We start from the raw sequence: 72089 nt of genomic DNA on the forward strand, positions 1-72089 counted from the left end.
CGATATCCCGTGCGTGGAAGACCTTCTGGCGCTCCTGCCGGATCTTTGACCAGACGATCCAGCGACAATGCTGATAGTTGTGATATGTGTTGGGCTTGCCGTGAAGAGGAACGGGTGATGCAACACAATGTAGGTAAGTGTTTTCCTCGGTAGAAACCAAGCTTTATCGAACCAATAGGAGTGACAACCAACCCCTGTCTTCAGCGACTGTACATAAGAAAAACAAACACTTGCACCCAACACTCGCAAGAGGGTTGTTGATCCCCTTGTCTCGTTATTTGTAAACTTATCTCTGAATAGTCCCTCCATAAAGAATGGTGATCTAAACATTTTATATTTATTTATGTAGGAAGTAGTTTCTATAGATTTTAAAGAACATTACAAAAGCTAAAATTTAGGCAAACCTATTGCAGTGTTTTCTTAGCAGAGTACAATCGAAATCGGTCACATACACGAGCATACACTCACTTCTATGAACGCACGCACACCCTACCCTTGTGAGCACCTTCAAGAGACTAAGCCGACACATCATCTTGAGATTGACGAAGTCACCACTGACGCCTTAGTTGTCAACGAAAACGTTTCCTCCCACTGAAAGCACATCACCGAAAGACCTGAAATAAATCTAGAAAAATGCAAGCACCAACGTTAAGTCTGGGACTTAAACTCTGGTGCAGCTCATTGTCCTAATTAATCAGATCAATCAAGAAGGGACCGACCCATATTTTTTTACAGGTGGCCTGTAAACCGCCCCATATCCGCTACATATTAGGGTGTCAGCGCTTTTTAGGGTTACCATCCCACAAATGTCGAATCCTCCTCCTCCACAAACCTACTCTCTCTAGCGAGAAATCATCTCCCCTCTGGTAGCTATTTCCGGCGCCTTCGACCATCCAATCTCTTCGACGATGTTGACCGCAAGTGCAGGGCCTGGTGGTGGCGACGGTTTCGGTCGTCACAGGGGCTTCGGGTGCCGCAGTGGGGGTGGCGTAGGCGGCGGCTTTGTCGCACGCAAGCACCGGAACAACGACGAGGCGATTGGCTCTGGCCTCCATCCTCCCGTGTTGGACAGGCAACGGGAGGCGGCGGCCAAGCACGATGCAAGTATCGCAGTGATGGATCGATGTCCCGTGCATGGAAGACCTTCCGGCACTCCTGTCGGCTCTTTGACCTCACGATCCAGCGGCAACGCTGATAGTTGTGATGTGTATTGGGTTTCCATTAAGAGAAACGGGTGATGCAACACAATATAAGTAGGTATTTCCCTCGGTATAGAACCAAGCTTTATCGAACCAATAGGAGTAACAACCAACCCCCGTCTTCAGCGACTGCACATAAGAAAAACAAACTCTTGCGCCCAACACTAGGAAGAGGGTTGTTAATCCCCTTGTCTTGTTATTTGCAAGTAAGTCTGTAGTATGGTTCGAAGTTGTAAAGTGAAAAGTAAATGAAAGCATCGAGAAATTTTAGTGTTTGTAAACTTATATGTGAATAGACCCATGGGCCAAAGTTTTTCCTGGTGGCATCTCTCATGAAAGCAAACATACCGTGGGTAAACAAATTACCATTGGGCAATCGATATAGAAGCGTATAGTTATGTGATATTCACGGTAATGACCATGTACATATAAGCATCACGTCCATAAGAAAATAGGACGACTCCCGCCTACACCTATTACTATTAGTCCATCCATTGACCGCTATCCATCATGCATCTAGAGTATTAAGTTAAACAAAGTAATGTTTAGAGAACATTGGCATGATATAGAGAAAGATAATTCAATGAATATGAACTAACCAAATCGTTTTATCCATGGTGGCAACCATATAAAGACTTATCTTGTCCCCTATCTGTCACTGGGATATACAAATCCGTCAGATTGAACCCACTACAACGCACCCTCTCACTGAAGAAAGATCAATCTACTTGGCCAAAGCAAATCAATAGATCAGAGAGATTTACGAAATTATAATGATCATGCACATAATAATCATATTTAGAGTTCTGAGAAGACTCACATATTTATCATAAATAATTTGAACATGAACCCACAATTCATCGGATCTCAAAAAGCACAGTATACAAAATAATTACATCGGATAGATTAAAGCAAAGATGACATGATGATTGTATTGAAGATCAAGAGAGAGAGATAGCCATCTAGGTATTAACTACGGACCCATATGTCTGTAGTGAACTACTCACACATCACCATGGGAGCAGTAAGGATGATGTAGGGGGCCTCCATGATCGATCCCCCCTCCGACAAGGCACTGAAAAAGGTTTCAGATGGGCACACAGAGGAATAGAAACTTGCGGTGACGGAAAAATTGTTTCGGGTTGTTCTCTAGGGTTTTTGGGATATATGTGAATTTATAGGACGAAGAGGTACGCGAGGAGGCAACCAAGGGGAGCACGAGGCAACAGGGCACGCCCTAGGCCCTGGGTCGTGCTTCCCTCATGAGGCTTTTGGCCTTCTCCTGAAGCTTCCTAGTCTTCTTTTCGTTCAAATAAAATCATCAAAAAGTTTTGTGGCAATTGGACTTTGTTTGGTACTGTAAACCTGACAAGCCAAAAACGCGTAGAAAACAGGAACAAACAGTGCACACTGGGTCAATAAGTTAGTGCTCAGAAATAATATTTATTGGTATATAAACCCTCAAAAGTATCCTAGAATGGTAATATAATACTCCCTCTGTCCGGAAATACTTGTCCTAAAAATGGATATAATGGATGTATTTATAATCAAAATAAGTCTAGATACATTCATCTATAGGACAAGTATTTCCGGACGGAGGTAGTAGCATAGAACAATAATAAATTATAGATACGTTGGAGACGTATTAGCATCCTCAAGCTTAATTCCTACTCGTCCTCGACTGGGTAAATGATAAAACAGAATTTTTGATGTGACATGCTATCCAACATGTAATCTATTGCAGGTTTGATCATTGAAAAATGATGAATTAATAAATATCAACATATCAATGCTTATAAACATAAGCAACATAATCATCAAGTTTCAAAGCATACGATCCTTAAAGAATGTTCACCCACTATTCATGTTATCATATAAATATAGCATGACTCGTTCTCACCACATAAATACAAATGTTAAGCACCACAAGACAATTGCATCATACTTTTTAATGTGCTTCAGCTTTTTATTACTTGTGCAATATATGAACGTGAACCATGGATATAGCATAAGGGTGGAATAGAATATAATGGTAGATTTTAAATGGGAGAAAGTGGAGAGGAAAGTCTTGCATCAACTAGGTGTATCGATGGGCTATGGAGATGTCTATCAATAAATATCGATGCGAGGAGTAGGGATTGTCATGCAACAGATGCACTAGAGCTATACGTGTATGAATGCTCAAGTGAAGCTAAGTGGGTGTGAATCTAACTTGCTTTCTCATGAAGACCTCGGACATTTGAGGAAGCCCACCATCAAAATATACAAGCCCAGTTCTATAATGAAAAATATTCACTAGCATATGGAAGTGATAAAACATGAGACTCTCGATATGAACAACATGGTGCCACTTTAAGGCATATATGTGAAATAAGAGGTAGTAGCATCGTTCCTTCTCTCTATATGAACGGTGGCTTTGCTACAAATACTATGTCGGCTTATATGTCATGCAAAGCAATATAACAATGAAAGTATAATAAGTCGTATGAAGTGATGATGGAAGTTGCATGGCAATATATCTCGGAATGGCTATGAAAATGTCATGATAGATAGGTATGATGGATGTTTTGAGAAAGATATAATGAGACTTATGTACAACAGAGCGTACAATGTCATGGGGTTTGGATTCACCGACGAAAATTGCACCGATCATCGAGGTGAGAATGGACAATGCACGGCACCGAAGAGGCTAGCAAATATGTGGAGGTGAGAATGTGTATATCCGTGGATTCACATTAGTCATGAAGAACTCGCATACTTATTGCAATACGTGAAGGGGAGAGTGTGTATATCCATTCAATATTTTTTAAGATTAATGAACTTTTTTCTGAAAATCGATGAACCTTTAAATTCTATGAACTTTTTTGAATACCGATGAACTTTTTTGAAAATTGGTGAACATCTTTTAGAAAATGGATGGGTTTTCTAAAAAATTGGTGAACTTCTAAAAGATTTATGAACTTTTTTCAGTTCAATGAATATTTTTTAAAAATACATGAACTTTTTCGAATTCATATGAACTTTGTCAAGTTTAATGAACTTTTCTCATATTTAATCAAAATCTTCCCAATTGGATGATTTTTTTCAATTTCAATGTTTTTTATAAATTGATGTTTTTTTTCAAAATTTATGAACCTTTTTAAAAGATATGAACTTTTTATTTGCAAATGGATGAACCTTTTCTTTAAACTGCAAACCTTTTTTATTTCATGTTTTTATTTTCGTTACAAATAGAAAATGTGGACGGTTTTTTTCCTACTGTATCAACAGAGAAACAAAAAATAAAAACAAAACTGGACAGCTGGAAAGCGTGCTAGTGGGCCGGTCCAGGCCAGCGACCCTGCAGGCGCCGGATCCTTAACGAGCGCATGTAGAGCTGACTAGGAGCTCTCAAGCCAAGCAGCTAGAAGCAACTCACGCACGATGACAGGTCCAAGTCGATAACTTTGTTCGCGCCAGGTCTGGTAGTACGGAAAGTCATGGCTCATGAACCCTAGAAGTAAGGGTCAGTGGCTTTGACCTAGCGGCTATTGCTTGCTGCTAGCACAAGTGGCGGTCAGTGTTGGAAATAGATGGGAGCTTCCATTGCCTGATTTTCTACGTGCCATTAGATTCATTATCGATATGTTTTTCTGTTGTTTTTATTTAAATGTGTTATAGTAATTTTCATTGCATTTCATTATTAGAAATTTTTATTTCCGTGTCCCTTCTTCCTTAATTGTATTCAATTTTGCAATGTTCACCTAGTTTTGCTCACTTTTGTCCTCCTCTACTTACCCCCACCTCACAAGAACCCAAACGGTGGCTTGCCGTCAGGTCAAAGCCACTGACCCTTACTTCACCCGGTAATGATGCGTCAGACCACTTCACTGATTAAAAAGGCCCGGGATTAAAGCTGGAGTGAGCTGCGTGGTGGGTTGTTGTGTCGAAGTTCCATAACAGCTTAGTAACTTAGATACATTGTCTTTCTTTTTATTTTAAACCCCATAAAATGAGTTTGGCCTCAAAACTGGTCCAAACCAATTCATAAAATTAGGAAATTTACAAAACTAATTATACTCATATAGAGCTTATGAACAATAATGCCTACTCGATTCAATTTTCTAAAATACTTCTATCAACTCCAAATAATTTTTTAACATATTTCCAACTAATTTTTATATTGAACAAGCCATTTTATCTCCCCTCATTTCTTTTCTTGTGAACTAGAAAAAGTTTGTAGATTTCAAAATCAAAATAAAATTTAAACATTTTTTGTGGATAATACATACAATCCTACTTGAGTACCTAAAAATAATTGCCAATTGTGTGGACCCAACTATAACACACTTGTAGTTCAATTTTGAATTACTTTATTATAATGTTAAAAAATTCATATAATCAATGGAATATAGAAAAAACTCAAAAAATATATATATATTGTGAACACTTTTTTTTTATAAAACTCACCGCAAGGGCGATGATGCAGATTTGTAGCCTGGTTGTCATGATGCTGCAAGGGTTTCTTGTGTTTATATGAATTCACTAGAATTAGACCGTGAGTGTGTGTGTGCTGTAGAATAAAAAACATACATTAGTAAGAAGAAGAAACCGACTGGTAAGAAGAAGCAGAAGTGCGAAATTTAGTCTCGACTAGTGTCGTTTAGTCATGATTAGTCCACGAGTATCAACTTGTGTGATGTAATGATGTTTGTACTTCGATGTGTATCATACTTTGAAAACTATGTGCCATATTTCAAATTTAAGCCATATTTCAAATCTGAGCTAGATTTCAAAATTGTGCTTTGATGTGTATCATCAAGCCCCATGTCTATGCCAAATATAGTTCTCCTACCATGAAGTATGCCATGGATATGGCCATGAACTTGCTCATTTGAATTGAAATGCATGTATCCTCATATATGGTAGTCAATTTTGTGAAGACTTTAAAAAAAACTCATCGCTTTCTTCTCAACTTTTTATCAATTGGTATGTCGGTGACTTTGAATGGTTCATATTGAACATAATTGAAAATAAGTTAAAAAATGAAATGTCTTTGTAACAGGTGAGTTTTCGTGTGAAACCCTGATACTTCTAGTTTGTACATGAAGTGCATGCAGTTTTTGTCGTAACCCTCTCAACATTGTAGCACATGCTATGTGGGTGAAATGATGATATCATGCCAAGTTTTAACCTTTTCATAGTTCATCTATAGCGATTTCTAATTTCAGGGTCATTTATCTCAAAAAAATCAGCAAATACATGAAAAATAGCAAACGAAGTCAGAAATGGTTGAAATTTGAGAATGTGACTTTGAATGGTTCATATTTAACACACACAAAATCCGGAGTTGAAATAAGTTTAAAATGAAATTTCTTTGTAATAGGTGAGTTTTCGTCTGAATCCCTAATACTTCAAAAAAGATGGTCCAGTTTGTACATGAAGTACATCCAGTTTTTGTCCTAACCCTCTCAACTTTTTAGCACATGCTATGTGAGTGAAATGATATACCATGGCAAGTTTTAACCTTTTAAAAGTTCATCTGTAGTGCTTTCCAATTTTAGGGTCATTTAACTCAAAAAATATTAAATGCATGAAAAATAGCAAATGGAGTCACAAATGGTTGAAATTTGAGGATGTGGCTTTGAATTGTTCATACTAAACACACAAAAAGTATGAAGTTGAGATAAGTTTAAAAAATGAAATTTTCTTTGTAACAACCGAGTTTTTGTCCGAAACCCCGATACTTCAAAGATATGGTCCAATTTATACATCAAGTGCGTCCAATTTTATATGTCGGGATTCTACCGCGTCAACACTGTGATGAGAGAGAGTAGACCGACCCCAGCTGTCAGGATATCACGCGGCCCCACGACTCAGGAGGTAACGGTCAAAGATTTTGACCAGATGGAACAAAGTTGTCAGAATCGTGACTCAAGTCTTAGAATCTTAAGACCTTACGATCCAAACTAGCCCCTTCGATTCTATAATTTTGCTCATAGAATCTATGTTTCTATGATCCTAATAGTTGTGATTCTACGATTCACGATCCTAGCAACGGAGTTCCGATTCGATTCAGAATCGCAATTCTAACAACTTTGGACGGAAGTGCTTCGTTTGGGCTTTTGTGAGCAGGTGGTGGAGGGGGAGGGCAAATATGAGCAACATTATTTGAGCGGGACAAAACTAAGCACAACTAAGAAAACATGGAACGAAAATATAAATCCCTTATTACTATACTTAGATCACATAAAAGTATTGGTGTGCATTGTTTTTTAGCCGATTGGTGTGCATTGTTAACCGTATTGACTTTCTATGTTGTGCATCAAATTTGTGATGTGCTTAGAGTCCGTTCCACCTCAAGAAAATCGGTCCTCCACCATTGCATTATAATTGCTTGTTAGTTTATTTTATTTAGTGACACATGACTTCATTTTTAAGTTTCGCACAGGGCCACAATCAGATTTTACCGGCCCGGCCCTGGTTCAGTAAACGGACAATCATTCACATTCATTTCAATGGTTGTATTATATAGACAGGGAACATGCAGGAGCAGAGCAGTACTCACAGTAGTTGTAATGAAGCACTAGTTGTGTTAAGATGGACCAAAGTCTTGCCTTTTCAAACCAAATTTCCAAGAAATAATGTAAACTTTCTCCTCTTTTACGACCTAGGAAATGACTTGGTAATTCAACTTGAGTAGGACGAGGGTACAATTGTAGGACATGAGAACCTAAAATTGTACATCTCCAAATCTTATAAAAAATTGTTTGGTGCATCCGATGAGAATTTTGTTTCTCTGCATGAGAGCAAAACATGCGACATACCGCAGCTCGGTTCATATGAGAATGAGGTACTATCAGCTCCCTTTACTGAGAAAGTGTTCGACGCAATAGGACAAATGAAACAAAACAGAGCACTCGGACCGGATGGGTTTCCGGCGTAATTTTATAAAAAAATGTTTGCATATTATAAAGGGTGATCTTGTGCTTATGTTCCATGATTTATTTACGGTCTGTTACGTTATTTCACCTAAACTTTGAAACAATAACGTTGTTGCTAAAGAAGGTGGAGGCTATTCGCATTGAGCAGTTCTGACCGATTTTTTTGCTCAATGTGAGTTTCAATTTTTTACAAAGGTTGGCACACATAGCTCATTCAGTAGTCCAACCAACTCACACAACATTCATGCCTGGGAGACACATCTTAGAAGGGGTCGGAGTCGTGCATTAAATATTGCATGAAATCCATACAAAGAAACTTGATGGTGTAATCTTTACATTGGATTTTGAGAAGGGGTATGATAAAACCAAATGGCCATTCGTTCAACATGCCTTATGTATGAAGAGATTCAACGAATCTTGAAGGGATCAGGTGGATGCTTTCATTCACAAAGGTAGTGTGGGGATTAAAGTAAATGATGGCATAAGTCATTACTTTCAAACACATAAGGGATTGAGACGGGAAGATTCCATGTCTCCGGTGTTGTTCAACATAGCATCGGTTATGTTGGTAGTCCTTATTGATTGGGCTAAAGAAAATGGCCACGTAGGGGGACTTGTTCCACACCTTGTAGAGAGAGGAGGGTCCATACAACAATACGCGGATGACACGATCATCTTCATGGAGCACGATATGGCAAAAGCAAGGAATATGAAACTTGTTCTTTTCCTATTTGAACAACTGTCTGGACTAAAGATTAATTTTAACAAAAGCGATTTGTTCTGCTTTGGAAAAGCAAAGGAGGAACAAGATGCTTACAGACAACTATTTAGATGTGAAATGGGAGCACTGTCGTTTAGTTACCTAGGGATTCACATTCATCATAGACGATTGACGAATAGGTAATGGAAGGGTATTGAGGATAGATTCGAAAAAAATATTAGGTTGCTGGAAGGGCAAACTTATGTCTTATGGAGGACCACTGGTGTTGATAAATTCGGTTTTGACAAGCCTGCCGATGTTCCTCCTATCTTTCTTTGAAATACCGGTAGGGGTACGAAAAAGATTAGACTTCTATCGATCTCGTTTCTTTTCGCAATGTGACGAGGCTAAGAAGAAATACAGATTGGCAACATGGCATATCATCTGCAGACCCAAAGAACAAGGGGGTGTCGACATTGAAAACTTAGAAGTGCGGAATAAATGCCCGAAGGGATGCGGGTTGAAATATTGAAGAATAAGTACCTACATTCCAAGACATTGGCCCAGATTACGGCTAGACCTAATGACTCACCTTTCTAGAAGGGGTTAAGGAAGATGAAGGTAACCTTCTTCGAGTGGGTTAAATTTGTAGTTGGCAGCGGTATCATGACCCGGGGATACACCTCTAGCATTACTATATCATACCCTATATAATATTGTACAACGTAAGGAAGAGTATGTAGCCACGGTATTCTAGTCGGTACCGCTTAACATAAAATTTAGTCGAGCTCTAGTGGGAGAACGCTGGAACTCGTGGCTGCACTTAGTCAGACGATCGATGGATGTTCAACTCTCGAACAAGTCATATAGTATCCACTGGAATTTAGCTCCGAATGGGATTTTTTCAGTGAAGTCCATGTACATGGATCTGATCAACTTTAGGCCTCGGTCTACATCATTGCGTATTTGAAAAATCAAAGTGCCACTTTGAATTAAAATTTTCATGTCATTTTTACACAAGGGAGTCGTACTAACCAAAGACAACTTGATAAATCCAAGATGGATCGTCGGACCTACTTGTTGCTATTGTGATCAAAATGAAACGATTAGACACATCTTTCTCGATTGTCCACTTGCAAAACTATTATGGTGAATTGTTCATATAGCCTTTAACGTTAAACCACCAACGAGCGTTAATTCGCTATTTGGGACGTGGCTTAATGGAGTATACGAACTATAGCGAATCTTATCCGGATTGGTATAAGTGCTTTATTTTGAGTTATATGGAACACTATAAATGATATGATTTTTAATGACAAGAACTTCAATAATTTTTGCAGGTTATTTACAGAGCCACGGTTTGGATCCATACGTGGTCGTTACTCACTCATGAGGACTTCAAGGAGCTTATGGCAATTGGATGCAACCGGTGAGAGACGGTCGGACGGGCTATATATCTTCAGCCGATTTGGATGGCGAGCTAATAATAGGCTAGGTGAATAGGTATCGTAGCCTAGTTTTAGTTTCGCCCGCTGTGACCATTTTTATTTTATCTTTGCATTTATTTTTATGCTAAGATCATAAGCATTTTGTGGACCTAAGACTTCGTTTTTGAACTTATTCAATAATATAGCGCATCGATTGATGCAGACACCCGGGGCACTGTTCCTCTTTTTTTTAAAAGACATGCATGTCACTCTCGTTGTTTACTCCAACCAGCCCCTTGACGGGAAATGCTACATCCACGTAATGTTACGTGAGGTTTCTACGTAAAGGCTGATTTAGAGGTAGTTAATTGGATTAGGATTAATGGCTGAGGCCCACCTAGGTTTAAATCAGGGGAGAAGAGTATTTAGGAAAGGGTAGGTAAGTTTACGTAAGAGCAAGTACAATAGTATAGCCACCTGCTGGCTATAAACCATTGTCTTGTCATCTATAGCCTTTATTATAGCCAACATGTACAATAGTTCATTGCAAAAGTGTACTACTTTTTTATTATATAGTCCACCTTTCATACTCACAAAAGGCTTAGAAGCACGTGCTAGAGCTGACTCTTAGTTAAGAGCCCGCTTACCTTATCTCTCCTTTTCTCTTTCCTCTAACTAAACAAAAATATATTAGGCCATGCTTGGATACGTTTTAGTTCCATGACTAAAAGTAGTGGGACTAAAACTTGCTAGCCTCACCCATGCTTGGATCCAAATACTACTAAAGACACTAAAATCAAATTAATGAGCATTTATTATCCTCCAAATCCTTCAATCCAGAACTCGTCTGTGTTAAATGAGAGGAGTTAAATGAGGAGAGAGATGACTAATCCATATTTTAGTAAGGTTCTCCTGACTAATTTTTTTAGTCTCAAGACTAGTTTTAGCCTCTCTTTAGTCAGGAGTGCTTGGAACTTTAGCCTTTTAAAAAGACTATTTTTAGTCAGACTAAAATAAGTCCCTTGAATCCAAACACGACCTTAGTTTATTTCTTATAGCCAACTGACTCAACTCTATTGTACTTGCTCTAAGAAAGGTGTAGGATTATTGGCCCCTTAGCCTCCTTTCTGAGTCAAAATTAAAGGTACGGCTACGCCGCAAGCGAGTGTCCTGTGCTCCTTGAACGTAGCATACATATTAATGTTGAGTAAATAGGCAATTTTCCGAGTACATTAATCCACAAAATAATAACTAGCATGGCATTGACTAGACTAATGACATACTGATCTTGAGCTAACCTAGCACATACTACGTATATAGTGGATGCATCTATGCAAACAAGTAGTACTGCTAGGATAAATACGAACATGAGGATAAACGAGTCATACCCTCCAATCGGCCAGTTGGCCGTAGCAGCAGCAGCGGCGGCGGCGGCAGTATCCTCTGCCGTCTTCTTCTCGGCTTCCTCGCGGAGACGATCAGCTTCGCTTGGTGAAGACATGGCGATGACGAGGGCGACGCGGACATAGACGAAGCAGACGGACGGAGGCGAGCAGTCGCGTGATCGCTCCCCAAAAACCTAATCGCCCCTCTCCCGTACAGGAACCGGAGAGGCGAGGTTTCGGAGGCCTGCTCTCCCGTCGACCGTGTACGCGGTAAACGGGACGGAGTCGCCGGCGGGTTACGTATTCTCCGTTCCTGACCGGCAAAAATAAGTGCGTAGGTATGAGCTCGGCTCGGCTCATTCCCGCAACCCGCGGCGCGGCGCGGCGCGACGAGGCGAGGCGGGCGGCGGAGGAGGAGTGCGCGAGGGCACCTTCTCTTCTCACTCTCCAATAGCATGTGGAAGAGAGACCCTTATAAAGGGGTCCAAACTCTCCTCCACTAGCGGGGTGGGACTAAACTCCCACCACCTTGCCATGCCACCACCTACATGGGCCCTTGTAGATTTTCTGAAATTCTCTAATGGGCCTAAGGCCCACCTCCAAATTTCAACAATCCCCCACCAGATCTCAAGGGCACATCGTGTTCCCTCGTTCCAATCACTGTTTTAATATACCAGCATTTCAGTGAAGACCTATTAAGGTTGAGCTTCACCTAGAACAAGTAGCTACACTCCTTTACAACTGAACAATGGACTATGCCTTGAATTGTCAGCTTGGCGTAAAAGAGCTTCACCACAAGTCTTACTAGTACTAGACTGCCGAAGGTGACCCCTCGGGTGGAGCATATTAGTCACACTCCTGGCCTATTCATGAGTTTACTAGAGATCACCCAAACCTCATAGACTGTGACCAGCAGTCAAGCTCATATAGGTGTGTTCCTCCAAAGATCGCTCTGTAGGACAGCATCTTGCTTACATATAAGCTTTAGAACACATTAAGACAGTAGTCATCCTACCGTACAGTATTCGAGAGTATTGCATCTCCAACGGAGTGGGTTAGTAAAGTTACTCTCCTCAGTTCACCACTGGCTTGTTTTCCCAGGTCCTACTTCACGGGATCTCCGATCATATAGGTTGGGTTACTACCATGGCAACTCATGTGGGTCTCATACCCATCTCCCTCGATGCACTATCTATCACAACACGTGATAGCCCTTTAGTAAAGGGATCTGCCAGATTCTTAGCCGTTTGGATATAATCCAACGCTATCACTCCGGAGTTTCTCAAACGTCTGACAGCCTTCAATCTCATTCTTATATGTTTGTTGGACTTCATATTGTCCTTTGAACTCTTCACTTTAACAATAACCGTCTGATTATCGCAGTTCATAAGGATAGCCGGAACCGGCTTCTCAACCACAGGTAAGTCCATCAAAAGATCTCGAAGAAATTCTGCTTCGACACCAGATGTGTCTAATGCTGTTAATTCTGCCTCCATTGTCGATCTTGTTAAGATCGTTTGCTTGCAAGACTTCCAGGAAACAGCACCACCCCCAAGAGTAAACATATACCCAGCAGTGGCCTTCATCTCATCAGCATCAGAGATCCAATTCGCATCACTATACCCTTCAAGTACCGATGGGAATCCCGTATAGTGAAGCCCGTGGTTGACAGTACCTTTCAAGTAGCGCATAATTCTTTCAACAGCACGCCAATGAACATCGCCCGGGTTTGCAACAAACCGGCTAAGTTTGCTCACAGCAAACGCGATGTCAGGCCTCGTTGCGCTAGCTAGGTACATAAGTGAACCGATAATTTGAGAGAATCTCAATTGATCTATAGCTGTGCCTTTAAACTTTCGAATAAGCACACTAGGATCATATGGTGTTTGACAAATTTTGCAGTCTGAATATCCAAAGCGACTCAAAATCTTATCAACATAGTGGGATTGCAGAAGTGTAATCCCACCCTCATCATCTCTCAACAGCTTGATGTTCAAGATAACATCAGCCACCCCAAGGTCCTTCATCTCAAAGTTTTGAGACAGAAAATACTTAACCTCCTCAATTACTTTGAGGTTGGTTCCAAATATCAGTATGTCATCAACATACAAGCACAATATAACTCCTTCGCCCCCACCATGGCGATAGTATACACATTTGTCAGCTTCATTAACAACGAAGCCAACAGATGTCAGAGTTGTATTAAACTTCTCATGCCATTGCTTAGGTGCTTGTCTCAGACCATATAAAGATTTCAGCAACTTACACACCTTTCCTTCCTGACCTTCTATCACAAAGCCATCTGGCTGTTGCATATAGATTTCCTCATTTAGCTCTCCATTCAGGAAAGCCGTCTTAACGTCCATTTGATGAACGAGAAGACCATGAGAGGCCGCCAATGAGAGTAGTACTCTAATGGTGGTCAGTCTAGCCACAGGTGAATAAGTATCGAAGAAATCTTCCTCTTCTTTCTGGGCATAGCCCTTGGCCACAAGCCTAGCCTTGTACTTTTCAATCGTACCGTCGGGCCTAAGCTTCTTTTTGAACACCCACTTGCATCCCAATGGTTTGCAACCATAGGGACGATCAGTGATTTCCCATGTCCCGTTAGCCATGATGGAGTCCATCTCGCTACGGACAGCAGCTTTCCAGTAATCAGCATCTGGAGAAGCATACGCTTCTGAAATAGAAGTGGGATTATCATCCACGAGGTATACGAAGAAATCATCACCAAAGGTCTTTGCAGTCCTTTGTCTCTTGCCCCTACCACGGGCTTCCTCGTCATCCTCCTCAGGATTTTCATCATGTGTTTGTTCATAATATTCCATAGGAATGGCAGGTTCAGGAGTTATCTCAGATTCCTGTCTAGAAGTGCTTTGCATATCTCTCATGGGAAATATATCCTCAAAGAATATAGCATCCCTCGACTCCATTATTGTACCGACCTTCACGTCAGGTACCTCAGATTTCACTACTAGAAATCTATAGCCTACGCTATTCTTAGCGTATCCCAAATTAACGCAATCCACAGTCTTTGGTCCAAGCTTACGCTTCTTGGGGATCGGCACATTGACTTTCGCCAAGCAGCCCCAAGTGCGTAAGTACGAGAGTGTCGTCCTTCTCTTCGACCACTCCTAGTAGGGAGTGACCTCATTATCTTTTGTAGGAACTTTATTCAGGACATGACACGCGGTCAATATAGCCTCCCCCCACCATGCCTTGGATAAACCCGATGTATCTAACATGGCGTTAACCAAATCAGTTAGAGTACGGTTTTTCCGCTCGGCAACCCCGTTTGACTGGGGTGAATAGGGAGGCGTCCTCTCATGAATAATGCCGTGTTCCGCACAAAATGAATCAAATTCGTTTGAGAAGTACTCTCCACCACGATCAGACCTGACTCGTTTAATTTTCTTTTCAAGTTGATTCTCAACTTCTGCCTTATAGATTTTAAAGTAGTGTAGAGCCTCATCTTTAGTATTTAACAGATACACATAGCAAAATCTAGTGGAATCATCTATCAATGTCATGAAGTATTTCTTTCCACCTTTAGTCAACACACCATTCATCTCACAAAGATCAGAATGTATGAGTTCTAATGGTGCCAAGTGTCTCTCCTCTGCAGCCTTGTGAGGCCTGCGAGGTTGCTTTGCTTGCACACACGAGTGGCACTTAGAACCTTTGGCTAAAGTGAAAGTTGGGATTAAATTCAGTTTTGCTAGCCGCGACATAACACCGAAACTTATGTGACAAAGACGTCAATGCCAAACTTCAGATTCATTAACACTCGAATGAATATTGTTCACGACTTTATTACAAAAATCTGCTAGAGAAAGGCGGAACAGACCTCCGCATTCATAACCTTTTCCAACGAAAAGTCCATATTTCGTAACTACTACTTTATTAGACTCGAACACCAACTTAAACCCTTCTCTACACAGAAGGGAGCCACTAACGAGATTCTTCTTGATGGCGGGGACATGCTGCACGTTCTTCAGCTGCACGATCCTTCCCGAAGTAAACTTCAGATCGACCGTGCCAACACCAAGAACAGAAGCACTCGCGCCATTCCCCATCAATACGGACCCGCGATCGGTGGCCTGATAAGAAGAGAACAAAGATAAGTCAGCACACACATGAATATTTGCACCCGTGTCCACCCACCAATCGGTGGACTGACAAACTGTAAATACAGTAAGTAAATTACCGTACCCAGATGCACCACTTTCATTGTTTCCCACAATCATGTTTGCAGACTTGGAGTCCTGCGCCGGCTTCTTGTACTTGTTTGGGCATTTGTTCGCCCAATGTTCCTCTGAACCACAAGTATAGCAGAAATCTCCCTTCTTATTCTTCTTGAAGGGCTTCTTCCCCTTCTTCTTGAAGTCGGTATTCTGTTGGACAGAGTTCTTTCCCTTGGGCTTGTGAGAATTGAAGTTCCTCTGATGTACCATATTGGCAGCAGAAGAGCTTTCCACCGCTTTTCCATTGGAGTCTTTTGCTCTCGAGTTCTGCTCAACACTCAGATGGCCGATGATGTCCTCTACTGAGAACTCACGCCTCTGATGTTTCAGAGTAGTAGCAAAGTTCCTCCAGGAATTAGGAAGCTTAGCAATTATACAGCCCGCGACAAACTTGCCCGGCAAATTGCACTTAAGAACCTCAAGTTCCTTAGCTATGCATATTATCTCATGAGCTTGTTCCAATACAGAACGGTTGTCAACCATCTTGTAATCGTGGAACTGCTCCATAACATACATCTCACTCCCAGCATCGGTGGCCCCGAATTTAGATTCGAGCGCCTCCCACAAGTCCTTGGCAACATGCATATGTAAATATGCATCAACCAGCTTATCTCCGATCACGCTAATGACTGCTCCAAGGAAGAGGACGGTGGCCTCCTTAAACATCTTCTCCTGTTCAGGAGTGATAGTTTCCGTAGGAGTGACACCGGCTACCCAGAACACGTTCATAGCCGTGAGCCATAAGGTGGTTCTCGTCTGCCAACGCTTGAAAAAAGTACCGGTAAACTTATCCGGTTTCAGTGCAGCAGCAAAACCATTACTCGAAAAATTCCTACAGACATTAGGTTTTTGGATTGTTGAGTAAATAGGCAATTTTCCGAGTACATTAATCCACAAAATAATAACTAGCATGGCATTGACTAGACTAATGACATACTGATCTTGAGCTAACCTAGCACATACTACGTATGTAGTGGATGCATCTATGCAAACAAGTAGTACTGCTAGGATAAATACGAACATGAGGATAAACGAGTCATACCCTCCAATCGGCCAGTTGGCCGTAGCAGCAGCAGCGGCGGCGGCGGCAGTATCCTCTGCCGTCTTCTTCTCGGCTTCCTCGCGGAGACGATCAGCTTCGCTTGGTGAAGACATGGCGATGACGAGGGCGACGCGGACGTAGACGAAGCAGACGGACGGAGGCGAGCAGTCGCGTGATCGCTCCCCAAAAACCTAATCGCCCCTCTCCCGTACAGGAACCGGAGAGGCGAGGTTTCGGAGGCCTGCTCTCCCGTCGACCGTGTACGCGGTAAACGGGACGGAGTCGCCGGCGGCAGCAGCAGTCAAGGAATGAAGGCGTGAGGCAGATGCGATCTGATTTTCGTGATGGCTAGGGTAGGCGATCGCGTGCTTATAAAGGCGGCTGGGTGGAGAGACGTGGGCCAAGCCCACGTCCGAGTCGGTAACAGCCACGATCCGACGTCTCGGATCGTTCCTTGTCCGTTACGTATTCTCCGTTCCTGACCGACAAAAATAAGCGCGTAGGTATGAGCTCGGCTCATTCCCGCAACCCACGGCGCGGCGCGTCGTGACGAGGCGAGGCGTGGCGAGGCGGGCGGCGGAGGAGGAGTGCGCGAGGGCACCTTCTCTTCTCACTCTCCAATAGCATGTGGAAGAGAGACCCTTATAAAGGGGTCCAAACTCTCCTCCACTAGCGGGGTGGGACTAAACTCCCACCACCTTGCCATGCCACCACCTACATGGGCCCTTGTAGATTTTCTGAAATTCTCTAATGGGCCTAAGGCCCACCTCCAAATTTCAACAATCCCCCACCAGATCTCAAGGGCACATCGTGTTCCCTCGTTCCAATCACTGTTTTAATATACCAGCATTTCAGTGAAGACCTATTAAGGTTGAGCTTCACCTAGAACAAGTAGCTACACTCCTTTACAACTGAACAATGGACTATGCCTTGAATTGTCAGCTTGGCGTAAAAGAGCTTCACCACAAGTCTTACTAGTACTAGACTGCCGAAGGTGACCCCTCGGGTGGAGCATATTAGTCACACTCCTGGCCTATTCATGAGTTTACTAGAGATCACCCAAACCTCATAGACTGTGACCAGCAGTCAAGCTCATATAGGTGTGTTCCTCCAAAGATCGCTCTGTAGGACAGCATCTTGCTTACATATAAGGTTTAGAACACATTAAGACAGTAGTCATCCTACCGTACAGTATCCGAGAGTATTGCATCTCCAACGGTGTGGGTTAGTAAAGTTACTCTCCTCAGTTCACCACTGGCTTGTTTTCCCAAGTCCTACTTCACGGGATCTCCGATCATATAGGTTGGGTTACTACCATGGCAACTCATGTGGGTCTCATACCCATCTCCCTCGATGCACTATCTATCACAACACGTGATAGCCCTTTAGTAAAGGGATATGCCAGATTCTTAGCCGTTTGGATATAATCCAACGCTATCACTCCGGAATTTCTCAAACGTCTGACAGCCTTCAATCTCATTCATATATGTTTGTTGGACTTCATATTTTCCTTTGAACTCTTCACTTTAACAATAACCGTCTGATTATCGCAGTTCATAAGGATAGCCGGAACCGGCTTCTCAACCACAAGTAAGTTCATCAAAAGATCTCGAAGAAATTCTGCTTCGACACCAGATGTGTCTAATACTGTTAATTCTGCTTCCATTGTCGATCTTGTTAAGATCGTTTGCTTGCAAGACTTCCAGGAAACAGCACCACCCCCAAGAGTAAACATATACCCAGTAGTGGCCTTCATCTCATCAGCATCAGAGATCCAATTCGCATCACTATACCCTTCAAGTACCGATGGGAATCCCGTATAGTGAAGCCCGTGGTTGACAGTACCTTTCAAGTAGCGCATAATTCTTTCAACAGCACGCCAATGAACATCGCCCGGGTTTGCAACAAACCGGCTAAGTTTGCTCACAGCAAACGCGATGTCAGGCCTCGTTGCGCTAGCTAGGTACATAAGTGAACCGATAATTTGAGAGAATCTCAATTGATCTATAGCTGTGCCTTTAAACTTTCGAATAAGCACACTAGGATCATATGGTGTTTGACAAATTTTGCAGTCTGAATATCCAAAGCGACTCAAAATCTTATCAACATAGTGGGATTGCAGAAGTGTAATCCCACCCTCATCATCTCTCAACAGCTTGATGTTCAAGATAACATCAGCCACCCCAAGGTCCTTCATCTCAAAGTTTTGAGACAGAAAAGACTTAACCTCCTCAATTACTTTGAGGTTGGTTCCAAATATCAGTATGTCATCAACATACAAGCACAATATAACTCCTTCGCCCCCACCATGGCGATAGTATACACATTTGTCAGCTTCATTAACAACGAAGCCAACAGATGTCAGAGTTGTATTAAACTTCTCATGCCATTTCGTAGGTGCTTGTCTCAGACCATATAAAGATTTCAGCAACTTACACACCTTTCCTTCCTGACCTTCTATCACAAAGCCATCTGGTTGTTGCATATAGATTTCCTCATTTAGCTCTCCATTCAGGAAAGCCGTCTTAACGTCCATTTGATGAACGAGAAGACCATGAGAGGCCGCCAATGAGAGTAGTACTCTAATGGTGGTTAGTCTAGCCACAGGTGAATAAGTATCGAAGAAATCTTCCTCTTCTTTCTGGGCATAGCCCTTGGCCACAAGCCTAGCCTTGTACTTTTCAATCGTACCGTCGGGCCTAAGCTTCTTTTTGAACACCCACTTGCATCCCAATGGTTTGCAACCATAGGGACGATCAGTGATTTCCCATGTCCCGTTAGCCATGATGGAGTCCATCTCGCTACGGACAGCAGCTTTCCAGTAATCAGCATCTGGAGAAGCATACGCTTCTGAAATAGAAGTGGGATTATCATCCACGAGGTATACGAAGAAATCATCACCAAAGGTCTTTGCAGTCCTTTGTCTCTTGCCCCTACCACGGGCTTCCTCGTCATCCTCCTCAGGATTTTCATCATGTGTTTGTTCATAATATTCCATAGGAATGGCAGGTTCAGGAGTTATCTCAGATTCCTGTCTAGAAGTGCTTTGCATATCTCTCATGGGAAATATATCCTCAAAGAATATAGCATCCCTCGACTCCATTATTGTACCGACCTTCACGTCAGGTACCTCAGATTTCACTACTAGAAATCTATAGCCTACGCTATTCTTAGCGTATCCCAAATTAACGCAATCCATAGTCTTTGGTCCAAGCTTACGCTTCTTGGGGATCGGCACATTGACTTTCGCCAAGCAGCCCCAAGTGCGTAAGTACGAGAGTGTCGTCCTTCTCTTCGACCACTCCTCGTAGGGAGTGACCACATTATCTTTTGTAGGAACTTTATTCAGGACATGACACGCGGTCAATATAGCGGGAGCCACTAACGAGATTCTTCTTTATGGCGGGGACATGCTGCACGTTCTTCAGCTGCACGATCCTTCCCGAAGTAAACTTCAGATCGACCGTGCCAACACCAAGAACAGAAGCACTCGCGCCATTCCCCATCAATACGGACCCGCGACCAGTGGCCTGATAAGAAGAGAACAAAGATAAGTCAGCACACACATGAATATTTGCACCCGTGTCCACCCACCAATCGGTGGACTGACAAACTGTAAATACAGTAAGTAAATTACCGTACCCAGATGCACCACTTTCATTGTTTCCCACAATCATGTTTGCAGACTTGGAGTCCCGCGCCGGCTTCTTGTACTTGTTTGGGCATTTGTTCGCCCAATGATCCTCTGAACCACAAGTATAGCAGCCATCTCCCTTCTTATTCTTCTTGAAGGGCTTCTTCCCCTTCTTCTTGAAGTCGGTATTCTGTTGGACAGAGTTCTTTCCCTTGGGCTTGTGAGAATTGAAGTTCCTCTGATGTACCATATTGGCAGCAGAAGAGCTTTCCACCGCTTTTCCATTGGAGTCCTTTGCTCTCGAGTTCTGCTCAACACTCAGATGGCCGATGATGTCCTCTACTGAGAACTCACGCCTCTGATGATTCAGAGTAGTAGCAAAGTTCCTCCAGGAATTAGGAAGCTTAGCAATTATACAACCCGCGACAAACTTGCCCGGCAAATTGCACTTAAGAACCTCAAGTTCCTTAGCTATGCATATTATCTCATGAGCTTGTACCAATACAGAACGGTTGTCAACCATCTTGTAATCGTGGAACTGCTCCATAACATACATCTCACTCCCAGCATCGGTGGCCCCGAATTTAGATTCGAGCGCCTCCCACAAGTCCTTGGCAACATGCATATGTAAATATGCATCAACCAGCTTATCTCCGATCACGCTAATGACTGCTCCAAGGAATAGGACGGTGGCCTCCTTAAACATCTTCTCCTGTTCAGGAGTGATAGTTTCCGTAGGAGTGACACCGGCTACCCAGAACACGTTCATAGCCGTGAGCCATAAGGTGGTTCTCGTCTGCCAACGCTTGAAAAAAGTACCGGTAAACTTATCCGGTTTCAGTGCAGCAGCAAAACCATTACTCGAAAAATTCCTACAGACATTAGGTTTTTGGATTGTTGAGTAAATAGGCAATTTTCCGAGTACATTAATCCACAAAATAATAACTAGCATGGCATTGACTAGACTAATGACATACTGATCTTGAGCTAACCTAGCACATACTACGTATATAGTGGATGCATCTATGCAAACAAGTAGTACTGCTAGGATAAATACGAACATGAGGATAAACGAGTCATACCCTCCAATCGGCCAGTTGGCCGTAGCAGCAGCAGCGGCGGCGGCGGCAGTATCCTCTGCCGTCTTCTTCTCGGCTTCCTCGCGGAGACGATCAGCTTCGCTTGGTGAAGACATGGCGATGACGAGGGCGACGCGGACGTAGACGAAGCAGACGGACGGAGGCGAGCAGTCGCGTGATCGCTCCCAAAAACCTAATCGCCCCTCTCCCGTACAGGAACCGGAGAGGCGAGGTTTCGGAGGCCTGCTCTCCCGTCGACCGTGTACGCGGTAAACGGGACGGAGTCGCCGGCGGCAGCAGTAGTCAAGGAACGAAGGCGTGAGGCAGATGTGATCTGATTTTCATGACGGCTAGGGTAGGCGATCGCGTGCTTATAGACGTCTCGGATCGTTCCTTGTCCGTTACGTATTCTCCGTTCCTGACCGGCAAAAATAAGCGCGTAGGTATGAGCTCGGCTCGGCTCATTCCCGCAACCCGTGGCGAGGCGGGCGGCAGAGGAGGAGTGCGCGAGGGCACCTTCTCTTCTCACTCTCCAATAGCATGTGGAAGAGAGACCCTTATAAAGGGATCCAAACTCTCCTCCACTAGCGGGGTGGGACTAAACTCCCACCACCTTGCCATGCCACCACCTACATGGGCCCTTGTAGATTTTCTGAAATTCTCTAATGGGCCTAAGGCCCACCTCCAAATTTCAACAATTAAAGCTATATTTATAACTCCACCTAAACTCTTAGGTTTCCACACATCTGTTTTATCTCCCCAAGAAACCGAAACGCACACCCTCCCTCCCGATATATAGTTACTCTATATACATATATACAGTACTCTTCTTTCGCTTGAGGTCCTCTACCTTGCACAGTGATCACGCTGCACCTGTGGAATCTAAAAGATCAGGTGAGTAGGAGTAGTCATTTCTCTAATCTTGTTTAGGATATGTACAGCATTACAGCAACTGTTGCACTGTGTTCTTGTTTAATGGTGGCCTGTTGTTTTCTCAGTTGGTGGTACTGCACCCGATCGAGCGGCGGTCGGTGACGACACGATGCCGGGCAGAAGGGGCGCAACCGTCCTCGACGACTTGCCAGAGTCCATCATTCGTGGAGGAGATACTCGCGCGGTTGCCATCCAAGGATGTCTTCCGGTGCCGTGCCGTCCGCAAGTCTTGGCGTAGCGCCACCTCCACTTCTGAGTTCATCGTCGCACACCACCGCCGCCAGCCTGTGCTCCCCCTTATCTATATCTTTCCGAACGCTCCAGAGTGCTACTACTCGTAAGAGAACGGGGACGACTACGACTGTTTCGTTGCCTTTCGTGTCGTCGCCGGTGTTGGAAATAAGTCGTGACGGAGCACGGTGCGACCGGCGTCGATGCGCCGGATCGGGTCCGTGACGGTGCGACCGACATTGGTGCGTCGGGTCGGGTCCGCAGGCTGGGTTACGACAACATTGTGTGCATGTACGTGTGGCGTGTGTGTAGTGCAGCGCAAAGCGTGCGTGCTCGAGCTGGCCGTTAGCACGTTGTGCGCCTCGTGCGTGCTGGCCGGGCTGGCCGTTAGCAACGTGTTGCGCCTCGTGCGTGCTGGCCGGGCGGATCGCTAGCTCTAGGTGCGTGCGTGCGCAGGAAACGTGGGCGCTGCGTACCTGTAGGACTACAAAGCCGCGGACTCGAACATGTATTCATCAGAAAAAGGAAGCAAAGTGGCTGTGTGTGCGGCCAGGCGTTAGTCGCCGGAAAAACTCCAGTGTGCATTCTTTTTTCTTCTACCTCTGTCCAGTTATGTGTGAGAGAGCTGTCCCAACAGCCGGCTCCGATGGCAAGCTCTGGCCCGTCGTCAGTACCAGCCGTACCAGTGAGAAGCTCAGGGTAGAGGCCGCCTGCGATGGTCTCCTCGTCGTCTCCGTTGGCATGCGCGAGAAAGACCACTTCATCTGCAACCCGGCAAATCGCCAGTACGGTCCCCTGCTGCAGCTTCCACGGTGTCCCTTTCCCACCATCGGCGTCGCCGGCTTCTACCGGCACCACCCGCCTCAAGAATTTCGGGTGCTGTACTGGAGCAAGTCGGAGGATATGGATGAGGTGCATTTCAACGTCCTTGCAGTGGGATCTGACGACCCAAGATCCATCTATAACTACCGACAAAAGATATCTGATGAATCTTGGCCAGCTATGCCACGTTCTGTAGATCAGGCGTTACTGGCAGGGTTGCTAGGTTCCTCCTACAATCTGTTGAGTAAATAGTCAATTTTCTTAGTACATTAATTCATAAAATAATTACTAACATGACATTGACTAAATTCATGACATGCTGATCACGGAGTATACTAGCAAGTACTACGCATATAACAGAAACATCTACGCATATAGGCAATACTACTAGTGCAGACAGAAACAGGAGAGAGACAAACATATCATACCCTCCGATAGGTGAGTTGGCCGTAGCAGCAGCGGTGGCGGCGGCAGTATCCTCTGCCGCCTTCTTCTCGGCTTCGGCTTTCTCGCGGACGAGACGGTCAGCTTCGCTTGGTGAAGACATGGCAATGACGAGGGCGACGCGGACGTAGACGAAGCAGACGGACGGAGGCGAGCAGTCGCGTGATCGCTCCCCAAAAACCTAATCGCCCCTCTCCCGTACAGGAACCGGAGAAGCGAGGTTTCGGAGGCCTGCTCTCCCGTCGACCGTGTACGCGGTAAACGGGACGGAGTTGCCGGCGGCAGCAGCAGTCAAGGAACGAACGCGTGAGGCAGATGTGATCTGATTCTCGTGACGGCTAGGGTAGGCGATAGCTTCTTATAAAGGCGGCTGGGTGGAGAGACGTGCGGTAACAGCCACGATCTGACGTCTCAGATCGTGCTTTGTCCGTTACGTATTCTCCGTTCCTGACCGGCAAAAATAAGCGCGTAGGTATGAGCTCGGCTCGGCTCATTCCCGCAACCCGCGTCGCGTGACGACGAGGCGTGGCGAGGCGGACGGCGAAGGAGGAGTGCGCGAGGGCACCTTCTCTTCTCACTCTTCAATAGCATGTGGAAGAGAGACCCTTATAAAGGGGTCCAACTTCTCCTCCACTAACGGGGTGGGACTAAACTTCCCACCACCTTGTCATGCCACCACCTACATGGGTCCTTGGAGATTTTTCTAAAATTTGTCTTATGGGCCTAAGGCCCATCTCTAATTTCAACACAATCCACCGGTCTTCTACCATGGCAACCTGCACTGGGACACGGGGCGGTGCTCCGAGATAACCGCCGACATAATGGTGTTTGACACGGTGGCTGAAAAGTTCTGGTGGATGCGTCGTCCTCCAGCGGCATCGGACCCTTGGGCGTGGTTGCACGAGTTGGATGGTGCGCTTGCCATGTGGAGCACCGTCGATGGCGTCCACCTAGATTTCTCAGTCATGCAGGATTATGAGTTTGAGGTATGGACCTTCAAGCTCTGGATGAACTTGTCGGCGGTGGAGATGCCGCTGCAGCCGCCAGATGTTTTATCACTAACTAGCAAAAAGGCCCGTGCGTTGCAACGGGACAAAAACAATTATAATCTTCAACGGTGCTGATCATATTATGTCTTTAAAATTTTAGAACATTTCTTGAAATGTATGAACATTTTTTGAATTAGGAAACATTTTTTCAATTACAGTCAAAAAATAATACACAAACTTTTTTTTCAAAATCATGGTCTTTTATTGTTTTCACCAACATTGTTCTTAAAATTATGAACATTTTTCTGAATATGCGAATACTTTTACAAAAATCCTGAGCATTTTTTGAATTCACAAACATTTTATGTTTTCTTCAAACTTTTATTTCAAAATTCTCAGTTTTATAAATTGCAAAAGTTTTTCAAAGTTCTAAATTATTTAAATTAAAAAATGGAACAGAAAAATAAAAATAAAAACAGAGGCATGAACTGTTTATAATATTTTTACACAGACTTTTGTTTAAAATCATTGACTTTTTATATTTTATGGACATTTTATCAAAATTAAAACATTTTTTTGTATACGCAAACATTTTTCAAAACTCCTGAATAGTTTTTGAATTCTCAAAAAAATCATGTTTTTTTGAATATTTCATTTCGAAATTCCCAGTTTCTTAAAATTAAGAAAAGTTTTTGAAGTCCTAAATTATTTAAAGTAGAAAAACAAAATGGAACTGAAAATAAAAATAAATCTAAACTAAAGAAACAGGTGCCCACGCATGGGCCGGCCCAAACAGGTGTGCTGCATCTTTTTCCAACGCCCAAAGCATAATATAGCAGGTGTCTACATGAGCCGGCCCAGTCAGAAAATCGTTTAAAACGTTTTCTATGACTTATATGTGACATTGATGGGTAATTTTAACCAATTTTTAGGTCAATTTGAATGACGTACGGCAGAAACAATATTTGCTTTATTAGTAGGTAAGGTAAGAATTCTACTCCTAATTACCCCAGGATTGTGATGGTCAGCGATCGTGAGCTGCTGACAGATCTCGTCCGTGGACATCTGTTGCATTGCAACATCGATGGCAACTTCTTAGGAAGTGTGGAAAGCAAAGATGCCGATTATTTGGGGATTACTTCGAGTTCCAACAGATATTTGGGAGGAGACGCACTATGGCTTACTTCACATTTGTTCCAAGAGAGCATTTTCCCTGTTCCACGTCCATGTATCGAGATGCAAGAGCAAGATGGTGTGAGCAAGCCATGTTCATTTATCCTAGCCTCCTAGGGATGTTCTTCTCGTAGGTCTGGTTAGGTTCCTGACTTAGATAAATGATCTTGAAATAATATTAATATTTTAAAAAGGTAACCCTTTCTTGTTTTTGTTTTCTGTTCGCTGGCATGAACCTTTAGAAGCTGTTTAGTTCCCAACCTAAGGTTGCCACGCCTAACCTTAGTCATGTCATAATATTTTAGGCATGTGTTTGGTTCATTGCCATACTTGTGGCTTGCCACACTTTTTTAGTTATATGGTCCACATGTCATACACTCAATTTTTTGCCAAATCTTGCCACACGTGTGGTGTCCATTTTATTAGCCACACTTTTTGTGACAACCACACTTTGCCTAAGGTTAGTTGTGGTAAAGTTAGTCATGAACCAAACAGACCCTTAGTTTTGCAATTATTGAACATGGTCTCGTTTTTCATGAATAAAACCGCGGAATAGGTCCCTGTAAATCTAAAAAAATATGTACATTGCATCCTTCTTCTTATCGCCACACAGCCTAACATTATCTTAGAGCAACTCTGATGGATAGCCATAAAATTTTGGCTAGCGAACAATGGAGAAAGAGGTGTTTGATTGTCTTATAGTGATCACAAAAGGTACATCTTGTACTACCCTTTCAATTACACTTTACCAAATTATCCTTAATGAGAATCACCTCTTTATGAACAAACCACATGAAGACTTTTATTCGTAAGGACACTTTGACCTTTCAAATGTGTATTGATTTGGGAATTGGTCCGGAATGAACAAAGTTCTAATGCATCGGTTTCACTAAAAAGATGATATTCATGGTTAGCTTCCAATGAAGCCTATCGGACTAATCCGATAAATGAACATCCATCTGTTTACTGACTACGTGTAGCCATGCTACTATCGACCACCGACCAAAGCTCGTCGGAATTGTATATTTAGAGGATCTGATTGTAGTATTGTGCCAACTTAAACCTCCTTACGCTGCACAATATTATAGAAAGATGGATATTGTGTGGGCGTGTGGCTAAAGGTGTCTCCCTCAACCACATATCCTCGCAAAATCTGGTCGACTCACCATTTCCAATGGCAAGTTTAGCTCTATGAAAGAACGTTGCTTTCATTCTCATCAAGCCTTTTCAAAAAGGTAAATCATTGGATCTAACTGTTACCTAGGCCAAGGTCTTAGATTACAAATACTTATTACATATAATTTGTACCCGCATGCCTTCAATCTCGATAAATAGTCTGAACGGACACTTACCAAGCAGACATATGTTCTTTATCTCTAAATTGTTAACCCCAAACCTCCCTGGTGTTTAGGCCTACAAATAATGTCTCATCTAGTAAGTTTGTAATTCCTCTTAACTTCATCACTCTGCCAAAAAAGCGGGATCGATAGAAGTTCAAACTTTTACGTACCCCTATAGGTATCTCAAAGAAGGACAGAAGAAACATCGGCATGCGTGTGAGAACTGAGTTAATCGGTATTAGCCGTCCTCCGTAAGACATAAGATTGCCCTTCCACTAGTTTAGTTTTTTCTCGAAATGATCCTCAATACACTCCCACTCTTTATTGCCATCTGCGCTCAAGCCGCCACTCACCAGGAAGCGGCCGCCAACTACGCCTCCTACGCCCCGTCGACGAACCATCACGCAGCCCTCTGGGACGATCACAACCAAGGCACCAACCATTTCCCTCCTGGGCCTCATGTCAATCGGCTACGGACAAGGCATGGACTCCTCCGAGAATGAATAAGGTATGAGATGCGACGGTGCCTTGTGTCCCATGTGGACTAGTCTGTCTCCCGTGTTCCACTCTTCCTCGCCGGAGACCGCACCTTCACTTCATCGGTCTTACCAGACGACGGATTGAGAACGACACATGTTTGGACGTAGGGCGCCGTTGCTGTAGGAAACAGGTTTAGGGATGGGTCTTTTTTTTCTAGGCATTCGAAATGTAATGAAATCTATCGTGTTTGTATGAAATCCATTCATGGTTGGATGAAATCCGACATTATTTACATAAATTACATCCATTTGTTGAAATATAGCTTGATATATATACGGTTAATGTTGGATGTCATCCTTCCATATCCGTGTTCGTGACTAATTTCAATGCATGTGGACGCGAATGAATGCGGGAGAAAGTTTATGGGTTTGCCGTTCGAGATGCCCATAGCAACTTGCACCGCAGGCCCACAGTGGTGGCGTGGACTGAGATCCACTCTTGTTGTAGCTTCTCATTCCCCACCTCCACCATCCCCCCATCTCCCTAGCTCATTTGTTGCTCGTGTTGCCGGTTCGACACGGCTCCTCACCGTGGCTCCTCCATCTCGTCTCCGGCGGCAGCAGGAATCGAGCGCTCCTCGCCTAAGCAGCGCCCCTCGGCTAGGTACGTGATTCCCCTGGGGGAGGGTAGCTTGGAGAGGGAGAAGCCAGCGGACGAGGTGATGAGCTCGGAATGGTAGGAGCGTCGATTCACTCTGTCGACATCCCAGCAAAAACCAATCGACAAGACGTGCAGGTACTCTGAGGGGGTGTTTCTTTCCAGGGACTTTTTGGTGTAGGGACTAAAAAAGTCCCTTTTAGTCCCATGTGAAAGAAATAGGAGGGACTTTTAGGGACTAAAATGGGGTATGTGGGACTAAAGGAAGAAGTCCCTATCGGAGGGACTTTTTGAGCACTTTTTTCCAATAATGCCCCTACTTTTAGCATGTCATTTAATAACTTCTAGTATATTACTAGGGGTAACATGGTCTTTTTACATGTCATTTAATGATCTTTAGTCCATGTTTAGTCCTTGGAAAGAAACGGGTAGGGACTAGAGACTTTTTAGTTGGGACTAAAAAAAGTCTTAGGACTTTTTAAAGAAACAGGGCCTGAAATCTATAAGACGACCTAACATATTAGGAAAGGAAATGATCAAGATGTGGTCGACAATCAAGAGATGTTTAAATAAAAAATAATAATGACACAGTGAAAGCAAGTGAGAGATCTCTAAGAATAGAAATGCATACTGGAACTGGTAAAGCAGGACAGCCAATTGCTCGATTGAGAAGAAAAGCAAATCCTCTCCTCGCCCGTCCATGTGGGCGGCCGGGGGAGCCCAAATCTGCTGCCCCTCGCCCTTCCTCCCTTCTCCTCCACTCCTCGTCGCCGGCGACACAGGTTGCCAGGCAAAGCCTGCTTGGCCTAGGTGGCGACGGGGCTTTCTGTTCCTTCTGTTCAAGGATGGCGGCGCGGGACGCTTTCTTCCAGTGGCAACAAGGTGCGACTGTGGGGTGTGGCGGCGCGATGGCACGTGCTTGCGGCGGTTGTTGCTGGGCGTATGTGACGTCGTCCTTTCCTGGATCGACGGCGGGGTCTGGTATAGGGTTCTTCGATGGCACGACTGGGGCTTGCGGGCAGCCCTGCTGCTCGCGCAGCGTGATTTCTAGCTAGTCACGTGACGACGGTCTGGAGCCTACTTATGGAGATGGCGGTGATCCGTACACAAGACTTGATGGAGGTTCTTTGAATAGATCTGAATGAAAACCTTGCGTTCGGCAAGAAAAAATGTATAAGCTTGAAAATAAAAATAAATGTCTAGATATAAAATAACAACTTTTGAATTACAGTTAAAAATGTCATTTGAATAAAAATGTGATGGATGACTAACATGAATATATTATGTGGCAGCGTTACATGCATAGACTAATGCAAAACTAATTTTAATATATATATTAAATGCATGACTCGTTTATGTGGCGGATTTTGCATGGCTTACCAGGAGAAAAGATTTAAATACATTGCTTAGTGTGACGTTGAGGTGGACACTTTACATCTTGAATTATTTTTAGCTAACATGAATATCATGTGGCAGCGTTACATGCATAGACTAATGCAAAAGATAATTTTAATTTATAGGTTAAATGCACGACTCGCTTATGTGGTGGATTTTGCATGTGCGACGTTAAGACGAACACTTTGCATTTTAAGAGAATTGAGACATGTTGGGTTAGTCCCACATCGATTATGAAAGGAGAAATAACACGACTTTATAAGGGTGAAGTTGTCTCCTGGTGGACGTCTGTGGATCAGAAACGCTGGTGTTATCTGATCCGGGATTGCGTAAACGATCTAACCTATACAAACATAATAGTACGGATACGCAGGGGAGCCGGCAGCCGGGGTCACGAAGGAGCGCCGTAATATCGATGAACGTCGTTAACAATTTTCGGTGTCATGTTCTTGTGATTGTTTAGTCCTCAATAGATCGACGGAAAATCTCGGATTATTCTAACAAAACCAACTTCTTATAATGTACTCCCCCCGTTCCTAAATATAAGTCTTTAAGAGGTTCCACTAGGGGGCTACATACGGATGTATATAGATATATTTTAAAATATAGATTCACTCATTTTGTTTCGTACGTGGTCCTCTAGTGAAATTTCTAAAAAGACTTATATTTTGGAACGGAGGGAGTAAGATTTCTCTTTTTAGATAGATGAGCCATGTCTCGTCAAGCAACGGCCAGTTGCTCAACCCCCTAACTCCCAACTATTTGCAAAGAAATAAAGATCACTTGTACAAGTTCAACGCCCAACTAACAGTTATCGAAAAAGAAAAGAACAGTAAGTACTACAAGTTCAACCGCAAACTCCCAACTATCTTGTATTTTATGTATTCATGCCATCCCGCTAAACATGTCCCGAGGACCACAGAAAAGTAAAGTACAGTACAAGTTCAAGTGTTTCAAGAGGTAATTAAGTTACTAAGTCTAAGTGGAGATCATTTTGTGTAGTTATACTCATATCCCACATTCGTTTCAACCTTATTGTTAACCTTTATTCCAAAATAGAGAAATCTCAATATGGGTTCCACCGCTAGCGCTGTCCCACCTATCTCTGAGTAAGTATAATGAACCATCATGAGAAAATATAAAGTACATAAGGACATCTTTAATGTTGGCCCGTAAATCAAACACAGTATCCGTTCATGGACAAATGGAACTAATCCGCGGACATAGATATAGAAACCGGCCATTCAATACTATACACATAGATTTAAAAGTAGATTTAAAATAACTAGACGAAATTCATGCATACCAGAGCACGTTCATTACATTTAAGACAATTTTCATTAAGAAAAATGGAGGCATGACCTGAACATAGACTACAACAGCGTCTATTGTTCAAGTCCTTGTAGTTCCTTTTTGACAACCGCGTGCCATCTTTATGAATGGCGACGATAAGACCCGTGAAGTGAAGATGCAATCGGCGTCGAGGAAAAATAGAACATGTGAGATGGACCGACTCATATAGGACACAAGGCTTTGCTGCCTCTCATGACCTACTCATTGATACGTCTCAAATTATCTATAATTTTTGATGCTTCACGCTGTTATCTTGTTATCTTTGGATAATTTATGTACCTTTTATATCTTTTTGCGGACTAACTTATTAATTCAGTGCCAAGTGTCAGTTCCTGTTTTTTCTGTGTTTTTGGCTCTTTTCAGATATGATTTTGAAACGGAGTCCAAACGGAATAAAATCTCCGAAATGATTTTTTCCCGAACGAAAGAGGATCAGGGGGCCTGTGGGCCAAGCCAGGAGGGCTACAGGGAGCCCACAAGCCCCCACTCCGCCACCAGGGGGAGGCGGCGGTGGGCAGGCTTGTGGCCTCCCTAGCGCCCACTGACCTAGATCTTGCGCCTATATATTTCCTAAAAATTAGTAAAAAATCAATGGAGCCTCGAAAATACTTTTCCGCCGCCGCAAGCTTCCGTTTCCGCGAGATCTCATCTGGAGACCGTTCCCGGCGCCCTGCCGGAGGGGACTTTGGAGTTGGAGGGCTTCTTCATCATCATCATCGCCCCTGCAATGACTCGTGAGTAGTTCACTTCAGAACTACGGGTCCGTAGTTAGTAGCTAGATGGCTTCTTCTCTCTCTTAGATCTTCAATACAAAGTTCTCCATGATCTTCATGGAGATCTATCCGATGTCATCCTCTTTGGCGGTGTGTTTGTCGAGATCCGATGAATTGTGGATTTGTGATCAGATTATCTATGATATATATTTGAGTCTTTGTTGATTTCTTATATGCATGATTTGATATCCTTGTAAGTCTCTCCGAGTCTTGGGTTTTGTTTGGCCAACTAAATCTATGATTTTTGCAATGGGAGAAGTGCTTGGTTTTGGGTTCTTGCCGTGTGCTGACCTTTTCCAGTGATAGTAGGGCAGCAAGGCACACATTGTGTAGTTGCCATCAAGGGTAACAAGGTGGGCTCTGTCGTAGATATGAGATTGTCCATCTACATCATGTCATCTTGCTTAAGGCGTTACTCTGTTTTTTTGGACTTAATACAGTAGATGCATGCTGGATAGCGGTCGACGTGTGGAGTAATAGTAGTAGATGCAGAAAGTATCGGTCTATTTTTTTGGATGTGATGCCTATAGATATAATCATTGTCATAGATATCGTCACGACTTTGCGCGGTTCTATCAATTGCTCGACAGTAATTTGTTCACCCACCGTCTACTTGCTTTCATGAGAGAAGACACTAGCAAAAACTACGGCCCCCGGGTCTATTCACATCTATCGTTTCCACTTTCGTTTTTTACTTTGCTTTGTTAATTTGCTGCTTTCAGTTCTCACTTGGCGAACAATCTATAAGGAATTGACAACCCCTTCATAGCGTTGGAACCAAGCTTTTTGTGTTTGTGCAGGCTCTTGTGATACTCCTTCGCTGGATCGATACCTTGGTTCTCAAACTGACGGCAATACTTACCACCGATGTGCTACATCACCCTTTCCGCTTCGAGGGAACACCAACGCAAGGCTCCAAGGCCGCGGGGGAAATCCTTCGCATATTTTCCTAGGAAGTCCTTAAGGCGTAGCCGTAGCAGAAAGATTCCTGGTGTCGTTGCTGAGGAGTATCAAGCAACACCCCTATTTCTGACGCCGTTGGAAGGTCTTTTGTTGCAGTAGCACTCATCATCGATAGAGTCTGTTCACTGCCGGTGGACATGAGGTCCATGATGGAAATCGAAGGGTCGACGCTCTTGTCCTCCCACCGAAGCACCAAAAAGTGTTTGACAGGTCATAGGACTCGCAGTTGGCGGCGTTCTTGTCCGCGATCACCTATGCAACTAGCACCGCATCCGCGTCCAACTTTGCGTTGCGAGCGACAGCTTGAGCTCGGGTGGCCTCGTAGAGCACCCATGCTCAGCAATGAAATTTGGGTTCACCGCAGCCATGTCTGTCACTTCCTCCTCGCTCATGTGCTTGTTGTAGATTTGGTCCTCCGCTAGCCGGCGTTGCTCGAGGAATAACATGTTGTACCATTGTTCCTCATGTTGGGGAACGTCGCATGGGAAACACAAATTTTCCTACGCGCACGAAGACCTATCATGGTGATGTCCATCTACGAGAGGGGATGAGTGATCTACGTACCCTTGTAGATCGTACAGCAGAAGCGTTAGTGAACGCGTTTGATGTAGTGGAACGTCCTCACGTCCCTCGATCCGCCCCGCGAACAATCCCGCGATCAGTCCCACGATCTAGTACCGAACGGACGACACCTCCGCGTTCAGCACACGTACAACTCGACGATGATCTCGGCCTTTTTGATCCAGCAAGAGAGACGGAGAGGTAGAAGAGTTCTCCGGCAGCGTGACGGTGCTCCGAAGGTTGGTGATGAACTTGTCTCAGCAGGGCTCCGCCCGAGCTCCGTAGAAACGCGATCTAGAGGAAAAACCGTGGAGGTATGTGGTCGGGCTGCCGTGGAAAAGTCGTCTCAAATCAGCCCTAAAACCTCCGTATATATAGGTGGGAGGGAGGGGACCTTGCCTTGAGGCTCAAGAAGCCCCAAGGGGGTCGGACAAGTCCAAGGGGGAAGGTTCCCCCCCCCCCCCGCAAACCGAGTTGGACTTGGTTTGGTGGGTGGGAGTCCTTCCTTCCCTTCCCACCTCCCTTTTTTTTCTTTCTCTTTGATTTTTCTTTGTATGGCGCATAGAGCCCTTTTGGGCTGTCCCACCAGCCCACTAAGGGCTGATGCGCCACCCTCATGGCCTATGGGCTTCCCCGGGGTGGGTTGCCCCCCCCCCCCCCGGTGATCTCCCGGAACCCATTCGTCATTCCCGGTACATCCCCGGTAACTCCGAAAACCTTCCGGTAATCAAATGAGGTCATCCTATATATCAATCTTCGTTTCCGGACCATTCCGGAAACCCTCGTGACGTCCGTGATCTCATCTGGGACTCCGAACAACATTCGGTAACCAACCATATAACTCAAATACGCATAAAACAACGTCGAACCTTAAGTGTGCAGACCCTGCGGGTTCGAGAACTATGTAGACATGACCCGAGAGACTCCTCGGTCAATATCCAATAGCGGGACCTGGATGCCCATATTGGATCCTACATATTCTACGAAGATCTTATCGTTCGAACCTCAGTGCCAAGGATTCATATAATCCCGTATGTCATTCCCTTTGTCCTTCGGTATGTTACTTGCCCGAGATTCGATCGTCAGTATCCATATACCTATTTCAATCTCGTTTACCGGCAAGTCTCTTTACTCGTTCCGTAATACAAGATCCCGCAACTTACACTAAGTTACATTGCTTGCAAGGCTTGTGTGTGATGTTGTATTATCGAGTGGGCCCCGAGATACCTCTCCGTCACACGGAGTGACAAATCCCAGTCTTGATCCATACTAACTCAACTAACACCTTCGGAGATACCTGTAGAGCATCTTTATAGTCACCCAGTTACGTTGCGACGTTTGATACACACAAAGCATTCCTCCGGTGTCAGTGAGTTATATGATCTCATGGTCATAGGAATAAATACTTGACACGCAGAAAACAGTAGCAACAAAATGACACGATCAACATGCTACGTTTATTAGTTTGGGTCTAGTCCATCACGTGATTCTCCTAATGACGTGATCCAGTTATCAAGCAACAACACTTTGTTCATAATCAGAAGACACTGACTATCTTTGATCAACTGTCTAGCCAACTAGAGGCTTGCTAGGGACGGTGTTTTGTCTATGTATCCACACATGTAAATGAGTCTTCATTCAATACAATTATAGCATGGATAATAAACGATTATCTTGATACAGGAATTATAATAATAACTATATTTATTATTGCCTCTAGGGCATAATTCCAACAGTCTCCCACTTGCACTAGAGTCAATAATCTAGCCCTCACATCATCATGTGAATCATATTGTAATAAATCTAACACCCATACAGTTCTGGTGTTGATCATGCTTTGGCCGTGGAAGAGGTTTAGTCAGCGGGTCTGCTACATTCAGATCCGTGTGCACTTTGCATATATTTACGTCCTCTCCCTCGACGTAGTCGCGGATGAGGTTGAAGCGTCGTTTGATGTGTCTGGTCTTCTTGTGAAACCGTGGTTCCTTTGCTAAGGCAATGGCACCCGTGTTGTCACAAAACAAGGTTATTGGATTCAGTGCGCTTGGCACCACTCCAAGATCCGTCATGAACTGCTTCATCCAGATACCCTCCTTAGCCGCCTCCGAGGCAGCCATGTACTCCGCTTCACATGTAGAATCTGCTACGACGCTTTGCTTGGAACTGCACCAGCTTACCGCACCCCCATTAAGAATAAATACGTATCCGGTTTGCGACTTAGAGTCGTCCGGATCTGTGTCAAAGCTTGCATCGACGTAACCTTTTACGGCGAGCTCTTCGTCACCTCCATACACGAGAAACATCTCCTTAGTCCTTTTCAGGTACTTCAGGATATTCTTGACCGCTGTCCAGTGATCCACTCCTGGATTACTCTGAAACCTACCTGCCATACTTATGGCCAGGCTAACATCCGGTCTAGTGCACAACATTGCATACATGATAGAACATATGGCTGAAGCATAGGGGACGGAGCGCATATGCTCTCTATCTTCATCAGTTGCTGGGCACTGAGTCTTACTCAATCTCGTACCTTGTAAAACTGGCAAGAACCCTTTCTTGGACTGTTCCATTTTGAACCTCTTCAAAACTTTATCAAGGTATGTGCTTTGTGAAAGTCCTATCAGGCCTTTTGATCTATCCCTGTAGATCTTAATGCCTAGAATGTAAGCAGCTTCTCCTAGGTCCTTCATAGAGAAACTTTTATTCAAGTAATCCTTTATTCTCTCCAAAAACTCTACGTTGTTTCCAATCAGCAATATATCATCCACATATAATATTAGAAACGCCACAGAGCTCCCACTCACTTTCTTGTATAAACCCAAATGCTTTGGTCACCTCATCAAAGCGTTTGTTCCAACTCCGAGATGCTTGCACCAGTCCATAAATGGATCGTTGGAGTTTGAACACCTTGTTAGCATTCTTAGGATCGACAAAACCTTCGGGTTGTATCATATACAACTCTTCCTTAAGGAAACCGTTAAGGAACGCCGTTTTGACATCCATCTGCCAGATTTCATAATCGAAAAATGCAGCTATTGCTAACATGATTCTGACGGACTTAAGCATCGCTACGGGTGAGAATGTCTCATCGTAGTCAACTCCTTGAACTTGTGAAAAACCCTTTGCCACAAGTCGAGCTTTATAAATGGTTACATTGCCGTCAGCGTCCGTCTTCCTCTTAAAGATCCATTTGTTCTGAATAGCCTTGCGGCCTTCAGGTAGTACCTCCAAAGTCCACACTTTGTTCTCATACATGGATCCTATCTCGGACTTCATGGCTTCTAGCCATCTGTTGGAATCTGGGCCCACCATTGCTTCTTCATAATTTGCAGGTTCATTGTTGTCTAACAACATGATTGATAAGACGGGATTACCGTACCACTCTAGAGCAGCACGTGGTCTCGTCGACCTGCGTGGTTCGACAGAAACTTGCACTGGAGTTTTATGATCATCATCATTAACTTCCTCCTCAACCGGCGTCGCAATGACAGAGGTTTCCCCTTGCCCTGCGCCACCATCTAGAGGGATAAGAGGTTCGACAACCTCGTCAAGTTCTATCTTCCTCCCACTCAATTCTCTCGAGAGAAACTCCTTCTCGAGAAAAGCTCCGTTTTTAGCAACAAACACTTTGCCCTCGGATTTGAGATAGAAGGTGTACCCAACTGTCTCTTTTAGGTAACCTATGAAGACGCACTTTTCCGCTTTGGGTTCCAGCTTTTCAGGCTGAAGCTTTTTGACATAAGCATCACATCCCCAAACTTTAAGAAACGACAACTTTGGCCTTTTGCCATACCACAATTCGTATGGTGTCGTCTCAACGGATTTTGACGGTGCCCTATTTAAAGTGAATGCAGTTGTTTCTAATGCATAGCCCCAAAACGATAATGGCAAATCAGTAAGAGACACCATAGATCGCACCATCTCTAATAGAGTACGATTACGACATTCGGACACACCATTACGCTGTGGTGTTCCAGGCGGTGCTAACTGTGAAACAATTCCACATTGTCTTAAGTGAGTACCAAACTCGAAACTCAGATATTCACCCCGACGATCAGACCGTAGGAACTTGATCTTCTTGTTACGATGATTTTCCACTTCACTCTGAAATTGCTTGAACATTTTTCAAACGTTTCAGACTTGTGTTTCATCAAGTAGACATAACCATATCTACTCAAATCGCCAGTGAAGGTGAGAAAATAACGATATCCGCCGCGTGCCCCCACGCTCATCGGACCACACACATCGGTATGTATGATTTCCAACAAGTCACTTGCACGCTCCATTGTTCCGGAGAACGGAGTCTTGGTCATCTTGCCCATGAGGCATGGTTCGCACGTGTCAAGTGAATCAAAGTCAAGCGACTCCAAAAGTCCATCAGCACGGAGTTTCTTCATGCGCTTTACACCAATATGACCTAAGCGGCAGTGCCACAAAAATATGGCGCTATCATTGTTAACTCTAACTCTTTTGGTCTCAATGTTATGTATATGCGTATCGCTATCAAGATTCAATATGAACAATCCTCTCACATTTGGTGCATGACCATAAAAGATGTTACTCATAGAAATAGAACAACCATTATTCTCTGACTTAAAAGAGTAACCGTCTCACAATAAACAAGATCCAGATATAATGTTCATGCTCGACGCAGGCACTAAATAACAATGATTTAAGTTCATCACTAATCCTGATGGTAACTGAAGTGAAACTGTGCCGACGGCGATTGCATCAACCTTGGAACCATTTCCTACGCGCATCGTCACTTCATCTTTCGTCAGTCTTCGTCCATTCCGCAGTTCCTGTTTCGAGTTGCAAATGTGAGCAACAGAACCGGTATCGAATACCCAGGCACTACTACGAGAGCCGGTTAAGTACACATCAATAACATGTATATCAAATATACCTGATTTTTCTTTGGCCGCCTTTTATCTGCCAGATACTTGGGGCAATTGCGCTTCCAATGATCCATACACTTGCAATAGTAACACTCCGTTTCAGGCTTAGGTCCAGCTTTGGGTTTCTTCGTCGGATTGGCAACAGGCTTGCCGCTCTTCTTCGAATTACCCTTCTTGCCTTTGCCGTTTCTCTTGAAACTAGTGGTCTTATTCACCATCAACACTTGATGCTCTTTACGGAGTTCAGACTCTGCAACTTTCAGCATCGCAAACAACTCGCCGGAAGACTTGTTCATCCCTTGCATGTTGTAGTTCAACACAAAGCCTTTATAGCTTGGCGGCAGTGATTGAAGGATTCTGTCAGTGATAGCCTCTTGCGGGAGTTCAATCCCCAGCTCAGCTAGACGGTTTGAGTACCCAGACATTTTGAGCACATGTTCACTGACAGACGAGTTTTCCTCCATCTTGCAAGCATAGAATTTATCGGAGGTCTCATACCTCTCGATCCGGGCGTTCTTCTGAAAGATGAACTTCAACTCCTGGAACATCTCAAATGCTCCATGACGCTCAAAGCGACGTTGAAGTCCTGGTTCTAAGCCATACAAGACTGCACATTGAACTATTGAGTAGTCCTCCTTACGTGCTAACCAAGCGTTCTTAACATCCTGATCAGCCGTAGCGGGTGGTTCATCTCCTAGCGCAGCATCAAGGACATAATCCTTCTTCCCAGCTTGTAAGATTAGCTTAAGATTACGAGCCCAGTCTACAAAGTTGCTTCCATCATCTTTCAACTTAGCTTTCTCTAGGAACGTATTAAATTCAGGATGACTGTAGCGTGAGCCATGATCTACAACACAAATATATTCAAAGTGGACTTAGACTATGTTCAAGATAATTAGAGTTTAACTTAATCAAATTATTTGCTAAACTCCCACTCAAAAAGTACATCTCTCTAGTCATTTGAGTGGTTCATGATCCACTTACACTATCTCAAGTCCGATCATCACGTGAGTTGAGTATAGTTTCAGTGGTAAGCATCCCTATGCTAATCATATCATCTATATGATTCATGATCGACCTTTCGGTCTCATGTGTTCCGAGGCCATGTCTGCACATGCTAGGCTCGTCAAGCTTAACCCGAGTGTTCCGCGTGCGCAACTGTTTTGCACCCGTTGTATGTGAACGTTGAGTCTATCACACCCGATCATCACGTGGTGTCTCGAAACGACGAACTGTAGCAACGGTGCACAGTCGGGGAGAACACAATTTCGTCTTGAAATTTTAGTGAGAGATCACCTTATAATGCTACCGTCGTTCTAAGCAAAATAAGGTGCAAAAAAGGATTAACATCACTTGCAATTCATAAGTGACATGATATGGCCATCATCACGTGCCTCTTGATCTCCATCACCAAAGCACCGGCACGATCTTCTTGTCACCGGCGCCACACCATGATCTCCATCAACGTGTTGCCATCGGGGTTGTCGTGCTACTCATGCTATTACTACTAAAGCTACATCCTAGCAAAATAGTAAACGCATCTGCAAGCACAAATATTAGTATAAAGACAACCCTATGGCTCCTGCCGATTGCCGTACCATCGACGTGCAAGTTGATATTTTCTATTACAACATGATCATCTCATACATCCAATATATCACATCACATCGTTGGCCATATCACATCACAAGCATACCCTGCAAAAACAAGTTAGACGTCCTCTAATTTTGTTGTTGCATGTTTTACGTGGTGACCATGGGTATCTAGTAGGATCGCATCTTACTTACGCAAACACCACAACGGAGATATATGAGTTGCTATTTAACCTCATCCAAGGACCTCCTCGGTCAAATCCGATTCAACTAAAGTTGGAGAAACCGACACTTGCCAGTCATCTTTGAGCAACGGGGTTACTCGTAGCGATGAAACCAGTCTCTCGTAAGCGTACGAGTAATGTCGGTCCAAGCCGCTTCAATCCAACAATACCGCGGAATCAAGAAAAGACTAAGGAGGGCAGCAAAACGCACATCACCGCCCATAAAAACTTTTGTGTTCTACTCGAGAAGACATCTACGCATGAACCTAGCTCATGATGCCACTGTTGGGGAACGTCGCATGGGAAACAAAAATTTTCCTACGCGCACGAAGACCTATCATGGTGATGTCCATCTACGAGAGGGGATGAGTGATCTACGTACCCTTATAGATCGTACAGCAGAAGCGTTAGTGAACGCGGTTGATGTAGTGGAACGTCCTCACGTCCCTCGATCCGCCCCGCGAACATTCCCACGATCAGTCCCACGATCTAGTACCGAACGGACGGCACCTCCCGTTCAGCACACGTACAGCTTGACGATGATCTCGGCCTTCTTGATCCAGCAAGAGAGACGGAGAGGTAGAAGAGTTCTCCGGCAGCGTGACGGCGCTCCGGAGGTTGGTGATGACCTTGTCTCAGCAGGGCTCCGCCCGAGCTCCGCAGAAACGTGATCTAGAGGAAAAACCGTGGAGGTATGTGGTCGGGCTGCCGTGGAAAAGTCGTCTCAAATCAGCCCTAAAACCTCCGTATATATAGGTGGGAGGGAGGGGACCTTGCCTTGGGGCTCAAGGAGCCCCAAGGGGGTCGCCCGAGTCCAAGGGGGAAGGTTCCCCCCCCCCCAAAACCGAGTTGGACTTGGTTTGGTGGGTGGGAGTCCTTCCTTCCCTTCCCACCTCCCTTTTTTTTTCTTTCTCTTTGATTTTTCTTTGTATGGAGCATAGAGCCCTTTTGGGCTGTCCCACCAGCCCACTAAGGGCTGATGCGCCACCCTCATGGCCTATGGGCTTCCCCGGGGTGGGTTGCCCCCCCGGTGAACTCCCAGAACCCATTCGTCATTCCCGGTACATCCCCGGTAACTCCGAAAACCTTCCGGTAATCAAATGAGGTCATCCTATATATCAATCTTCGTTTCCGGACCATTCCGGAAATCCTCGTGACGTCCGTGATCTCATCCGGGACTCCGAACAACATTCGGTAACCAACCATATAACTCAAATACGCATAAAACAACGTCGAACCTTAAGTGTGCAGACCCTGCGGGTTCGAGAACTATGTAGACACGACCCGAGAGACTCCTCGGTCAATATCCAATAGCGGGACCTGGATGCCCATATTGGATCCTACATATTCTACGAAGATCTTATCGTTTGAACCTCAGTGCCAAGGATTCATATAATCCCGTATGTCATTCCCTTTGTCCTTCGGTATGTTACTTGCCCGAGATTCGATAGTCAGTATCCATATACCTATTTCAATCTCGTTTACCGGCAAGTCTCTTTACTCGTTCCGTAATACAAGATCCCGCAACTTACACTAAGTTACATTGCTTGCAAGGCTTGTGTGTGATGTTGTATTACCGAGTGGGCCCCGAGATACCTCTCCGTCACACAGAGTGACAAATCCCAGTCTTGATCCATACTAACTCAACTAACACCTTCGGAGATACCTGTAGAGCATCTTTATAGTTACCCAGTTACGTTGCGACGTTTGATACACATAAAGCATTCCTCCGGTGTCAGTGAGTTATATGATCTCATGGTCATAGGAATAAATACTTGACACGCAGAAAACAGTAGCAACAAAATGACACGATCAACATGCTACGTTTATTAGTTTGGGTCTAGTCCATCACGTGATTCTCCTAATGACGTGATCCAGTTATCAAGCAACAACACTTTGTTCATAATCAGAAGACACTGACTATCTTTGATCAACTGGCTAGCCAACTAGAGGCTTGCTAGGGACGGTGCTTTGTCTATGTATCCACACATGTAAATGAGTCTTCATTCAATACAATTATAGCATGGATAATAAACGATTATCTTGATACAGGAATTATAATAATAACTATATTTATTATTGCCTCTAGGGCATAATTCCAACACCTCATGCACCTGTCATAACACCGACATAGGCGGCCGGTGCAGGCCGCTCCTCTACGATGGCGGTGATGAAATGTGCTAGCACCTGCTCTAGGATATACTACTCATATCAACAAGGAATTTCTTCGTTTCTGGTAGCCCATGCGAAAAGAACTTCAAAGTTAAGCGTGTTTGACTTGGAGCAATTCTAGGATGGGTGTCCGATTGGAAGTTGGTCCCGAGGTGCGCACGAGTGAGGAAAAAGTGCGCAGGAAAGACTAGTGTTGGTCTGCGGGGACAGTCTAGATCCCGCCACGCATAACGGGTTGTTACACGCACCGAAGTTGGTTTTCTGCCGACGAGCTTGTTTAATGGTGAGAGACGGATGGACGGACATTGAACGGACGTGATAGATATATGTCTCGTCCCGTCCAGTGAATGTCTCTCCGGTATTGAACAGGTGCAGACATCGAGGACATGACGTTGGCAGCGCTGTCGGCTGGCGAGCCACTTTAATGCGTGTGCCAACGAGAGGTCACGTCCGCTTTGGACCGACATCAATGCAGAGTGGCCGCCCTAGAGCGATGTGAACGCGGGTTGCTGGCTTCGGGCAGAAAAGTGCGTGGACGTGGGAGGGTTTTTTGGTGGACCAGGTTAGTGAGACGCGACCATGGTTGCGGTCCGGACACCCGCAATGTCCCTCTTCAGTTTATGTTCGATTTGCGAGAAAAACCGCACTCACACCAGTCAGCAGACTAATGCAGAACCGCGTTAGATGATAAAACATGTCCAAAACACACGGTCTGGACGGTTATGGAGATACCTTAATATCCAACCATAGAACAGATGCAATATATGAGTGATTATCAACGATGACACCCGTTGACATGCCACTTATGCTGGCTAAAAATACTATAGACCATCACAGTGTTAGATAACTATTTAATTCCGTTTTTGGTTTATTGCAAAGAGAAGACTTCGAGTCGTCGAATAAAAACATACCGTTGGATATTATATCTGGTCTTCTTCTTTCAGTTGTTTTCTCCTTCACTCAATTTCACATCATCGTTTTCTCTCGTCTGACCCAATTGCCTTCCACTACGACCTTACCTCCAACGAGATCTCATTCGAGGAGCAACTAGGGTTGTCTGGTACAGGTGGCAGTACAGGTGGCAGCAAAAATAAAAAGGCCACCATCTACATGGATCAACCACCATTCCCTGCTCCCGCCAGCGGTGCTCGGTGCCTCGGTCCTAAGGCTGTCCGAAATGAAAGTATCATAGGTACTATCATGCATGTCAACTAAGCAATTTCAATGAGGTGATATAGAATTAAATGAAGAAAGGAGAATTGAGTATTATATTATGGTACCTTATCATATTAAATGATGTGCTACTATGTGTCTTGCATGACAATAAATGAACTACCCTATGATACTACTTCCTCCGTCACGGTTTAGAAGGCATGCATGGAAATTCTCTAGAACCTAGGTGATTATTGATGGGCTGTAAAATGAGTTCAAAAATAGCATTCACACTATGTATGCATATAGAACTAGTACAACGGAGTACTAATTAGCTGCTAGGAGTAAATGCAATGCGCCTTAAACCTTGTGTGTTGTCGAAATGCACGCAAACTTAACCGTGCCTTCTAAACCGTGACGGAGGTAGTAACATATGATACTATGCATTACGGATATGGTATCATATACTAGTATCATATGCATGATACTGGTATATGATACTACCCATTACAACCAGCCTAACTCGGCCTCGGCCGTGCTGCCCCTGTCTCGGCATCAGGTTATTCATAGTGGGAGTATAATACAGTAGTATCATGCATATGATATTTTATAGTGCATAGTATCATAAGCTAGTATCATAGATGATCTCATTTATTGACATGCATGACACATAGTAGCATAGCATTTAACATGATAATGTATTTACCTATGTTACTTTAACCCTCTCTCTCTTCTTTTAATACTTACCACATCAGCATGTTTGCTAGTCCCAAGAATATGATACTAGCTATGATACCCCCACTATGGCCAGTCTCAGAGCTTTACAACGCTTTTTACGAAATCGATTGGTCCAAAAATTGTTTTTCACTACATGTGTGGTACATGCATGCGACAGCGAGAAAGAGGAAAGGAGTAACGACCATTTTTTCTTGTTACGAGAAACCGCAGCCAGCGAATTAATTGCGTACTTAGGGATCAAAATGACCGCAATTCTTTATCAGAACAGACCACGAGATGAGCCATGTTATCTGCAAATCTGAAGATTTTGAGTTGAGCCCTCTGATCTAGAATGAGGGAGTAGCAAATTCGATAACATTATTAGATATGCTATCGATCCTCCTATCCTATGGCCCTGTTTGGATACTCTAACTCAGTTAGAGGTTAGAGTTAGATTCTAACTCTCAAGTAACACTAACCAAAGAGGTGTTTGAATGGCAGGGTTAGATTGACAATAAATGCTCTTTCTCAATTATTTGGCTACTTTGGACCCTATTTCCTATCGGATTTGGTATGGCGAGCCCTTGTGTGGCGGACGGGGCGGCTGAGGCAGACGGCGGACGACTTGGGGCGCCGAGATGGGGGAGGCGGGACGAGGGCGGTTAGGGGCGGCGGGATGGGGCGGCTGGTGCCGGTGGCCGGCTTGGTTGGGGCCGCGGGATGGGGGCGACGGGATGGGGGCGGCGGGGGCGGATGGGGTGGTTGGGGGCGTATGGGGCAGCTGTCGCCGGTGGCCGATGGAGTTGGGCCGGCGGGATGGGGATGGGTGGGATGGGGGAGCTGGGGTGACGGGACGGGGGCGGGTGGGGCTGCGGGAGCGGGATGTGGATGGGTCGACGAGATCTGGTGTGGTGGAGGCAGAGGGAAAATATTTTTTTCTAGGCCCCACCTAACTCTAACCCAAATAAGCAATTCTTCACCGGGTTAGTTTTTTTGGATATGTTAGCTACATCTAACCAAAATTTACCCTTATGTTTGAATGTTTTTGAGTTAGTTGAGTCCAAACTAATCCAAACTAATTCTAACTCATGAATGCAAACATGGTCTATATCTAAATCACGGGAAGAATGAATTGAGTACCAACTAATGATGGAATGCCGCAAGTCATGTCTTTGCTCTTAAATTGTTTAGGCCCCTGCGTGGGTGACTGGTTGATTCTTGGATGAATCTGATTGTATCCTGGGATGATTTAGACTTGTCTCTTGCTTTTCCTTATCTGTTAGGTTGACTGATGCTTTTTATGGCTGCTCGAGACAAGTGCCTATGGTAGGTTTCCCGGAAATGCTTTGAAGTCACTCCCCTTTCTAATTTTTCTTTGTTGATCCGAACTTTATATTTCTGTTATGTTTAATAGTGAAAAGGGGTTCGCCCGGTTAAAAAAAACTCATGAATCCAAACAAGGAGTATATCTAATCACGGGAAGAATGAAGGAAAATTCTATTTAGAAGCGCCACACCGTGGACATTGCGTGCGGCGGCTTGCGCTGTGCTTCTTTCATCATGCATGCATGCATGCATATACAATGATGTCACCAGATTCGTTTTAAATGATCGAAATTAAAAAATTATCTCTTAAACCGTTAATTCGACCGATGATCTGTTTTCGTCGTTGACTTTGTTTCGACGAAATCTTCAAAACTAGACCCCATATCGACATGTTTCGATTTTTTTTTGCTCTTACCACATTTGTTACACTTACTTGTCAGATAAAAAATAACTTAATCGTCAAATTTTCAGAAATTACGTATAAATATGTCATCTCGACATAATCAAAATGGCAAGCACAAAAAACTTTTTTAGACGATTACGCGTAAAAATATGACAACTCAACAGATTTAAAACCGGTGACCACAAGAAATCCTTTTTGGTCATCGTTTGTAAGTATGACAACTCGGCATAGTTAAACTAACAAGCACACAAAATAGTATTCTGGCAAAGTTGTATGTAAACATGACAAGTTGACATATTTAAATTGACAAACACAACCCATGACATGCTTTTATATCATGTATAAGAAAAATTGCTACAAGGCTTTGTACGAAATAACATTAAAAAGTGTCAATCAAGTTATTTTTCTTAGGTAAGTAAGTGGTTAATAATATGACAAGTGGGTCAAAAAATATGCCAAGTATGAATGAAAAAAGTTGACGAAACATGTTGACATGGGTTCTAGTTTCGAAAAACTCATCGCGACGAAGTCAATGATGAAAGCGTATCATTGATTGAATTAACGGTTTCGTAGATTTTTTTTTTGAATTTCAAACATTAATGAGAATCTTGTTGACTTTATTCCATGCATGCATAGGAAAAAAGAGAGGGAACTAGCCGCATTATGACAGTATTTAGCTTAATTTTTAAGTAATGGTAATACTTAGTTTAATAATATTAATGAATCATAGTCCCTCCATTTTTAAATATAAGTCTTTTTACAGGTTTCATTAGGGGACTACATACGGATGCATATAGACATCCTTTAGAATATAGATTCACTCATTTTGTTCCGTATGTAGTCATTTAATGAAATCTCTTAAAAGACTTCTACTCCCTCCGTTCCTAAATATAAGTCTTTCTATAGGTTTCACTAGTGAATTACATAAGGATGCATATAGACATATTTTAGAGTGTACATTCACTCATTTAGGAACGGAGGGAGTATTTAGGATACATTCACGCATTAGACCATTAGTGAAATCTCTTAAAAGACTTATATTTAGGAATAGAGGGAGTATTTAGGAACGGAGTGAGTATCTTTTTTATTTTGCTTTGTTAGCATTGTGCATGCCTTAGATTAGTAGAGGGTGAGGCACCCCTCGCGTCGCCCCCGCCCTGGGCGACTCGAGGGCTCCCAAGCCCTAGGCGCCGCCGCCGCTCTCTCATCCTCCCTTCCTCGCCGCCGCCGGGTGACGCCGTCGGTAAAACACGTGTGGCAGACGGCGGCGGCGGGGGACTCCCTCTCCCGGCTCCCCTTCCTCCGCGGGCGGCGGATCTAGGTGGTTGACGGCGGTGGCTTGTGGCGATCGCGATCGGGCACGAGGGGGCAGGCCTCGGCGAGCGGTGGCGGGGGGTGGGGCGCACGAAGGCGGCCCGCGGCAGGCGGTGGCGGGCGCTGGGCTAGCGGCGGTGCTCCGGCGGGTGCAGGCGGTGGTGGCCCCTGTACGCGGTCGGTGGATCCCTCTTTGACCCGGACGACGCGGGGGTGGCGGCGGTCCTCGCTGGATGCTGGTGGCCATGGTGTTGCTTCTCGTCGACCCCGATCTACTCCGATCTGCAGCGGATTTGGCCCCAGATGGCTTCTCGCTGTTCTTGGGTGATGGCCCTGCAGATCCGGTGGTTGGAAGGGTTCCGGGGGAGTCCCTTGGCCGATGCGGCGGCCACTCCGAAGGCAGCGCCTTTGGGTGTTGTTCCCCTTGTTGGAGGCTTTGGAGAGGATCCCCTTCCTTCCACCCCTCCCAGGAGCTCAGGTGAAAACCTCAGATCCCCTTGGTCCAAGCGACGACGACACCGCGGTGGCGTGTTCCTTCCTAAAGGCGTTGCTCGGGTGCTGCTCAAGCGGTGGTGGAGGTGGCGGCGGTTCGATGTCGGCGCAATTTGGCCTGCTACATCTTGGAGGCTGTGACGTCGGCGACGCTCGTCTGGTGGAGCAACGGCATTGCTGTTTGCGTCATCAGGCTCTGGATGCTCCGGGGGAAACCCTAGATCTGGGTCTTCCTGGATCAGACGATGATGGCGTTTTATCGCCCTCCCTCCTGGGGGCATCGTTTTGGAGCAAGTGCTGGCTGGAGGAATGGTGGAGCGGTGCTTCATCTCACACATTGATGGCGGCGGATATCGGCGGCATGGCGCTGTGGGGACTCGGCGTCCGATGCGTGAAGATGGACTCGCGCAGGAGGAGGTAGCTATCTGGCGTCATGGTGACGTCAATGGCAGAGTGGCTACACAAGGTAGAAGCCTCAATATTTGCTCTAAAGACGGACATGTGGAAGATGGCGGCGATAGCACACGAATGCGTCAGATCGGTTTTGTGCCCTAGACCCGGTATGTGGCAGATGGCTTGACCGGATCTGCTGGGGCTTCCGACTTTTGATGTTAGGCTTAGGTAAGTGATCTGGGTATGTGGCCCAGCTAGCACCCCTTCATCATATGGATAGGAGTAGCGACAGATGTTGCGAAGATGATGGATTCAGACATATTATTGTAATACTTTATAGGTCATCGAGAATAATCAATAAAATGGCCGCATACATCTACCTGATGAGAGGCCGGGGGGTCATCCTCCTTTTCTAAAAAATTAAAAAAAAAAGCATTGTGCATGCCTATTACAGCCGATGTAGGAAGCGTCAAGGTGCGGTGCCGCTGCATAGTCGATTCTAACAATCAGCGGGGGAGGCGAGGGATCTAGAACACTCTCGATCTCACGAGCACGTGCTTTCAACTTGCGCACGCGGCAATAATAAAACCGCCGACGGCGCATCCGTCCGTCTCGGAAATCGCAAGGCGCACACGCTGCAAACACTCCCTTCTCCAAGCTCCCACATCCCGCACCCGAAATCCCGAAGAAATGGACGACGACCTCGGCCTCGGCTTCCCGGGGGCCGGCGGCTACGACGCCATGGCCGGATCCGCCACCGACGACGAGGAGGACGACCAGGCCATGAAGAGCCTCTACGCCGGCGCGGCCCCGGCCCCCGCGGAGGAGGAGGAGGAGATCGACGAGGGGTACGCCGTCGCGGCGATGAAGGCGGGGGAGGAGAGGGGGGTCGGGAAGGAGGGCCTCCGGAAGAGGCTGGTGAGGGAGGGCGAGGGGTCGCAGCTCCCCGGCGCCGGCGACGAGGTCGAAGGTGCGTCTCCGGCGTGGGTGGGTGGGTGGGTGGGTTCGATCGGTTGGGCCGGGCGTTGACCTGCTTCTTGGTTTGCGCCGCAGTGCACTACACGGGCACGCTGGCCGACGGCACCAACTTCGACTCCAGCCGGGATCGCGGCGCCCCCTTCAGGTTCACCCTCGGCCGAGGTACCGTCCCGCTCTCTCACTCTGACTCACACTCCACTCCTCCTCCTCTGCTTCTCCTGATGAACTGCTCTGACTGAAATGACACCTTTTCAGCTGGCCGTAGCAAGTCATGGCGGATTTTTCTTTGTGTAATACTGGTTAGCATCTGAAATTTGGTATTAGGAGTTTTGTAGATTAGTGCGAGTACAGGTTTACAACTAGCTGCAGGCAGGTTGGCAGGAAATCTGGCGTTTACAACGCTGGCTGACTGGGGCAGGGCTCATTAGGATCCAGTTTAGTGTGATTCTGCTCGAATGGGTATTGATCTGAATTTTGTTTCCTGTGTCAATCCCACCTTCACGCACTCGATGTGGCTGCTGAACCACCAGGACTGTTGGATTTGAAATCATATGTGCTCGTTTGCATTTCATCCCTAACTAGAGGCCATGAATAGTGATTCTGCATCACATAAACCGAATACTGGTAAGAGTTGTTAGTTGTTTGTCCAAGGCTTGTCTTAATAACCAAACTAAATGCACCTTACTTCCCCGGATGGATAAATAATAGCATTTCTAGTTACTAGTACTATAGAATCGTTTCCGCAGCAGTTTCAAAGATAAACACAGGTTATCACGGTTCAGCAGCTAAACTGAGATGAAGCCTAGCTGCTTGCATTTCTTTCAGTCGCTTTTTCTTAAGCAGGACGGTTTTGTTTGATGCATTTATGTAGATAATTGTTATCTGTCTTCTGTTTTCCGTTAAGCCTAACTTGCTCTCAGTTGGATGGAAGAACACTGAACATAATTGTTTGTGGGTACATAGTAGCTGAAAGTGTTGTTTATGTCATGGGGCTTCTAGTTGTACAGAAACAACTTTCCGTGGATAAGCAAATGTTTTCTAAGTGAAATGATGTCGCAAACCTCTAATTGCAGGCCAAGTTATAAAGGGATGGGATTTGGGCATCAAAACAATGAAGAGGGGCGAGAATGCTATTTTCACCATCCCACCAGAGCTTGCATATGGTGAGGATGGCTCCCCTCCAGTCATCCCTCCAAATGCGACGCTGCAGTTTGATGTTGAGCTTCTCTCATGGGCAAGTGTCAAGGACATTTGCAAAGATGGCAGCATATTTAAGAAGATACTAGCTGAAGGCGAGAAGTGGGAGAATCCCAAAGACCGTGATGAAGTTTTTGGTACCATACCTTGCTCGTTGCAGTTGTGCCTTAATGCTTTTCCAGTGAGCGTCAGGGTTTTATTCACTTACTTGGTGCAGTTAAATATGAGGCAAGGCTTGAGGATGGGACTCTTGTTACAAAATCTGATGGCGTTGAGTTCACTGTGAAAGAAGGTATACCGTTTGCCATTTTTGGACATTTGCATTCTAATTTCTAATTTGGGGTTTGAAATGCATCTTCTCACTCAGGAATATTTTCTTTTCAGGGCATTTCTGCCCTGCTGTATCGAAGGCTATCAAGACAATGAAGAAGAATGAGAAGGCCCTCCTTACAGTCAAACCACAATGTGAGTTTATAGTTATGTACTCCCTCCGTACCTAAATATAAGTCTTTTAAGATATTTCACTAGGTGTCTACATACGGAGCAAAATGAGTGAATCTGTACTCTAAAGTATGTCTATATACATCCGTATATAGTCCATTAGTGAAACCTCTAAAAAAGACTTATATTTAGAAACGGAGGGAGTAGTTGCAGACTCTTGTCTGTAGTGTAGTTAATATCCGTAACGTGTGGTGAACAGATGGCTTTGGTGGGCAAGGCAGGCCAGCTTCTAGAGGCGAAGCTGCAGTCCCCCCTAATGCTATGTTGCAAATTGATCTTCAGTTGGTGTCCTGGAAGACAGTCACTGAGATAGGCAATGACAAGACGATTCTGAAAAAGATCCTCCAGGAGGGTGAAGGCTATGATCGTCCCAAAGATTGTTCAACTGTCAAAGGTACAATCTGAATGTTCTTTGCATGATAATCTCAAGTATGGTACTCCTGTCATTTTTTTTTCTAAATAAATGTAGCAATGTTACTCTGCAGTGAAACTTATTGGGAAGTTGGATGATGGCACCATGTTTGTAAAGAAAGGTCATGATGGGGAAGAGCCATTTGAGTTCAAGACTGATGAGGATCAGGTGATTGATGGGCTTGACAAAGCAGTGCTTAGCATGAAGAAAGGAGAAGTTGCCTTTGTGACTATTCCCCCAGAGCATGCGTTTGGATCGGATGAAACAAAGCATGATCTAGCTATTGTTCCTCCTAACACAACTGTTTATTATGACATTGAACTTGTGTCCTTTGATAAGGTAGGGTCCTAAAGTCAGACTCTGTATGACCGAAAATAATTGGTCACTGGTGAAATTGAAATCTTGCAAGTCATGTTGTGCAGGAGAAAGAATCATGGGAGATAAAAGATAATGCTGAGAAGATTGAAGCAGCTGCTAAGAAGAAAGATGAAGGGAATGTGTGGTTTAAGATGGGCAAGTATTCCAGGGCTTCTAAGAGATACGGAAAGGTCAGTTCCAAGCCTATCCCTTTTGCAGAGTGGACGCCTTGCATTAAACAAATGCTGACAATCGGTATGTTGTGCCCTATATTAGGCTTTGGATTTCATAGAGTATGAAAGCTCCTTTAGTGAAGAAGAGAAACAGTTGTCCAAACCACTCAAGTTGAGCTGCAAGCTCAATAAGGCTGCATGCAAACTCAAACTTAAAGACTACAAGGAAGCGAAGGAACTGTGTACCAAGGTAATTATTATACACAGAAGCTGAAACAACTAGCTGAGCATATTCAGTTCTAATAAGACTACGAATTATTGCAATCAGGTGCTGGAAATGGACAGCACAAATGTGAAGGCCTTGTATAGAAGGGCGCAGGCACACATGCATCTTGTTGATCTTGATTTGGCAGAGCTGGATATCAAGAGAGCACTGGAAATAGATCCAGAGAACAGGTTAGCCTTAGTGCCACAGAATTTGGCCGAGTCTTGTTATATCAGTAAACACCGAGCCACAAGTTAACCTGAAGAAACCATATCATGAGGTTCTACCTTGTTAGGCTGGTTAGCTAATGTTGTTACATGGCATGTTAACGATGCTGCGACCATTTGTTTATCACCAATGACCAATAATCCTGTGTGTTTGGAGAAGTATAATGATCCTTGTTTTTCTCAGGGATGTAAAGATGGGCTATCGGAGGTTAAAGGAGAAGGTCAAGGAGTACGAGAGAAGAGATGCCAAATTCTACGGCAACATGATCGACAAGCTGAGTAAGCTGGAAGATGATGTGAGTTCCCCTATTCTGCAAACCCTTCTGCCACTTTGTCGCTAGGGGACTACTTTGGCTGTCATTTTTACAGTTGGTTCGCTGTTATTTGCCGCTTCCAGGAGGGCTGCAGGAGCAGCCAGGGGCCAAGCAAGAAGCCTCGCGGCCTGTGGCCTCTGGCGCCGTTTTTCACGACCGATGGCAGCAAGCTGTGGCTGGTCCTAAGGCTACTGATCCCCGTGATGATATTGGTCGCGCTTTGTGTCGCTTACTACGTGCAGGGCGGAGTTCATGAAATAGACTGCATGAACTGTTGATGCGTTGATTGCTATGCCCGGGTTCGCCTAGTGTTCTGCTTCCGTGTCATGTCGTGGTGGGTCGATTGCATGCTCATGGTAAATATATTTGTTCTCTTGACTGTGTCTTGCATGAACAATCATTTTATGCTGGTCAATGTTCATTGTGCATCTGTTTTGCTGTGACATCACATGGACGTCCGGGGTTTACACCAGGTTTATAAGACATACACGAATATATTTTTGATCATCAACTTTCTATTGCATATTAAGACCTGCTTGTAACACAACGTTGTTGCTTTTCGCCTCAGGCAACGTACACCGTAACCATATGATCAACAGTGTTGTCTCATGAAACTGGTACCATAATAAGTTGCCACACACGGGGGTGAAGGATCATTGCATGAATGTCGTACAGAGGTTTGGTAAACTCAGCAGTTGAACATAAAGATTATGGCCTCTCCAAGACCCTTAAACTACTGTCCGGATCGCGTGGCTCGGACGTGTTTTGCCATCCAACACTGTGTTGTTCCGATGTATTTTTTTTTCACAAACTGGCCTAGAGCGGATGCGACCACTGCATTGAAGCGGATCCCCATCCGTTGCGTATGCCTTCTCTCCGCATTGAAATGAGGATATTCTCTCCTCGTTGCATTGAAATGAGGACATTCCCGCGCATGTGCCTTCAGCACCACACGTTGTCGGTCTACATTAAACACCTTTCTTGCTGGCTCCTCGCATCTGTTCGCTATAACACTGTCATGGCCTCTGCGTGAGCAGAAGGGAGAGTTCTTCGGCATTACACTGACTTGGGTTGCCCCGCGAGCCAGTCCGATACAGCCATACAGGTTTGCTTGTTGGCAACGGTCTGGGTCCGACACCATCACCGCCCCCTCCTCGCTCGTCCTGGCTGGCCAATGCCGTCATCCGGCAAATCCATCATGAGCAATGGCGGCAACGGGCCAGGCATGTGAGGGAAAGAAGCCATATCTACAGAGTCCAGCAAGTTTGCGGTCATGACGAACACCGAGGAAAAGTGGATCATGGGAGTTTGCCGCCGCTTCAGTCCAGGAAGGCCATCGCCATCGCATCACCGGATGACATAATCGTTCTCTTGCCTGGTGAGCGGGGGAGTAGACCAGGGCGACTGTCTTTCCCCGCCCAAAAACAAACCTTGGCCCATGCTTCGCGGAGGCGGAGGGATGCTATTCTGCCCCTCTCGTTGAAGCATATCCCTTTGGAACTCCCGACAGTCTGACGAGAGGGTTGTCGAACATAAGGAAGACATGTCATGGGAGTGGAGATCTGCCGTTGCGGGTCATAGACTAGTTTTACCCTTGTCCGATATAGTTTAGTTAAAATATGTCTGAAATGTAAATGTTTGTCCGATTTGAACGAGAATCATCGTGTTTGCTTAGATTTTATCCGTTAGTTCAAATAATATTTAAAACGTATGTGGCTAGATTTGGATGACCGGCTCTCACATCTGTGAATTGGTCCCCTACTATCCACAAACGAACGAGGTGTTGGCTCGGCGAGATGCCCTTTCTACTGTGGCAGAGAGTTCCTAAGAGCAACTCAAACGGCCGACCCAAACAGACGGTAATTTCGTCCGCTTTTCGTCCGTTTGGGTTGTTTGCCAGCTCCGTGTCCGTCAGGGTTATGAATTGGGTCGGCAGCGCGCCCAACGCGCCAACCCATATTTGTCCGCCTGGTCGGCTAGCCGTCGGTTTTTTGAACAAATACAAATATTTTGCAATAACAAATGATATAGCATAGTTTCACAAGCAAAAATAAAATATAGCAAAGTTTTACAAGCCTAATAAAAATTAAATTATCTAGAAAATACACCTACTGATTGCCAACATGGTCCCACGTACGCTCAACCAAATCATCTTACAACTGAATATGAGTTTCCAAATCACACATTTTATGATGAAACTGGGTGAACTGTGCAATGTCACCCTAAAATTAAAACCCTTGATCGTGTAAACGTTCCGGACGCTCATCCTTTACGATCATATTGTGCATGATCACACAAACAGTCATCACTTTTCACATCTTCTTGGTGCTCCAAGTTCTAACAGGATACCGAATTATGCCCCATCGAGATTGCAGAACACCAAAGGCACACTCGACATCCTTCGTAGCACTCTCTTGATCTTGGGCAAATCTTTTCCTCTTCTCTCTGATAGGGTTGGAGATTGTCTTCACAATGATGGTCCACTATGGATAGATTCCGTCAGCTAGATAGTATCCTTTGTTGTAGTTGTGACTGTTGATATTAACATTGATCGACGGGCTGTTGCCTTTGGCAAGCCTTGCAAACACCGACGATCGTTGAAGCACGTTGATATCATTGTGTGATCCGGCCATGCCAAAGAAAGAATGTCAGATCCAGAGATCTTGAGAGGCCACGGTCTCAAGTATGACAGCGCAAGCTTTGACATGGATCTTGTACTCGCCTTGCCAAGCAGAAGGGCATTTATTCCATATCCAGTGCATGCAGTCTATGCTGTCAAGCATCCTGGGAAGCCCCGGCTGGCATTGGTCGCCAACAAACGGGTTATGTCTACAGCTGCGGCTCTCTCAAATACTCAGGACACTTGAGGACATCACGTTTTGCTTTGAATATACCTTGAGCTTTTTCCTTTTGATCTTATTACTCTTGGAGGCTGGTGACTCTTAGGTTGTAGGAGTACTCCAGTGAGAATATACTTCCTATTTACCCTTGAAAGTTTGTGAAAGTCTGAAGGTCACCTCAGGGTCTACCACTAGTGGTTGAGAATCAAATTCGTTGTGATATCTTAAGAATAATAGGGCGAGCCTTCATGGTATTGGCATGACTTCGTGGTAGCACTCATCCCCCTAACGGTGAATAACTTCCCTTCAAAGAAGTGAACATCGAGATATATTCTTGTTTTCGTCACGTTATTTATCCAGAACCCTAACTTACTACTTGTGCTTTACTTTAGTCACCTTGTGATTTTTTTTGGAAAAGGAGGAACAGAGCCCTGGCCTCTGCATTAATCGATGCATGCAGCCATATTATTAAATTATTTCAAGAATAAAGTCTTAGAATCATAATGTGCTCACGGTTTGAGCATAAAACCAAGTGCGTAAATAAATAAAAGCTGCCACATCCGGCGAAACCAAAAGTAGGCTACGATGTCTATACACCTATCCTATTATTAGCTCATCATCCAAATCGGCAGAAGATAGCCCATGCAACCGTCTCCCACCGGTTGTATCCAATATCCATAAGCTCCCTGGAGTCCGCATGAGTGAGTAACGACCACGTACAGATCCAAGCCGTAGTTCTGTAAATAACCTGCAAAAAAATTGTTGAAGTTCTTGCCATTAAAAATAATATCGTTTCTAGTGTCCCATATAGCCCAACCTAATGCACTTATTCTAATCCGGATATAATTCGCTATAGTTACGTCTACTCCATCGAGCCACGTCCCAAATAACGTATTAATGCTTGTAGGTGGATTAATGTTGAAAGCTATATGAATAGTGTGTCATAAAAGTTTTTGCTAGAGGACATTCGAAAAAGAGGTGTCTTATTGTTTCATTTTGATCACAATAGAAACATTTGGAACTGCATACCCATCTTCATTTTATCAAATTATCTTTGGCTAGTACAACTCCCTTGTGTACAAACCACATGAAAATTTTAATTCTAAGTGGCACTTTAATCTTCCAAATATGTAATGATCTCGATAGAGGCCCATAGTTAATAAGATCCATGTACATCGAATTTATTGAAAAAATAGCTTTCGTAGCTAATTTCCAGTGAATATTACCTGACTGGTCAGAGAGTTAAACGTCCATCAATCGTTTGACCAAATGCAACCAGGAATTCCATCGCTCTCCCACTAGAGATCTCCTCAATTGTATATTAAGAGGTATCGACTGGAATATTGCAGCAACATAATATTCCTTACGTTGTGCAATATTATATAAGGTAGGATATTGTAGAGCTAAAGGCGTTTCTGACCTCAAGCCATGTGTCCTTCCAGAATCTGGTCGTGGTACCATTGCCAACTAAAAACTTCACCCGTTGTAAGAAGGTTACATTCGTCTTCATTAGCCCCTTACAAAAGGATGAGTCATTAGGTCTAGATGTAACCTGGGCCAAAGTCTCTGATTGTAAGTACTTATTCCATAAGATTTGTACCCATAACCCGTCTATCTCAGTAGATAACCTGTATAACCATTTGCTAAGCAGGCATCTATTCTTTACTTCTAACTTCTCAATGCCTAGACCTCCTTGGTCTTTGGGTCTACAAATAATATCCCACCTTGCCAATCTGTATTTATTCTTAGCCTCATCACATTGCGAGAAGAAATGAGATCGATAAAAGTATAGTATTTTTTGTGCACCTACCGATACTTCAAAGAAAGATAGAAGAAACATAGACAGGCTTGTCAAAACCGAGTTTATTAACACAAGCTTGCCTTCAAAAGACATAAGCTTAATTGCCCTTCCAGCAACTTGGTCTTTTTTTTCGAATCTATCTTCAATACATTTCCATTCCCTATTCGTCAATCTTCTACAATGAATGAGAATCCCTAGGTAACTAAACGGTAATGATTGTTGGAAATATGCCCTAGAGGCAATAATAAAATGGTTATTATCATATTTCCTTGTTCATGATAATCGTCTATCGTTCATGCTATAATTGTATTAACAGGAAACAGTAATACATGTGTGAATGAATAGATCACAATGTGTCCCTAGCAAGCCTCTAGTTAGCTAGCTCGTTAGTCAATAGATGATCATGGTTTCCTGATCATGGACATTGGATGTCATTGATAACGGGATCACATCATTGGGAGAATGATGTGGTGGACAAGACCCAATCCTAAGCCTAGCACTAGATCGTATTGTTCGTATGCTAATGCTTTTCTAATGTCAAGTATCTTTTCCTTCGACCGTGAGATTGTGCAACTCCCGGATACCGTAGGAGTGCTTTGGGTGTATCAAAAATCACAACGTAACTGGGTGACTATAAAGGTGCACTACGGGTACCTCCGAAAGTGTCTGTTGGGTTGGCACGAATCGAGATCGGGATTTGTCACTCCGTGTGACGGAGAGGTATCTCTGGGCCCACTCGGTAGAACATCATCATGAGCTCAATGTGACTAAGGAGTTAGTCACACGATGACGTGCTACGGAACGAGTAAAGAGACTTACCGGTAACGAGATTGAACAAGGTATAGGTATACCGACGATCGAATCTCGGGCAAGTTCTATACCGACAGACAAAGGGAATCGTATACGGGATTGATTGAATCCTTGACATCGTGGTTCATCCGATGAGATCATCGTGGAGCTAGTGGGAGCCACCATGGGTATCCAGACCCCGCTGATGGTTATTGGCCAGAGAGGTGTCTCGGTCATGTCTGCCTGTCTCCCGAACCCGTAGGGTCTACACACTTAAGGTTCGATGACGCTAGGGTTATAGGGAATTGTTATACGAGATTACCGAAAGTTGTTCGGAGTCCCGGATGAGATCCCGGACGTCACGAGGATCTCCGGAATGGTCCTGAGGTAAAGATTGATATATAGGACGGATGGTTTCGGACACCGGAAGTGTTTCGGGCATCACCGGTAACGTACCGGGACCACCGGGACCACCGGAGGTGGTCCCGGGGGACCACCGAAGGGGGGCTGCGACCCCAAGAGGTAAGATGGGCTAAGTGGGGGTGGGAACCAGCCCCTAGTTGGGCTGGTGCGCCTCCCCACTCAGCCCATGGCGCAGGGGAAAGAAAAAGAGGGGGGGAACCCTAACTTAGGTGGGCCTTAGGCCCACCAGAGAGGTGCGCCACCCCCTCCTCCCCATCTGGCCGCCACTCCCCCCATCTGGGAGGGCTGCCGCACCCCCTAGGGTGGGAACCCTAGGGGTGGCACCCCCTCTCCCCTTCCCCTATATATAGTGGGCACTTTTGGCCTTTGGAGGACACGGTTTTCCCTCTCCCTCGGCGCAGCCCTGCACTTCTTCCTCCTCCTCTCTGCCGGCGCTTGGCGAAGCCCTGCTGGGAGACCTCGTCTCTCCACCAACACCACGCCGTCGTGTTGCTGGTCTTCTTCCCCAACCTCTTCCTCCTCCTTGCTGGATCAAGGTGCGGGAGACGTCACCGGGCTGCACGTGTGTTGAACGCGGAGGTGCCGTTGTTCGGCACTAGATCGGAATCGCTGCGAGTACGACTCCATCAACCGCGTTCTAGCAACGCTTCCGCTTAGCGATCTTCAAAGGTACGAAGATGCTCTTACCCCTCTCTCGTTGCTGGTCTCTCCATAGGAAGATCTGAACATGCGTAGGAAATTTTTTGAATTTATGCTACGTTACCCTACAGTGGCATCCGAGCCAGGTTTTCTATGCGTAGATTCTATGCACGAGTAGAACACAAAAGTTGTGGGCGATGGTTTGTCAATTTGCTTGCCGTTACTAGTCTTATTATTTTCCGGCGGTATTGTGGGATGAAGCGGCCCGGACCGACCTTACACGTACGCTTACGTGAGACTGGTTCCACCGACAGACATGCACATCGTGCATAAAGGTGGCTAGCGGGTGTTTGTCTCTCCTACTCTAGTCGGATTGGATTTGATGAAAAGGGTCCTTATGAAGGGTAAATAGCTTTGGCATATCATCGTTGTGGCTGTCACGTAGGTAAGAAGGCGTTCTTGCTAGAAACCCAAATCAGCCACGTAAAACTTGCAACAACAATTAGAGGACGTCTAACTTGTTTTTGCAGGGTTTGACATGTGATGTGATATGGCCAAAGTTGTGATGTTGCATGTATGATGTATGAGATGATCATGTTATTGTAATAGGTTTCACGACTTGCATGTCGATGAGTATGACAACCGGCAGGAGCCATAGGAGTTGTCTTAATTTATTGTATAAGATGCAACGCCATGTGCTTGCTACTTTTACTTCATTGCTAACGGTTAGCCATAGTAGTAGTGATAGTAGTAGTTGGCGTGACGACTTCACGGAGACACGATGATGGAGATCATGGTGTCATGCCGGTGACGATGATGATCATGCGATGCCTGAAGATGGAGATCAAATGAGCAAAGATGATAATGGCCATATCATGTCACTATATGATTGCATTATGATGTTTATCATGTTTTACATCTTATTGCTTAAAATGACGGTAGCATAATAAGATGATCCCTCCTAAAATTTCGAGAAAGTATTCCCCTAAGTGTGCACCGTTGCGAAGGTTCGTTGTCTCGAAGCACCACGTGATGATCGGGTGTGATAGATTCTAACGTTCGCATACAACGGGTGTAAGCCAGATTTACACACGCGAAACACTTAGGTTGACTCGACGAGCTTAGCATGTACAGACATGACCTCGAATACAAGAGACCGAAAGGTCGAACATGAGTCGTATGGTTGAATACGATCAGCATGAAGTTGCTCACCATGGTGACTAGTCCGTCTCACGTGATGATCGGACACGGGTTAGTCAACATGGATCATGTATCACTTAGATGACTAGAGGGATGTCGATTTGGGAGTTCATACTTAATTTGATTAAATGAACTTAATTGTCATGAACTTAGTCTAAAAGTTGTCTTTATAAATATTGTAGATGTCCAACGTCAACCTCAACTTCAACGCATTCCTAGAGAAAAACAAGCTGAAAGATGATGGTAGCAACTATGCGGACTGGGTTCGCAACCTGAAGCTCATCCTTGAAGCAGCTAAAAAGGCTTATGTCCTTAATGCGCCGCTAGGTGACCCTCCCGCTCCCGCAGCAGCCCAGGACGTTCTAAACGTCTGGCAAGCGCGGAGTGATGACTACTCTCTGGTCAGGTGTGGCATGTTATACAGTTTAGAAACGGGGCTCCAAAGACGTTTTGAGCAACACGGGGCATATGAGATGTTCCAAGAGCTGAAGCTAGTTTTTCAAGCTCATGCCCGTGTCGAGAGATATGAAGTCTCCACAAGTTCTTCAGCTGTAAGATGGAGGAGAACAGTTCTGTCAGTGAGCACATACTCAAAATGTCTGGGTTACACGGTCGTCTGACTTCACTTGGAGTCGAACTTCCAGATGATGCTATCACTGACAGAATCCTTCAGTCTCTCCCACCAAGCTACAAAGGCTTTGTGCTTAACTACAACATGCAAGGGATGGAGAAAACCATTCCCGAGTTGTACTCGATGCTCAAGTCTGCAGAAGTAGAAATCAAGAAGGAGCATCAAGTGTTGATGGTCAACAAGACCACTAGTTTTAAGAAAGGCAGGGGTAAGAAGAACTTCAAGAAAGACGGAAAATCTGTTGCCGCGCCCGGTAAGCCAGATGCCGGGAAGAAGAAAAAGAACGGACCCAAGCCTGAGACTGAGTGCTTCTACTGCAAGGGAAAAGGTCACTGGAAGCGGAACTGCCCCAAATACTTAGCGGACAAGAAGGCCGGCAACGTTAAAGGTATATATGATATACATGTTATTGATGTGTACCTTAGCAGCGCTCGTAGTAGCTCCTGGGTATTTGATACCGGTGCTGTTGCTCACATTTGCAACTCAAAGCAGGAACTGCGGAATAAGCGGAGACTGGCCAAGGACGAGGTGACGATGCGCGTCGGGAATGGTTCAAAGGTCGATGTGATCGCCGTCGGCACGCTACCTCTACATCTACCGTCGGGATTAGTTTTAAACCTTAATAATTGTTATTTAGTACCAGCTTTAAGCATGAACATTGTATCAGGGTCTTGCTTAATGCGAGACGGCTACTCATTTAAGTCAGAGAATAATGGTTGTTCTATTTATATGAGTGATATGTTTTATGGTCATGCTCCGCTGGTGAATGGTTTATTCTTGATGAATCTCGATCGTGATGTTACACATATTCATAGTGTGAGTACCAAAAGATGCAAAGTTGATAATGATAGTCCCGCATACTTGTGGCACTGCCGCCTTGGTCATATCGGTGTTAAGCGCATGAAGAAGCTCCATACTGATGGACTGCTAGAGTCTCTTGACTTTGAATCATTTGACACATGCGAACCGTGCCTCATGGGCAAGATGACTAAGACTCCATTCTCAGGAATAATGGAGAGAGCCTCCGACTTATTGGAAATAATACATACTGATGTGTGTGGTCCAATGAACGTTGAAGCTCGCGGTGGTTATCGTTATGTTCTCACTCTCACCGATGATTTGAGTAGGTATGGGTATATCTACTTGATGAAGCACAAATCTGAGACGTCTGAAAAGTTCAAGGAATTTCAGAGTGAGGTTGAGAATCAACGTGACAGAAAAATAAAATGTCTACGATCTGATCGTGGAGGAGAATATTTAAGTCACGAGTTTGGCACACACCTAAGAAAGTGTGGAATCGTTTCACAACTAACGCCGCCTGGCACACCGCAGCGCAACGGAGTGTCTGAACGTCGTAATCGCACCTTATTAGATATGGTACGATCTATGATGTCTCTCACCGACTTACCGCTATCATTTTGGGGATACGCATTAGAAACTGCAGCATTCACTTTAAATAGGGCACCGTCTAAATCCGTTGAGACGACACCGTATGAACTATGGTTTGGCAAGAAACCTAAGTTGTCGTTTCTTAAAGTTTGGGGCTGCGATGCTTATGTGAAGAAACTTCAACCAGAAAAGCTCGAACCCAAAGCGGAGAAATGCGTATTCATAGGACACCCTAAGGAAACTATTGGGTATACCTTCTATCTTAGATCCGAAGGTAAAACCTTTGTTGCCAAGAACGGATCCTTTCTAGAGAAAGAGTTTCTCTCGAAAGAAGTAAGTGGGAGGAAGGTAGAACTTGATGAGGTAATTACACCCCCTCTCGAACAGGAAAGTAGCGCAACGCAAGAAGTTGTTCCTGTGATGCCTACACCAACTGAAGAAGAAGTTAATGATGATGATCATGAAGCTTCGGATCAAGTTACTACTGAACCACGAAGGTCCACAAGGGTACGCTCCGCACCAGAGTGGTACGGCAACCCTGTGATGGAAATCATGTTGTTAGACAACGGTGAACCTTCGAACTATGAAGAAGCGATGGCGGGCCCGGATTCCAACAAATGGCTTGAGGCCATGAAATCCGAGATAGGATCCATGTATGAGAACAAAGTATGGACTTTGGTGGACTTGCCCGATGAACGGCGAGCCATAGAAAATAAATGGATCTTCAAGAAGAAGACTGATGCAAACGGTAATGTAACCGTTTACAAAGCTCGACTTGTCGCAAAAGGTTTTCGACAAATTCAAGGAGTTGACTACGAAGAGACTTTCTGTCCCGTAGCGAAGCTGAAATCAGTCCGAATCATGTTAGCAATTGCCGCCTTTTATGATTATGAAATTTGGCAAATGGACGTCAAAACAGCATTCCTTAACGGGAATCTTAAGGAAGAGTTGTATATGATGCAACCAGAAGGTTTTGTCGACCCTAAGGGTGCTAACAAAGTGTGCAAGCTCCAGCGCTCCATCTATGGGCTGGTGCAAGCATCTCGGAGTTGGAACATTCACTTTAATGAGGTGATTAAAGCGTTTGGGTTCATACAGGTTTACGGAGAAGCCTGTCTGTACAAGAAAGTGAGTGGGAGCTCTGTAGCTTTCCTCGTACTATATGTGGATGACATATTATTGATGGGGAATGATATAGAGATGTTGGAGAGCATAAAGGCCTATTTGAACAAGAGTTTTTCAATGAAGGACCTTGGAGAAGCTGCATACATATTAGGCATCAAGATCTATAGAGATAGATCGAGACGCCTCATAGGTCTTTCGCAAAGTACATACCTTGACAAGATACTGAAGAATTTCAATATGGAAAACTCAAAGAAAGGGTTCTTACCAGTTTTGCAAGGTATGAGATTGAGTAAGACTCAGTCGCCGACCACGGCAGCAGATAGAGAGAAGATGAGTTCTGTCCCCTACGCTTCAGCCGTGGGCTCTCTAATGTATGCCATGCTGTGTACCAGACCTGATATAAACCTTGCGATAAGCTTGGTAGGGAGGTACCAAAGTAATCCCGGTGCGGAACACTGGGCAGCGGTCAAGAATATCCTTAAGTACCTGAAAAGGACTAAGGAAATGTTTCTCGTTTATGGAGGTGACGAAGAGCTCGTCGTAAAGGGTTACGTCGATGCTAGCTTCGACACAGATCCGGATGACTCTAAGTCACAAACCGGATACGTATATGTGTTGAATGGTGGGGCAGTGAGCTGGTGCAGCAGCAAGCAAGAAGTCGTGGCAGCATCTACATGTGAAGCGGAGTACATAGCTGCTTCAGAAGCGGCTCATGAAGGAATTTGGATGAAGGAGCTCATCACCGACCTTGGAGTGGTTCCAAGCGCGTCGGGTCCTATGACACTCTTCTGTGACAGCACTCGAGCCATTGCCATAGCCAAGGAGCCCAGGTTTCACCGGAAGACGAAGCACATCAAGCGCCGCTACAACTCCATCCAGGACCATGTCCAAACTGGAGTGATAGATATTTTTAAAGTACACACGGATCTGAATATTGCAGACCCGTTGACTAAACCTCTTCCACGAGCAAAACATGATCAGCACCATAATGCTATGGGTGTTCGATACATCACAATGTAACTAGATTATTGTCTCTAGTGCAAGTGGGAGACTGTTGGAAATATGCCCTAGAGGCAATAATAAAATGGTTATTATCATATTTCCTTGTTCATGATAATCGTCTATCGTTCATGCTATAATTGTATTAACAGGAAACAGTAATACATGTGTGAATGAATAGATCACAATGTGTCCCTAGCAAGCCTCTAGTTAGCTAGCTCGTTAGTCAATAGATGATCATGGTTTCCTGATCATGGACATTGGATGTCATTGATAACGGGATCACATCATTGGGAGAATGATGTGGTGGACAAGACCCAATCCTAAGCCTAGCACTAGATCGTATTGTTCGTATGCTAATGCTTTTCTAATGTCAAGTATCTTTTCCTTCGACCGTGAGATTGTGCAACTCCCGGATACCGTAGGAGTGCTTTGGGTGTATCAAACATCACAACGTAACTGGGTGACTATAAAGGTGCACTACGGGTACCTCCGAAAGTGTCTGTTGGGTTGGCACGAATCGAGATCGGGATTTGTCACTCCGTGTGACGGAGAGGTATCTCTGGGCCCACTCGGTAGAACATCATCATGAGCTCAATGTGACTAAGGAGTTAGTCACACGATGACGTGCTACGGAACGAGTAAAGAGACTTACCGGTAACGAGATTGAACAAGGTATAGGTATACCGACGATCGAATCTCGGGCAAGTTCTATACCGACAGACAAAGGGAATCGTATACGGGATTGATTGAATCCTTGACATCGTGGTTCATCCGATGAGATCATCGTGGAGCTAGTGGGAGCCACCATGGGTATCCAGACCCCGCTGATGGTTATTGGCCAGAGAGGTGTCTCGGTCATGTCTGCCTGTCTCCCGAACCCGTAGGGTCTACACACTTAAGGTTCGATGACGCTAGGGTTATAGGGAATTGTTATACGAGATTACCGAAAGTTTTTCGGAGTCCCGGATGAGATCCCGGACGTCACGAGGAGCTCCGGAATGGTCCTGAGGTAAAGATTGATATATAGGACGGATGGTTTCGGACACCGGAAGTGTTTCGGGCATCACCGGTAACGTACCGGGACCACCGGAGGTGGTCCCGGGGGACCACCGAAGGGGGGCTGCGACCCCAAGAGGTAAGATGGGCTAAGTGGGGGTGGGAACCAGCCCCTAGTTGGGCTGGTGCGCCTCCCCACTCAGCCCATGGCGCAGGGGAAAGAAAAAGAGGGGGGGAACCCTAACTTAGGTGGGCCTTAGGCCCACCAGAGAGGTGCGCCACCCCCTCCTCCCCATCTGGCCGCCACTCCCCCCATCTAGGAGGGCTGCCGCACCCCCTAGGGTGGGAACCCTAGGGGTGGCACCCCCTCTCCCCTTCCCCTATATATAGTGGGCACTTTTGGCCTTTGGAGGACACGGTTTTCCCTCTCCCTCGGCGCAGCCCTGCACTTCTTCCTCCTCCTCTCTGCCGGCGCTTGGCGAAGCCCTGCCGGGAGACCTCGTCTCTCCACCAACACCACGCCGTCGTGTTGCTGGTCTTCTTCCCCAACCTCTTCCTCCTCCTTGCTGGATCAAGGTGCGGGAGACGTCACCGGGCTGCACGTGTGTTGAACGCGGAGGTGCCGTTGTTCGGCACTAGATCGGAATCGCTGCGAGTACGACTCCATCAACCGCGTTCTAGCAACGCTTCCGCTTAGCGATCTTCAAAGGTATGAAGATGCTCTTACCCCTCTCTCGTTGCTGGTCTCTCCATAGGAAGATCTGAACATGCGTAGGAAATTTTTTGAATTTATGCTACGTTACCTTTCTGAATGAAAGCATCCACCTAATCCCTCCATGATTCGTTGAACCCCTTCATACGCACAACCTGTTGAAGGAATGGCCATTTGACCTTATCATATGCCTTCTCGAAATCCACTTTAAAGATAACTCCATCAAGTTTCTTTGTGTGGATTTCGTGCAACATTTCATGCAAGATAATGACCCTTTCTAGGATATGTCTTCCAGGCATGAAAGTTGTCTGAGTTGGTTGGACTACTGAATGGGCTATCCACATCAGCCTATTCGTGCCAACCTTTGTAAAAAAATTGAAACTGACATTAAGCAGGCATATCAGTCTGAACTGCTCAATGCGAATAACCTCCACCTTCTTTGGCAACAACGTTATTGTTCCAAAGTTAAGGTGAAATAACTGTAACTCACCATTAAACAAATCATGGAACGTAGGCAAAAGATCACCCTTTATAATGTGCCAACACTTTTATAAAATTCCCCCGGAAACCCATCTGACCCCGATGCCTTATTTTTCTTCATTTGTCCTATTGCGTCAAACACTTCTTTCTGTGTAAATGGAGCTGACAATACCCTCATTCTCATCTGGACTGAGCTGAGGAATGTTACCTGTTGCGCTCTCATCCAGAGAAACAAAATTATCTTTGGGTTCACCAAAAAGTTTCTTATAATACCCGGAGATGTACAATTTTAGGTTTTCATGTTCTACAATTGTACCCTCATCCTGTTCAAGTTGAATTATTTTCTTCTTCCTATGCTTGCCATTTGCAATCATGTGCATGAATTGTGTGTTATCATCCCCATGGACCACCTTCGTCACCTTTGCTCGAAGGGCCCATTTCATCTCCTCCTCTCTCGGAAGAGTTTTCAACTTCTTCTCAGCCTCAATCTTGATATTCCTGTCTGACATATTAAGAAGTGTAGACTCTGCTTTCACATCTAACTCATTAATAAGCTGAATAAGCCTCTCTTTTTCCACTTTGTGGCCTTGTGAATTGTGTTTGATAGATCATGTTAGTCACTCAACTTTATATCCTGCATCTCTTAAAACTTGGCAATAATCAATTAAAATTTGTAATTATACTATTCACCCCCTCTCTCCTCTAGGTCCATTCGTTCCTTTCAACCTTGGTCTGGCCATCACTGCTTTAGCTGACAATATAGATTGGGTCAACCTCCCCTATGTCCATTTTGTTTGGAGTAGACAATAAAATATCTGAAACTTATATGGTCAAGAAGAAAATATGCTTTGCAATTTAGCTGATTACCTCCAAAACTAGGTTTTTGACTTAGATTAGTTCTGTAAATTATAGGACAGTTTCAAACTTCATCTACAACTGGGTAAATGACGTGTGTCACTCGTAAATGATTCTTCATGCTTACACAGACCAATACAATTGCCGGACATCGGCGGTCCATATCTTAGGCATAGGCGTCTCTTAGACCAAAATGACGGGACATGACTTAACCCATGGTCCACCATTATCAAATTTGTACACATGCAAATGCAGTTCATTTAAAATTTATCAAAATTTTAATATGTTATCAGTCTCCGTGAATAACATAGGTATTATTTTACAGATTAAGAGGTCACTTCTTGTGCAGATCCATTCCATTCCACCGAGTGCATGCACCTGTTCTACCCGATTACATTTAGGAAGTCATGAGGCCTCCTTCGGTTACATGACAAATGGGAGGGATTGATAGGTATTGGCAGGGATTGAATCCCATCTACGTCAAATTCTTTCGAAATCCCCTCCAAACCACTCTAATCCACGTGGGGAGTGGCTTAACCGAACAAGGCGGCCTCAGTAATATGTCTTCCATTCGTCCATCCATGCCTTCTACCTACCGGCCTTCAAGGTCCGTAATGATCATCTGGAAGTTGCCAGACGTGTCCTCCTGCCTATTGAGATGATCGTCCCGAGTGCTCACTGGCATGCAGACCACCGGTCGAAGTGGCCGCCTTGGCACCTGTTGCTGCGACAACATGGGGATCACAACAGCCATTTGCGGCCGTTGGCTCGGGCTCTCTTGAACGCACAATAACCCTACCTGGATGCACGTCGCCGCCTGCTCTAGCTCCTCATGGGAGCAGTCATCGCGCACAGTTGGGTCAAGGAGCTTGAGGCTTTTGTTTTCTTCAAATAGCTTCCACGCCTGCAAAATTTTATTCTATTTTGTCAAGGTCAACAAGTTTCAGACTTGGCCGTGTAGGCACAAAATTACAAATTAGAATAAATGTTATAGAATCACATAAATCTCAATTTTTTTTCGGTTGCATGAAAGGTAATTGATTGATTACATGAGCTATGAGGTTGAAATTTCGTTGGTTCCTCCTCCCACTGACGATCTCGAGCAACAACACACCAAAACTGTACACATCCTGCATGAATGATACCATGCCGTCCATGGCGTACTCCGGTGCCATGTAACCACTGTCACCGCACGACAACCATACAAAAACCGTCAGAAAATCCAGATAAAATTTTTGATGGAAATTTTAGTACTCCTACTTGACCATTGGTATGCAAAGTTGTAGTCCTTACAATGTCCCAACAATCCTTTCCGTGACGGTGGAATCCTGGTTGTCGTCGATGTTGCTGAACAACTTCGCGATTCCGAAATCCGATATCTTGGCGACCATCTCCCCATTAAGGAGAACGTTGGCTGCCTTGAGATCTCGGTGGATCATAGTGTGCCTCGAATCCTGATGAAGGTAGAGAAGCCCTCTAGCAACGCCAAGGATGATGTCCATCCTAGTCTTCCAACTCAAAGTGGCACGCCTCCTCAGATCTGTTGGCGATTTTGTATAATTAATTTTTCTGAGTTAAGTTCCGACGGTACAAATGGTGGTGATTGTTTTGCTAACTGGGGGTAAAAATAAACGCACCAAAGATGAAGTTGTCCAAGCTCTTGTTACTCATGTACTCGTAGACGAGTATCCTATCAGAGTAGTGGATGCAACAGCCAAGCAGGCGTACAAGGTTGCGATGCTGCAGCCTGGCAATGAGGTCCACCTCGTTCTTGAACTCTTTCATGCCTTGCACTCTGTTGTTAGTTGACAACTTCTTCACTGCTATTTCCTGGCCATCTTGCATTTGACCCTGGTAAATCTAGTTCAGTTATTCTCTCAACATGCAGCCTCCCATGTCAGCATGTCATGCATATCATACAGAGAATTGATTGGAGTTGGCGCTACACATTAATTGTTGGGATCTGGATTAAAGAGTGAAAGTAGGAAGTGTAGACAGCAAAACGTCATATACTCCCTCCAGTCCTTTGTAGTTCGTATATAAGATTTTTCTGAAGTCAAACCTCGTAAAGTTTGACCACCTTATAGAAAAAAAATACCAACACTCACAATGTGAAATCAATATCACTAGATACGTGATGGCATTCTTTTTCACATCGTATAACTTTAGCATTATAGATATTTATATTTTATAAAATATAAATATGTTCAAACTTTACGAAGTTTGATTTCAGACAATTCTTATATGCAGAGTAAAAAGGACCGGAAGGAGTAAGTATTAGCTAGAGGGTCCTCTATTCTTAAATACTAAAGTACTCCCTCCGTTCCAAAATTCTTGTCTTAGATTTGTTTAGAAATGAGTGTATCTAAATACTAAAATGTGACTAGATACATTCATATCTAGACAAATCTAAGGCAGTAATTTTGGGACGGAGGGAGTAGCTTTTAATGGAAAATTCTTCATTGCTACAAGTCTTGGTGGAGATGGGTCTAAGAAAATGAAAGAGATGGAATACCATATATTAATCCGACTTGAGATAATTTTTCATTAATGTATTAACTTTTATTTATTGCTAAAATTTCTCTAACTGTTAAGTGATAACGTAACACATTTTGTGTTCAGTGCAGTAACAATATTTCCTAGCTACGTGCCTCTTAACATTCAGATACCAACAAGCAGGGAATCATCTAGCTTGTCATAAAAGTAATACATGAGTGGTAGTACTATCTAACTATTGTTTATACGACACAATAAATTTCATTTATGATTGACATAGATTGATTGTAATATTGCAGCGTGTAAAGCATTATCACCTTGTAAACAATGCCGAAGCCACCACGCCCAATTTCGTTCTCGGGACAGAATCCACCTGTGGCGCCTCTGATCATTTCGAAATCATACATCGGACATTCGCCTCTCATGATGTCATCAAACATGGTAGCTGTAAAAATAGAGAAGGAAGCTACAAAACATGAACAATAGTTAAAGCAACCATTTGAGATTTTCCTTCTGAAACACACCAAGGACTATCACCTTCCTTGTTGCGCTGGACCTTTCTCCAAATCAGGAAACCAGGCAATAGCAGAAGCAACACAAATCCTATTATCACTATTGTGATAATCACGGCAAACTTCATAGTCTTGGCTGGCTTTGATGCAGTGTCTGCATTAAGTTAAATTTATGAAAATTGAGGGATCCATGAGTAAGAGTAAGATACAACAGTGACTTAAAATACCATTGCGTACACCTACACTAGCTAGCATAATACTATTTCATTAGCTAAACGTGAAAAGGTACATTTCATTAGCTATAGGTTAAAGGTAAATTATTTTCCTTCAACTATGTCTTATTTAGAAGAAAATCGAAAATATTATACAATCATTCAAAGTCCTACTTCGAGTACGATTATTTTGTAACTATGTTAAATTTTATGATTTTAAGTACTCCCTCCGTTCTAAAATAACTGTCTTAACTTTATACTAGCTCTAGTACAAAATTATACTAAGCTTAAGACACTTATTTTGAGACGGAGGGAGTAGTATTGTTGGCAGGAGACTATATCTTCTTTTAGCAATTTATTCTACACTTCTCGAATTTTCTATTTAGCACTTATTTGTGAATAAAAATAATATGATATCTATGGCTCAATTGGACATGATTCCTCTCTTGTATCAACATTCCATGGGTTAAAAAAATTGTATTAACAAAAACTAGTAAGAATTGGTTTTGGAGATTTATTCACCATATATAGGTTAATCTGACACATATCTACCTCTTTTTTTTCTTTGCGTGTGGACACATCTTTACCTAATCTATACCTAATAATAAAGCGGCTATTGCTTCCGTCGGAAAATCCACCGCGGTATTTTTATAAAAAAAAGCCCCTGTAATTTTTGTTATTCAACCCGCGCTCCATCATTTATCTACAACGCAAAAGGGAAAACCGATTCGCTGCAAAAATTATACCCGTACGCATCGCCTCCTTCCGTCGACCCTGGGCCACCCTGGCCTGTGCCCAGGCCGTCGCCACACCACTCGCCGCCGCGGCCGATCTCAACCCACCCGCCTCCGCGGCCATACCTCTCCCCGCTCACTGCCCCCGTCGCGGCGCTCGAGAGCATCGCGTCGACCCTGGTCCACCCTGGCCTGTGCCCAGGCCGCTGCCACACCACTCGCCGCCGCGGCCGGCCTCAACCACCACTGTTGTCGATCTCAACCCACCCGCCTCCGTGGCCGTACCTCTGCCCGCTTGCTGCCCCCGTTTCGACGCTCGAGCACAGCTTTTGGATCAAATCAACGCGACAGCTACAGTGACTGGGGATGATGCGTCTGCTCGATGCAAAACGGCGGCGGC

General features: G+C 44.6%; 2 protein-coding genes across 2 annotated transcripts in view; one reads left to right on the top strand and one right to left on the bottom strand.

Annotated features, from left to right (window-relative positions):
• Window positions 1–49048: 49048 nt before the first annotated feature.
• LOC123424471 (peptidyl-prolyl cis-trans isomerase FKBP62-like) lies at window positions 49049–53296 on the top strand. The gene is made up of 12 exons (XM_045108089.1): window positions 49049–49399; window positions 49483–49569; window positions 50481–50741; window positions 50822–50896; window positions 50989–51069; window positions 51305–51499; window positions 51591–51856; window positions 51940–52065; window positions 52151–52297; window positions 52376–52503; window positions 52724–52835; window positions 52937–53296. Exons 1-12 carry the CDS (start codon window positions 49120–49122, stop codon window positions 53129–53131), a joined length of 1953 nt encoding a protein of 650 aa, XP_044964024.1. The 5' UTR covers window positions 49049–49119; the 3' UTR covers window positions 53132–53296.
• Window positions 53297–67990: 14694 nt separating this feature from the next.
• The window catches only part of LOC123424472 (receptor-like serine/threonine-protein kinase SD1-8), a 12090-nt gene continuing 7991 nt past the window's right edge, over window positions 67991–72089 (bottom strand). The window contains exons 2-7 of the mRNA XM_045108091.1: window positions 70769–70897; window positions 70549–70676; window positions 69373–69586; window positions 69029–69275; window positions 68785–68917; window positions 67991–68639 (exon numbers count right to left, since the gene is read on the bottom strand). Of these exons, the coding sequence (XP_044964026.1) occupies window positions 68328–68639; window positions 68785–68917; window positions 69029–69275; window positions 69373–69586; window positions 70549–70676; window positions 70769–70897 (1163 nt within the window). The 3' untranslated portion in view covers window positions 67991–68327. The remainder of the gene's footprint in view (window positions 68640–68784; window positions 68918–69028; window positions 69276–69372; window positions 69587–70548; window positions 70677–70768; window positions 70898–72089) is intronic.

This window comes from Hordeum vulgare, chromosome 2H (assembly GCF_904849725.1).
Source record: "Hordeum vulgare subsp. vulgare chromosome 2H, MorexV3_pseudomolecules_assembly, whole genome shotgun sequence".
NCBI lineage: Eukaryota > Viridiplantae > Streptophyta > Magnoliopsida > Poales > Poaceae > Hordeum > Hordeum vulgare.

Excerpts from the sequence above, each read along its gene's own strand:
- LOC123424471 (XM_045108089.1), top strand. The coding sequence starts at position 49,120 with ATGGACGACGACCTCGGCCTCGGCTTCCCGGGGGCCGGCGGCTACGAC. Across the intron at positions 51,070-51,304 it reads CCTTACAGTCAAACCACAAT|ATGGCTTTGGTGGGCAAGGC; the intron begins GTGAGTTTATAG and ends TGTGGTGAACAG. Across the intron at positions 52,836-52,936 it reads TGAGTAAGCTGGAAGATGAT|GAGGGCTGCAGGAGCAGCCA; the intron begins GTGAGTTCCCCT and ends TGCCGCTTCCAG.